A 68,164-nucleotide genomic window follows, 5' to 3' on the forward strand; every position below is an offset into this window, starting at 1 on the left:
GACTGTAGAATATCTGGGGGATTTTAAAGTTTGACTTTGAAAATGGTAATGTCAATTTCATTTGATTAATAGTTCAGTTCAGACCGAGGAAATTGATTTCTTAGCGCACATATTCTTTACCTTCTCTTTATCTTTTGTAATAGTAGGTGTGAAAGTCTTCTTTGTTTGCTGTGTTTTATTTTATTTACAATTCGAATTATTTATTAGAATGAGAATTAGAATTAGAAAATAAAAGCGTATGGTAGAGAGTGTAAAAAGAGACGACAGCAAATCCACTTTAACGATGTGTTTACTTTTCTCATATTTTTGTATGGTCTTTTGTCCTCTTCCATACCTAATCAATCACCAACATGGTATTAATAACCTCTCAGCTTGCTTATTTTGAAAAAAAAAATAATAATAAGTGACGGGATCAAATGGTAGATTGTGGAATTTAGCGGCCACCAAACAATGGGTTGAGAAGGAGAACTAATTGCAGAAGATGTGTTTCCACTTAAAAGCAGGGGGGGCAGCCGGGATGGCAGCACGCTATGTTAATAACGAACTTGGCGGCGTTCAACTCGCATCAGTAAAAACATTCTTCTTGTGATTGTTTGTGGTTTCCTCGTTCGCCACATTTTGTCATCGGAACTATCAAATGAAAGCTTGCCGCGCGTTTTATTTGGGAAGGTTCAGCCAGATGTGGACAATACGCTTGATCTGGAACACTTGACATCCTGTTTCTGCGCACTCCTGACTTATGACGCCGTGGCTCAGGGAGGAGGTTCCTGTTCCAGTGGCCTGCTTAAACAGGACACACACAAAAAAATGTTTTAAAGAAGATTGTACTCAGACGTGTTTTAACAGTTTTACTGGTTGAAGTTTGCTGTAACAAATATTACTCCCATCGACCAATCAGAGGGCAGCAAACTGGTGATGTCATCGAGGGCCAGAGCTCTGTCTATTGCTATCTTGAATAAGTCAAGCAAATTCCTGAAACAAAAAATAGAATGAGGTTATGAATGAACGTCATGTTTGAGAAGACTGTTGAGAAGGCTGCCAGTATTAAAGCACTTGATCTCATCAAAACACCTTTGGGATGAGCTGCAGCCGCACCCTTCACATCTGTGGTTTTTTTCGATGGACAGAAACGAATTCCCAGACATCCCATGAGGCTAAAATCTTTAGATGAGAAGGCCAACGGAAAAAGAGGGAGAGGAGTCATAAAGGATAAAAGTCCGGTCCTGTGTGAGCTTTGGTGGAGTCACAGGTGAAGAGATTGACCCGTCGAGTCGGGTTGCGTCATCCATCGTCACAAAAGAATATCTATGAATGAATTTTTTTTGTTGCTAACCAAAACACTAGCCCCAAGTGAGGCAGTTTGTCACGAGTTCAAGTGTTTCTCCCGAATATTTTTTTGTTTTGCTTTCAAATCCACGTTCATAAAATGTACAACATGAATTTTATATTTTAAAATGTGTTTTGGGAGAAATTGTGTACTTTCCCACCCCTCAAAGAAACAGCATGCACTGACCCTGATGGTGTCACCTTACGTCCAGCGACACTTTGTCTTAGCCAGGGTGACACGTGGAGAAACAGGTGCACCTTCAAAGTGTGTACAAGAGCACAAAACTCGCCGCCATTGTCAATTCAGCAGTCGCTACCCGCCTGACATATTTCAACATGACTCAGCAAAATAGTCAAATTTAGAGTTCCACCAAAAGGGAAAAGCCAAAAAAAAAAAAAAAAAAGGTCTGCCTGCATGAATGATTAGCACAAGACGGCCGACAGGAAGCAGTTAAAAGACAAGGACCAAGACTGCATCCTGACCTCTGAACCCTCACATCCTGACCTCTCCCGCTTGAAAGCTGTCCTGTTGACACACCGGGGCTAATTTAGAGTTCCGGCGACGACCCCCTGCCACCGCTGTGAGGACAGACAGTCAACACGTTGCCAAGAACAAACTCCACACGACTTTGTTTGCCTTTGCGACTCTCAACACTTGACACTCTAATTTGTGACAGCGCCCAATAATCTCAATTTGTACTGAAAAGTAATCACCTTTGTTTCCTTTGATTCTTGCTTAGATTAGGCCCGTTGTTGCCTGTGAGGGCTTCACACGTTCCTGATCCAGGTGGACTTCACACCGTGCCACCTGCAGCCGGCTAATGGTCATTCCTGGCTCTTTTCCAAACCTCGTTAAAGGTGCTCTCTTTCGTCGTGACTCTCGGGTTCACGCCTCGGGTTCCTCGTTTTTATTTAGACTGCCACTTGTGACCGGTGGCCTAAAAATAGTGCACCGCTGACCCCTCTGGCCCAAAGTTTGAAGCCTTTTGACGTCACCTCCACTCCTTTGATATTTTTAGCGCTTTATTTTGGGGAGTTTGTCCGGTTACGTAAGGAGATTACTGTGTTATTGTGCCACCACTCCGAGGAAGGGTGGGCGAATAGCGGCGACGGCTCCAAAAATAAACCGGCCCCGAGGCCTAATTGTGCATCCCTGTCCTCTATTCCAGCGGCATGTCGAGGGGCCCTGACCCGATCATCCGCCTCGCCGGTTCCGGAAGAATCCTTTTCCGCCCCCCCACGGCGAGCACAGCGCCGCACCATCTCCCGCCTCCGACTAACAGCCAAGCGCCACAAGCAGTTAGCATTGATGGAACTGCCAGGTATGTTCTGTTCAGCAAGCTCAAGACCCCTCCGAGGGGGCCCCGGAGGCCTCCGGGTGGCGTCCCTGGTGTACATGTGAAGGCGCCCGGATGCGCATTCTCTCCAAGCACGCGAGCTCTCAGGCAGGCGACTGTTGTGGAATGCGCCCCGTGGTGGTGGTATGGGGGGGGGGGGGGGGGTTCTCAGTCATCTGCCCGGCGCTAATGCATCGCAGCACCCCGCAGCACGCACACACACAAGCAGTTGAAGTGATGGAAGTGTGGGGCCAAAGCGCCGAGTAGCAATTGGTGTCAAGGAAATATTGTCTCTTGACTATGAGACATAGATGCGAGCCATTTAGCTACTTTTAAAGGAACTATTTTGAAATCAGTTTCAGGAATATTCAAGCCAGGTGCCACAAAATGATGCTAAAGTTTACAATCTGCTCTCCCCTCATTTTAATATTCTTCCTTAGCACCTGGAAAGCACTAGAGGGCGCAAAGGTACTACTTTTTTACTACACAAGGCATTGGCGCCATCTTGTGGTATGTTAGGGCCGCAATTGCGTTGAAAGAGTGAATACACACACTACGCCTGCATACTGTTGGTTTAGTTGGTGTAGAAAAAAACAATATACTTGATTTCAATACCCCAACTGTCTTCATGTAATCAACAAAGTCAGCACGATGATCTTGTGGTTAAGACAGTGGCCCCCCGAGCACCGTATACTTAAAACCAGACTATTTTTTCACTTGGGTAGGAATATTCATTAGGCACCTCAGACAACTATTTGTATACACACACACAGCATTAAAACGGACATTTTCCATACCATAATGAATGCCTTTTATCGCATGTCAATCACAGAGCTGTGAGTCAAGGATGACATCCCGATGGTGTTGTATCTATGCAAAAGCAGTGCGGTCCGCCAGAAGAGAATCGTCATCTCTCGTCAAATCTTCCTCTCTCCAAGAAAACGTCAAATCTGGCCCGCGCTGTGGACACTCCCTTGCATTTAATATCGCCATCAAGAAAAGTTCGAAGTCGTGACTGGGCGCCCCACCCCGCTCCCCCTCTCACTGACTCAAACTGCTTTCGCAGCGGGTTAGCCCGCGCCGTAAGCGACACACTTCGCGAGTCTCGCCGGCTCACTGAGAGCGTCAGCCGTTATTAACCCGACAAATTAGTGACGGAAAAATTGGCGGTGTGTGCAGGGAGATTGTGAATGTATGCGTGTGGAATTCCACCTTTTGCCCCCCCTTTCCCTCCGACTCTCTTCCAGATGGACTCCCAAGCTCGTGAGTCACACGAATAAATAGCGTGAGGTGTTTCGCTGACTCACAATGAAGGAAAAAAATCATTAGGAGAATTTCCACTTGGATGAAAGAAGGAACAGCGTCAATCTTTTTTGTTTAGTGTTTATTTACCTTCGCAATGACACCCCGCACATCTTTGGAGCGTGTTCCACCGTGTTTTGTTATGTTCCCCTTTAAACAGAAAGTCAATGCGTGTGGTCCTCTCTGGTCACGTTTGGCCAAAGCGCACTCGCTCGTTCAACTTTCCCCCAGCGCCAGAGCTCCCCTTTGGCCTTCCCTCCACCTCTAACTAAACATCGCAGGACAGCAAAAGGGAACTTCAAAGTGGCCGGAGGGGGTACTTCTTTTTCTTTTTTCTGGTTCCTGGCACTTGTCATCATCTAAGAGACTGGCTGCTCCCCTTATTACTCTAATTGCTTCCAACTGCTGTGGGAGGCTTTGATGCGGGGCGCCCGCCGAGCATGCTGGGAGCACCTGTTGTTGCGCGGGGGAGCACAGGTGGTGGGGCGCTGTGCCTTGTTTTTTTTTTCATCATGCACATTGCTCAAAATAAAAAGAAGCTAGGAAGGAGCTATTTAATTGCACTTTTGGAAGGGGGGGGCAAAATGACAGAATTATGTGTGGTTGGGGGAGGTGTATCAGTCATGAAACACTCTGGCACCATCTTGTGGCAGCTAGAAATCCAGCAGCTGAAAAGGAAAAAAACAAGGGAAAGTGTATGGCAGTTAGTGCAAAATGCTTGAGGCTACACACCAGCTGAGGCAGGATCTTCTCAAAGTGCTCGATGTCCACTCGGTCGCAGTCATCACATTCGGCTTGTTTCTGAGAACGCACGGCTGCCTCTGACAATCCCAAAAACATGAATATGTCATCATCTATTCTTAAGTCGTATTATTTGTGTAATGGCAACCTTTACCTTCGACAAATATTTTCAGCATCTCCGCCATAAGCAGTGTGGCCTCTTGGCTTACTGCAATATAAGTTTAAAGAAAAAAACTGAAAAGATGAGCTAAGGAATTAAAAGCACTTTTAAAAAAAAACAGCCAGCACTAATATTTTACTTACATCTAGTTTTGTCTTCCTTGAAGAAGCTGGACAGAAGTTTGGCCACCGTCTCCTGTGGGTGAAGCAGGGAAAATTGGGGGAAAGTAATATTATGTAAAAATGGCGTTTATCTCACTCACTGTACAGTAATGTTTTACAAACCTATCTACAGTATCCATAGCCCCCTCTTGTGGACGAATACGTCATTAACTACCAGACGCCATACGAAAATAAGAAGTTACCACTCTATCGGTGTACTGCATCAACGGTTAGCTCATAATGCAAGCAAATCGTTTCATATATTAATAATATTTACATCCTGTTCATTCGGCGTTGGCACATATACACTCACGTCACGTTTAGACATCTCTTTTAACGTTAAAATGATAAGCGGTGCAGTAAAACCGACTGCCACTCCATGAAACGCTGTGACATCAGTTTATAGTATTGCCACTTATTAACAAGTTTAAAAAAATCATGCTGAGCAAAATAATACGACAACTGTTACCTTCTTAAACGTAACTTCATTGTCTCTTTCCGCCATGTTGTTGACGTCTGAGAGGAACTTGGCGCTCAGCGATTTGATTGGACAGGGGTATATACGTCATCAATAAGGGCTCCGTATGAAGCTATTGTTGTCGTGTTTCCGAGGGTCTTTGAACGTCTCAAAGAAAGGGCCGGGTTTACTAAAGTTTTCAGGAAGCAGTTTAACGTCCTAAACCGAAAGTTTTTCCGGCTTACTTTTCCAACTTTTTTGTCGTTTTTGTTAGCAATTTAAAAAATACAAAAGATATGCAAAGCAACGTTTATGGAGCCCCGCTGGCCGGTGGCACGTTCGACTTCGAGGGTTTTATGAAAAAGCCTCAAACGATTCTGCGATTTCTGAGTTGGGTGAGTGAAGGAACGGAAACGTTCGTTAGTTAGCTTGGTTAGCTGACGACAGCTGCTACAGCCGATCGCAAACTTTTTGACTAATTGCAATAAGTTAGACACGTTGATGACTCGGTTTGTTGTAGGTCAAAATTAAAACACCAACTATTAGTCAGAGGAAGAGGTTCGCTAAATCTGTAGTTAGCATATCTTGTGCTGTGTCACGTCATTGCGTCAGTGACTTGTTGTTTGTTTTTGACAGCATGTAGCATCTGAAATGCTTTTCAATGCTCGCTCACAATCCCGGAAGTGGGGCTCAAAATGTTAGTATAGGTGTTTTCGTTCCTATTAACAATATTATACTTTGTTACATTAAGTGGTGGTGGCGTGGTTCGACTCAACATTTTTCTTTTTCTTTGATTATTATTATTATTATTATTATTATTATTATTATTATTATTATTATTATTATTATTATTATTATTATTGAGTATTCCGACGTTATTTCGTATCCCCCCCCCCCAAATGTTACCAAATGTTACTAGCATAACAATATAACTTTGTTCGGATAATGTTTAGAAATTATTCTTAGAACATTCAAACTTTTTTAAACTACGCCTAAAACTAGTTGTATAATTAAATAAAATGTAAATTCTATTTTCTATCTGCATGGAAGGTGTTAATTATTGACTTGTACCATTCTGACTTAAATTGTTGTAATATGGTAACTCAATTGTCATGACATTTCAACTTTTCTTAATATATTCGTAACATTGTCTTTTGATTTAGATTCAAGACTTTACTCTTTATATCACAATTCACTTTTTCCGCTAGGCCTTTGCCATAGTGGTGTTCGCTACCATCACGGCGGAGGGTTATGTCAACTCCTCCGTGGAGCCGGAGCCCAAGTGCATATTCAACCAGAGGGAGAGCGCATGCAGCTACGGTGTGGGCATTGGCGTGCTGGCCTTTTTAGCGTGCATGGCCTTCCTTGTCCTGGACGCCTACTTCCCGCAGATCAGTAACGCCAAGGAGAGGAAGTACATCATCATCAGTGATTTGGTCTTCTCAGGTGAGAGGATGTCTTATATATGTTCAGTTACTGAAGAACTGACTGAATGTGAAAATAGTTGCGTCAACACATTGAGTGAAATCAAACAACTTGAAAAATCTTTAGTTTATCACCGCTTTGTTCTGTTGCAAAACGGTAGTAATTAACAATAACCGCCCCCACTACTGAGTTCCTCAGCCAAATTTCCACAGCGAATAAAATGTGCCAGCAGAAACACTTATCATGTCAAAGCCAAATGGTAGAATTGCAATGTTAATGCAAAATAGTGTTAATTTAAAGTGAATTTGTTTTATGAAGCACAATATTGTAAGGGAAGAAAGAAAATCTATTTTCAAATCTATTGTGATGTTGCAGCGGCTTGGACGTTCCTGTGGTTCATCTGCTTCTGCGTCCTGGCCAACCAGTGGTCGTGGACCACCAGCATTGCCGTGCCGGCTGATGCCGCTCGCGCCGTTGTGGCCTTCTCTTTCTTCTCCTTTCTCTCCTGGGTGAGCCTCGTGTTGGTCGGCTGACGTTATGATACAAGCCCGACCGTAAGAAGCAACTCTACTTTGTCTCTGTAGGCTCTGCTGTCCTACTTCGCCTACGAGAGGTATCGCCAAGGCTTGAGCGACTTAAACCAGCAGTACACGGACCCCGCCGTTGACCCATCGTACCCCCCAGCTCCTTATGCCACCAGCGGTGGCGGACCCTCGGGCTACCAGCAGTCCCCGTTCTCCCAGAACCAGGAGTCTCCTGGAGAGTACCAACCACCGACTTACTGAAAGTGTTAGAGGGCGTTTATCTTTGCCAAATTCCCACGTAAGACACGTCCCTGCCCTCCTCTTTTCTCTCAGTCGGACATGCACATGTTCATTATTGTGTCAAATGATTCTGTTTTTTAATGACTTGCTTCTCTGGGAGGGAAAAGGAGAGCCTCGCTGCTTTCTTGTCTTTGTACCAAAACCACTTGAAGCCCAAATGTATCGCAGCATCACAGGAGAAGTTAGGAAAATATCACAAAAATGTCTCCTTAGAAGAAAAAAAACTACTGTCATGGTTTCTTTTAATTTAATAATCACTTAAGAATGGCTTTTGTGCACTGTGTATTATTCAATCTATCAATATTTTAATATTATTTCAATGTAAAAGCTTCGAGAGTATTTTTTGGGGGGGGGGGCTTTAAAGCAGAGTTTCCAAACCTTGGTTACATTTTCCCCGAAGTCTTATTTTTTTTTAAGGTATTAGTGCCAGGAGGAGAGTAATATGCAGAAATGAGTCTGCCTGCAATGAACCTTCATGTCTTTCTACTTCCCCCTTCACTATAACTTTCTTTTTAAAGAAAAGCGCTTTCTCATGTGTGCATTGTCACTTACACTTAAAATTGTATTCACTTTAAACACATTCAGGCTTCCAATCTTGAGGTGACATAATGCAGCAGAGTGACTTCCCAACAATTGTTTCGGCCTGTCACTATATGTTGCTAGCGTAGAATTATGAATTATTATTTATTTGAAAGAGACAATCATTTTCACCCACTAGAGTGAAATAGGATCATTATTCCCCACACATTGATTTGTTACTTGTGTTCATGTACTTTTATTTTTTTTCTACACGTAGGTCACAATTAAATGGCAGCAGTTCATCTTGCCAGGCACAGGACAATCACATGAGTAGCACATTATCACATGACCATCTTTTTTGCTTCTTTACGACAGGTTTTGCACTGGAGAAAATGCAAACTCAAGTGCCTCACGCAGTATTCTCTTTGCCAAATAATGAAATAAAACAAAAAAAGTTTGTTCCTAACCTTTTGGACTCTCATTTATAACCTTATCTAACGGGATTCAGTGTAGACGTCTGCTCCTTGGGCAAATATTGAACTGGTGGTGGAGATCTGCAAGGTGAAATCTTGTGGAAAATATAAACTGTAAAATATATTTGTTTTTAAATTTGAAAAATTAATAAATAAAAACTGGAAACACGTTTTTTTACGTTTGAAAATGGACATTTGTGACTTTGGGGGTGTGTTGTTTCTGAAAACATCTATTTCCGAGTGCACCTGAAGGCAGCGTATTCGTCCCATGTCAAGGCAACGCTAGATGACGTCATCAGCCTTAACCAGGAAGTTGTGAAAATCTGAGGTGGTGTATCAGTCGGAGGTGTAGAGAAAACTAAAATAAACAAACGTCGAAAATGATGACCCCAGAGCTCCGAGTGTAGGTGGACGGCGACCTGACGGTGCGAGTGAGAGGTGAGTGCCAAACGACATCTTTATTAGCCTCCTTGGCTCTCGGTGTGTCGGTTTGGGGGGGGGGAATTAGCATTGTAGCTAACTACCCGGATGCTCCCTTTTGATGTGAGCGGCTGTTAAATGTTTGACGACTACCTGAACTCGCTTTGTATTATGCTAAAATAAAGAAAAAGGTCGAACCCATTAAAAAAAAAAAAAGTAAATCCACTGGCCAAGTACCTTCATCACAAACAACATATATTTAATATAATAGGTGTTAATCTGAGACGAGGCAAAAGTTTTATTCCCTAAAGTGATCTTGACAATTTACTCATGTATCTCATGATGTTGACTGTTCTGGCTGCCCATTCACAAGCAGGTTAATAATATAGGTTTTCATGATGCGTAAGTAGTGTGCAAAGTTTGCCCTCACTCCCCCCTCGCACCTTTGGACCGGGACATGATCCTTTAAGTGTAGTTAAAGTTCAACAGCATGGCACTAGCAGGAGAAGCCAATGCAGGCTGAACGACGGTCCGCTCGGAGGAGACGGACAGGTAAGCCCCTTTGTAGCAGCACAGAGGCGCTTTTCACGGGGGTCCTTATGGACCGCCGTTAGGCCGAGGGGCCCCCCTTGCCGTCAAAGGCTCTTTGACTGCCACGGGTAGAGGTTGCAACACTCAGTGTCGAAAGAAGTCGATACAGAGGAAGTATGTCTCAAATTAAGGTGGGACTTGCTTTTGCTTTGCCAAAGTTCTCATAATAATTCAAATGAAGTAAGTCACTTGCCAGTTGAGCTTGTTCTTCCTGTTTAACTTGTCTTAAGTGCTGATGTAAGCGTGGCACCATAATGCAAGGGTGTGTCCTTTTTTTCTTAAAACAAAGTATCCAGAGTGTGAGTAGATGCTTTATTAGCCAGGTCAGTAACTGAAGATTGGTTCAACCCACCTGTCAGCCCTGGGGGAGGTCGGTTTGGATTACGATGACTATTGCGCCATGAAAATGTTGTTTCTCGTCTGAGCCCCTTGGGCGGCCTCCGTAGGTAAACGCTGTCAGTGTTGACCCTGAGCTGACTGTCAAAGCAAGTAGAATTTGGTTGAACGTTCAGCTTCAAACAATAGTTTTGTTTAATATTCACTCGCCTAACTAGTTGCAAAAGTTCTGACAAGAATGTTGATCCTGCGCCAATATTCGCCTGAATCAATGGGCACATTAAAACAAGTTTAGTTACAATATAGCAGGCTGACACTTACTTGACCTTGTTGTTTTCAGGTCGCTCCCGGCCTCCGGCCTCTATGACTGCAACCGCAGCCTACGCCAGAGTGGAGCAGAATGAGCCCATGAACGGCTTGCGCATCTCTGTGGGGGGTCTGCCCATGCTGGCCACCATGGCCAACGGCAACGACCCTCGCTTCCGCCTCAAATGGCGGCCCATCGTGGCGGCGGCCGTCTCGCTGGTCGCCGTGCTGCTGCTCTTCATGCACTTGAACGCTGGCCTGCAACCCCGCGTCTACGCCGACGGCCGCAGGGCAGAGCTCCTGGACCCGCCACGGGGGGCCAGTGGCTACAACGACACCTACCCGCTGAGCCCGGCCGAGCGCACGCCGCATGGCACGCGCTACCGCATCGCCGTCATCGCCGACCTGGACACGAACTCTCGTGAGGAGAATGCACTGACGTGGTTCAGCTACATGCGGCGTGGGCACCTGCTGGTGTCGCAGAGCGGCGACAGCGTGTCGGTGGACTGGGATGCAGAAAAAACGCTGCTGCAGAGCCACCTGGCCGAGAAGGGGCGGGGCATGGAGTTGTCGGAGCTGGTGGCGTTCAACGGGAAGCTGTACAGCGTGGATGACAGGACGGGCGTGGTCTACCACATCGACGGCGCCAAGGCCGTGCCCTGGGTTATCTTGACGGATGGCGATGGCAGCGTGGCCAAAGGTTGTATTTTAGCAGCTGTGAATTGAACGTCAGTGCGAGTGGTTGTCTGTCGCTATCGGGCGCCATTATTTCCGATTTTTCCACGAGGCGATAGTCAACCTACCACGCCTCCCCCTGTGTTGGCTTTTATTGTCATTCATTTCTAATAAGGCCCATATTTGATATTTCTTCTGACATCTGGCACCATATTATGCCAATGACTGATTAATCAAAAGCTTATTAAAAAAATGAAAAAAATCTTCATAAAATAACACATCAGCAAGATTGAAATTCTGGATTTATTGATTACACTTACACTTTTTTTGCAGAATGTTAACGTCCATTCTCTCCGGTAGGTTTCAAAGCCGAGTGGCTGGCGGTGAAGGACGAGCACCTGTACGTGGGAGGCCTGGGCAAGGAATGGACCACCACTTCGGGCGAGTTCGTCAACGACAATCCAGAGTGGGTCAAGGTCGTCGGCTTCCGCGGGGACGTCGAGCACAAAAACTGGGTCCCCGTGTACAAGTCACTCAAGGCGGCCGCGGGAATCCAACCTCCAGGTCAGAAATTGCAAAAGGAAGGGGAAAGAATTGTCATTTTATTATCATTATAATATGATATACATTTTTAAAAACAATAATTGGGAAATAATATTCATGATCAACACTTCTCCGCAGGTTACCTCATTCACGAGTCGGCAGCGTGGAGCGACACGCTACAGCGCTGGTTCTTCCTGCCGCGCCGCGCAAGCACCGAGCGCTACGAGGAGACTGCGGACGAGCGGCGTGGCACCAACCTGGTGCTGAGCTGCTCGCCGGACTTCACCGACGTGACGGTGAGCCGGGTGGGCCCGCTGGACATCACGCACGGCTTCTCCTCGTTCAAGTTTGTGCCCAACACGGACGACCAGATCATCCTGGCGCTCAAGTCGGAGGAAGACGCAGGCAAGATCGCCACGTATATCGTGGCGTTCACCCTGGACGGACGCATTCTCCTCCCTGAGACTAAGATCGGGGACGTCAAGTACGAAGGCCTGGAGTTCATCTAAAACTGTTCCGCGTTTGTTCGAGATTCAGTTGTCAGTACAAAAATGAAGTCCGGCCTGTTTTCAACTCTGGAAAAAATGAAGAGACCGCTGCCAAATCATCCTTTTCTGGACATTTTCGTCTCATTTCATAACTCACAAATATGAAGATTATTGCGTTGACCATTTATTTGTAGGAAAAATGTGAATTTCAAATTTCTGCTGACTGGCATTTTTGACTGGCTGTATAGCACCACCTTTCTAAAGTAATGACTGAAGTTTTTTTTTCCATTCATTGTTCGCAGAACACAAAAACTCAAACAAATTCTAAATTTCTGTAAATTTATTTATTAATCATTTTCGTGGAATTTCAGAGGTTGTTTAAGGTAACTTCAGCCCTTATTTTAGGAAGGTGGTGATCATTTTAATCACTACAAAAATATCACATTTAAAAAAAAAAAAAAAACAGTCAGCCACTCATTCATTTTATGATTGCTGTTTGAAAATGGAAAGAAGGAACACAGTTCCGTGCCGTGTATCCTGTCACTCAACACGGAAGCGACAGTCACTCTCCCCATCGCTGCTGTCGTCATGCCCGACGCAGCCTTTCACCATAAAGCAGCAGCAGCTTGGCATCTCGTAGCAATGACGGAAGATCTCCGCTCTGTCTTCCGTTGAGAATGAATGTACTGCACAAAAAGACCATTTATTTGACTGTTTAGTTCTCCTCCAGCACATACTATCCAGTCTTTGCTCCGACATTAAAAGTCATCACTCTGGACATGCCATTGCAATGCATTCACAAGCTCTTTTGTCCTCCTCGAGTGTCCAATAACACTTTGCTGAAGTTAGCTCAGTGAACATGTGTACATGAAAAATGTCCGCCAAAAGTGCAGTATTGTCACCAGATGTAAAAATACAGTTTTTTCTGTTTGTATTTTGTCAAATTAGGAGAGCCTCTTGTGCCAGGCTTCTCTTGATGCAAGTATTGAGCAGATTGATGCCACATGCCGCCGAGTCAGCTGCCGTGTAAATTGAATCAAAATCCTCGTTGGGGTCCTTGAACAGCTGAAAAAACCAAATGCATCTGACTTGTGTTCAATTTGCACGCATGAAGTCTTACCTCAATATCTCGGATGTTATACTTTTTATAGTGGTGGTAGTACCACCACTCATAAAAACTTCTCAGACTTAAAAAACAACAACTTCTCACTAAGCACGGTCGCTTTGATGGCTGAAAGACAGAATAGTTTTTGTGGATATACTTTAAAAACAAAAAGGGGCATCTAGAAATCTGTTTTGAAACAGACCATCAGGACCTTGTAGATACTCCCACCCAACATTGAGCATTATATGTATTAATCTCATACATCTCATACAGGGGTCACCAAACTACGGCCCGCGGGCCGGATACGGCCCGCGGGACCGTTTAATCTGGCCCGCCAACCCTGAACAAATTGTATTATTAAATTTTTTTTTTTGGTCATTTTGCCTGCAATGACTGCGTTTCCCCAGTAGATGGGGAAGCGCTCGCCTGCGCATTTACTACCGGAAGCCGTGTCAGAAAGCTCGGTGCACACTCACAAGTGCGTGTACGGACATGGCGCACTCGCGCTCTATTTGTATCAGTCCCGAATTTAGAGCGTGGGCTGTGACGACAGCATTCTTGTAATTTGCGCGCTGAGCTTTCAGATGCAGTTTTGCGCTAAAGCCACCCACAAACCTTCCCCTGGAATCCTTCCGTTAAAATGTCGCCCAAGTAAAGCAGTGCCGAGCGTTTAAAAGAGTTGCCAATTTGGCTCGACGTACGCGACGTGACGTTCAGCCACATGAACGTCAACATCTACCCGTCACAGATCGAGGTAAACGGACCAACACCTCGGATCTCGCCTAAGAATTGCCACAACAAATTTTACTCCAGACTATGACGCACTATCAAACTTTAACAAAAAAGACAGCAGTGTCTACAAGCCTACTGGAACCTACAAAAGGATTATAAGGAAGGAACACAAGAACTTTAAGAGACTGCTCATATGTGTCAGAGAGGTTCTGCTCTGACAACTGAGCTGAACTTTTATCTGTTAAGATTGTGCATGGCACAACAGAAAGTTAATGTTCCATGTTTTTTTTTCTATGAAGAACCCAGAGAGAGTTATTTAGTTATTTATTTCCTGTTTTTTCTGTGAAGAACTCAGAGAGGGTTTAGTTATTATTTATTTCATTAATAGTGTTATTATTTGTTTCCTGACTTTTTTTCTGTAAAGAACCTGGAAAGGGTTATTAAATAACCGTTATTTGGTTATGTGTGGCTTTCTGGAAAACAATAATTTTTTTAAGCTCCCCTACGATCGGCACACTTTTTCTGTTACAAACTGCCACCGGCCCGCCATCAGAGAAGGGAAAGGTTATGTGGCCCTCACAGGAAAAAGTTTGGGGACCCCTGCCTTACACATTCGCCAAGGAGGCCAGTTCCCGCAATGCGGTTGTTCCACATTCCACCAGCAGATGTTAGCATTTCGCCATATGCTTGACATCTGCTGCTCGTATTTCTCCCCGCGGCACAAACTGATGCAACTGGTTCTGCCTTGAAAAGAATCCGCCCTCTATTTGTCATTTCCGACAGTGCCATTGGTTGATTACGTCACACGTGGAGAAGCCTTGCGCGGTCATTGGTTCCAGCATCCGTCTGTCAAATAATACGCCCCCCAGGTATAATTGACAAGGCGGGCGAGAGCAACGTTGAAACAAGTTCTTTCTCGGAGTTATTCTGCTTTATATCTGTAAGTTTCTCTCTTTATTATAATGTACTTCGGTGCAGATAGCGTCAATGTTTTAAAAGCTAAGTTTCACTTTGGTCGAAACTTTATTATTGTCTTGTTTACAATGATGTCGCAACTTCCCTCATAGTGTTTCTGTCGCTGTCATGGGTGACCAGCCTCTAATTTTCACCAATGCTGTACTATTGTTGGTCGAAATATTCTAAGATCAAGTATCCTTGGTGTTCATTTGGCAGGTAAGATGAGTGTGGGCTTTATAGGAGCAGGCCAGGTGGCTCACGCACTGGTGCGAGGCTTCACAGCAGCAGGTATGTTTGACTTCCAACATTCATTCCCTCCTTCATGTACTTGATCAATTTGTGATCTGATCAATGGACATCTTCAGGGGTCATCGCCGCCCACAGAATCACAGCCAGCTCTCCGGAAACAGATCTCCCTACTGTCCAAGGACTCCGGGTGGGTTCGACTTTTAAAAATACAAGCCTTCTTCTTAATGTGGTTAGCAAGTCAGTGACAATATACGTGCAGAAACTAGGGGTGTATTTCACGACAAGCAACAAAGAGACGGTGACCAAGAGCGACGTCCTCTTCCTGGCAGTGAAGCCCCACATCATTCCATTTGTGTTGGACGAGATTGGACCAAGCATCGAACCTCGCCACCTTATTGTTTCCTGCGCTGCTGGTGTCACCATCAGCTCCATCGAGAAGGCGAGACAATCATCCATTTCCTGTAGCGCTTTTCCTTATTGAGGTGGCAGATGAGCCGATGCCTTTCACAGCTGACAGGTGTACCCCCTGGATTTGTTGTCAGCCACTCGCAGTTTTGTAACCAGTGTATGCTTTTGCAGAAGCTGCTGCAGTATCATGCCGCTCCGAAGGTAATGCGTTGCATGACCAACACGCCAGTGGTTGTGCGTGAAGGAGCTACTGTGTACGCCACGGGTACCCATGCAGAGGTGGAGGATGGAAAGCTGCTAGAGCAGCTCATGGCCAGCGTGGGGTACTGCACAGAGGTGGAGGAGGACCTCATTGATGCGGTTACAGGCCTGAGTGGAAGCGGACCTGCTTACGTGAGTCGCTTACTTAATAATTTTTACATTGCTTGTATGTGAATGGGTAGATCGATGCATTTGTAAGATGTGTGTGAATGGACTAGACCTCAAATAGTTGACCTGGATATACCCATGGCGGTCTTGCAGGCTTTCACTGCCGTGGAGGCCCTTGCTGACGGCGGCGTGAAGATGGGCCTGCCCAGGAGACTCGCTGTACGTCTCGGCGCTCACGCCCTGCTGGTATGAACCTTGGACCTTCCGTGTTATCATGCATTGATAAAAATGCCATGAAGACATGTACCATATAAGCCGTTTCGAAGCACCTCTAAGTCATTTGTATAAAGAGCAATCCTCTTATACTAGCCTATGAATGGCCACTGTCTTCATTCTTCAAAATAAATGCCTCTCCCTTAATCTAACTCTTTTTGTGTCTTTGGCAGGGCGCCGCTCGGATGTTACTGGACTCAGAACAGCACCCCGGGCAGCTCAAGGACAACGTGTGCTCACCGGGGGGCGCCACCATCCACGCCCTCCACGTCATGGAAAGCGGCGGCTTCCGCAGCCTCCTCATCAACGCCGTTGAGGCCTCCTGTATTCGAACCAGGTAACCGCAGCAAAATGGCTACGTTACCAATGCCATGCGGGTTATCTGGTATTTGTGCAAGATTTTACTTGCCTGCACTTGTGGGGTTTTTTTCCCTCAAAAGGGAACTACAGTTCTTGGCAGACCAAGAGAGAATTTCACCAGCTGCCATTAAGAAGACAACCCTCGACAAAGTGATGCAGCAGCCAGGAGTGACCGTGGAGGCCGTGGGCGTGCGATCGCGTGGGATAAGCATCTTCAACCACAACAATCCAAGAACAAAGAAAAGTTGATTAGGCTCCAAGAGAATTAACACAAGTTGGCATTCCTTTCCCTTTGTTTTATTTTAACATTTCAGAAAAGTACAGACTTTACACAATGTAAGACAGTGCTTTGCAATGAACTTGGAGTTGAGAATCTAGTATTTTTGCAATACATTTATGGACTACTGAGTTTGGGCGAGGGGGATTGTACACCTTTATAAGCTAACTGGGGTAACATTTCTTTTTCCAATTAATGGGTTAGTTAATTTTAACAAAATGCATTCTAAATATTAAAATTAAAAGTGACACAGATGGGGGGGGGTTACACAAACAGTATGATTCGGACCATCTGTCAATTTTAAATCAATAAAATGTCAACTTTGAGTACAAGCTGGGTATTATTATTAATACAGGATTTTTTCTTCGCGCAGCACATGAATGAAGTCACGTGACTAAACACGATGACGTACTGCCGGGTACAAACAAGAGAAAGGAAACAAGGAGCGTGCGTTTTAATTTCCCTTTAAAATCGCAAACGACAGAAAAGAACCTCTCAAATGTGTGGTTTCCCCGTTTCGAGAAGAAATTCCTGCTTACATTTCTAAGGAAACGTCCCTCGCCAGTCAGGTAGGTCTACCGTTGTTTGTGCTGAGTGCGCGTGTGTTGTTGTTTTTTGACAGCCTACTAGCCTCGCGGATTAGCCACCAATCGCAGCGACGTCAAGGTATTGATATTTTACAGCAGTATGTGACTTTCAAAGTAAGAGCACTGGCTTGTCTCGACGCGAAGCCTATAAGCACACGTTTCCCCCTCGTGTGGTTTGTTTAATTTTGAAAGCGGAAGTGACTTTTATTTTGCCTTGTTAAAGCGACTAGACGAGAGCTAATCTTTTGTACAAAAATGTCAGAATTTTTTCTCCGCTTTAGGCACGTTGGCACCGAGAGAGGCGTGACAGTTGGACGCGTTGCTTAGCTTCCTAATGTTTACCGGGGGCTTGACGGGGGTCTCTATCCCTTGTGTCCCGCTTGTTTATTTGTAGGCGGGGGAGTTGTTTGACACTTTGACGCGCGGAGGGGGTCGTGGAATGTCCAAAGTGTTCGGCTAGCGTCAACTCTTGCGAACCTGCTGCTGCTGCTGCTTCTGCCGCTGCTGCTGCTGCTTCCGCTGCTTCATCACCTCGCCGTCAAAGGGGGAGCAACCCGAAGCTGAACATTGACAAAGCCAAGCCAGGTTCGTCGTTTTATGCTTCTCCACCTAGGCTGTTATATCTCAACCTAAATCACCTCTTATTGTATTTTGGTTAAAATGAAATCCCTTTTTTTTTTTTTTTGTGACGTGTGCTGCAGCAGACCGCGAAATGCAAGACTGCGAAGCAAAAAGCAGAGGTCTTTTGTTTTGTGTGTAGCATCGTGATTGTTATTTCAATATGCTGAATCATCATAAAGAACCATTTGGAGATCAGATCAGTCTTTCGGCCGAGGTGGGTCGAGATGAGCATCAAGTGATGAGCATCCTCTATGAGGACGTCTTTGTTTGTTTTTCAAGCCTTCCGACCTAAAGTGCCAAGTAGGTGTCAAGCTGTCACATCCATTTCCAAATTGCATGTTAAGCAATTTGCAGTGTGGGTCACAAGTAGGTATGCACTTCATGGTCTTTTATTTGATTACATTTCCAGGGTTAAGCACATTTTCCTCCTTGACCTCTTTACTCCCTTTGGTTTTGCTTTTCATTCGTTTCAGCCTTACTTCTTCCATCTGTTTTTTGCTAAGACCCGTGTTACTTTTTCCCATTACCTTCCATCCTTCCTTTCTGAATTCCTTCCTTCTTGCCTTACTTCTGCCCTGCTTTTTATTCATGCATCTATTCAGCCTTACTACCTTAGTTGAAAGGCTCCTTCCTTCCTTCCTTCCTTCCTTCCTTCCTTCCTTCCTTCCTTCCTTCCTTCCTTCCTTCCTTCCTTCCTTCCTTCCTTCCTTCCTTCCTTCCTTCCTTCCTTCCTTCCTTCCTTCCTTCCTTCCTTCCTTCCTTCAGCTCTTTTTTTCTTTAACGGTAAAAAGCTTTCTTTTTTTTTCTTACAACTGAAATCTTGGAACTTTAAAACTTTTTTGAGTAAAATGATTTTTCTTCACTGAAAAATATTTGTTTCACCCCGCAGTGTTCCTTTGGATTTAGAATTATTTAGCTGTATTCTAATCCAGGCGAAAGCTCGCTCCAGTGACAGCACTTGACGCAATTTAACAGTCCATTTCTCTTATTTCGATGGGGCAGATGCTCTTGTTTCCCCCTCATGAGTGACGGGATGACATTTTCAGCCCATTAGCCTGCATGGAGGCCAGGTAATGAATTACCGCTACCGTTTCTCTCTTAAAGTCACCTTGGAAACTGTTGCACATTTATGGGCAGATTGAAGTTTCGCTCCCTGTTCTTGCTCGCCTAGCCGACTTATTTCATCATCGCTTGTGTGCGTGTGTGTGTGTGCGTGTGTGTGTGTGCGTTGCATTTAAATGCGTTTTGGAAGGCAGGTGCTGGGCTTTGCAATAAAGCTCTAAGTTGCCGCCTTCCAGGTAACGAGAATGGATGGGGGCCCGAGGAGGAGCCTGGTGGAGCTAGGCAGAGGTGTTTTGTTGGTGAGGATGGATTGGATAATGGAGTAAATAGTTTTTGGTTTCATCAATGAATTTAAATTTGTATTTTTTTTTTCATAGTTTGAAGCAGGTCTTTGCTGTTGAGCGTTTAATAATGTGTTTAATATGAAGCAATTATGCTATTAGGCTAATAGTAGTACGCAGTCACTTACAAAATCATGTTTTTAAGTACTAATAGATATTTACCTTATTTTTTATTATTGGATTCTTGTGAAAATATCAAAGTCGCCCAGCCTCTTTGTCTAGTTGCTGAGGGATGATCGGATGGAGAGGTTGACGAAACCCCGAGCAAGACTCAGCACCATCGTGCATCTTATATGGCCGACACACAGCTGTGCCTCGGGAGCGGTTACGCCTATTCAGGACAATTAATAGCCTCCGGGAAGGAACACAAACGTGAGATTTGTCCACAAAAGTGCTGCTTAAGCTGCAGAGGGAAAAAGGGAGCGAGTGAAAGCAAGATCAATAAATTGTTGGATATTTTTTTTCCCCATCCCTCGCACGGGGGTGGTGATGAAACCTCTTGCAAGGGTGAATTGCTAAGTGTTGCGATATGCCTCGCCGCTGATTCTTTCAACTCGGGTGTCTTGGATGACTTTGCGCTTGGAACTTGACTGAGGCTCGGCGTGTTCATGAGCGTCGGGACAGATGCAGGAAGTGGAAATGAAAGAACGTGTGAAGATGTAAAGCACTGTAGTGCCGAAAGTGATACATGAGCTATCTGCACCACTGAAACATCAAATGTTTTAAAAGTGACACTTAAACGTTTCCAAATTATTTCTCAGAAACAACAACTTTATTATTTCAATCACCAAGTGCCTCAAAACTATATTGTCTCTTGATTTTAAAATATTCCAAGAAATGATCAGTCGAGATACATGAAAGAGAATCGCCGCGTGACAAAAATAAGTGGCAGCGTTTTTTTTTTTTTATATTTATAGTTTACTTTTGCATTTTAATGAATGCGGGAAGACGCTGGTGGTGTGGTTGACTGAAAAAAACAAGACGAGTCCTCTGGGGGGGTGGATCGGCTCCTGTGGGAGACCCTAAGACCGCTTTGACATTATATCTACTTGTCAGTGAACCACAATGTCGCAAATCTTTGTGCAAGACATTTTTTTGCATATCAAAAGTTTTCTCTATTACGTCCCATTTAGAAAACAGACTGCGGTCCATCAAAATAGCAGCTTTATGATTTAGTGACACCACAATGAATGTAGTAATTTGCGACAGAGGCGATCATTAGTCGCGGCCCTCTTTGGCAAAGGAAATGTCGGCCGCAGATGCCAGTGGCCCAGTATCAGTGCTGATAAATGAGTCTAATCACAAGCGTTTCCCCCTGTGTGACATTAAGCAGCAGGTGGCAATAACACCCCGACTCCAGTCTTCATTTCCGAGGATAAATGGCACAGATCAAGAGTCGCCGAGCAGCAGATTGCTTATTGCTTGTTGAGTCAAGTCGATGGAGCCGGAATAAAGTCGTTTCGGTCGGAATCGGCGGTTCATCGTGATCTTTGAAAAGACAAGTGTCCATTTTCGTGACTCGAAAGAACACGACCATGTTAGCTGCTAGCACTAGTCGGGGACAAACTTTGTCTAGTTAGCATTGTTACTGTTTTTGTTGTGGTCTGTTTCTGGCATGAAGGGATTTTTATGATGGCAACATTTCAGATTCTGGATCGAACCATTTGTCCTTATCGATTAACTTCCATCCTGTAATATTTGGGTGATACAGAATTGTCTGCAGTGTTTCCCCGAGTCTTCCATTTGCCTGTGAAAGTTGAATGATTTCCCCTCTGCCTCTTTCTGTCACCCTTATTTCACGCTCTGAATAGTTAGTAGTTAATAGCTTCCCTCCCTTTTTGGAAAGCAAAACCCACCTTTCTCTCATTTTGCTCTCTCTTCTCTTTCTCGCTCTCTCTGTCATCTGCAACTTTATCCCAGTCCTTCCATTCCCAGTGCTATCTCATTTTTAATTTGCTGCTAAACGCCCCGCGACATGCCCAATAATTGACTGCACTCAGCGGAAGCGAGGAACGATAACGATCTGAATAGCCGGATTTGTTGTTGCAGATGAATGGAGGGAATACGAGTTGTGTGGTCTCATTATATTGCAAAAGGCTAAAATTGAATAGACTTCAACCTTATTCCAAACCGTTAAGCAAAGCCTCAAACCTTGATTCCAATTCTACCCCTCGTTTACAAAATGAGTGACAGTTTAGGTGCTGCTGTTTTGGTTTGCGACAAAGTTCAAATGGGGCCCTGCAGCTCTCCTCTGCATCCCATTTTTAAAATGTTTTTTAACATATGGAACTGTTTGTCTTCTAGCTGTTGTCTAAACACGATTTTGAATAGCATGCCTCGCCTGGCCGCTGTTTGCTTTTTATTCACTTCATTAGCCGACCAAGCGAGCGCTCGGGACTCGCGCTGTTCAGGAATGGATGGTGACAAGCCCAATTCCTTAACGTCCCGGCCCCGCTCGCCTCTTCGCGGAATGATGATGATATCCCAGCCCCACCTTGCGCCTCGACCTCGTTCGCGCTTAGCATTCAAAAGACATGCTGCGTCGTAATCTTGGCTGTGAGATGTAGATCCCGCCTTTTTTTTTCCCTGGTCTTTTGGCCCCAATAATCTTGTTAAGACTGCTGTCAAAGTGGCGATGGCTTTCCCCCCTGCTGCCTCCCTGAGCGGCCAAGCGTGACAACCCACCCCCACCCTCACCCCACAAAAGATCCCGGCGCCATTTTGAGACAGCTGTTGATGAAAGACCCCCTCGCTCGCTTGTATCCTTGAAGAATCACCTCCAGAGCATCTTTTTTCCCTCCCTCCCCAATAAATATTCATCGGACGGCGCGAGGCTTGACAACAAAGGGCCCCTCGGCTAATGGCGGTCATCTTTGAAGAGATCCCGTCCGTTCCAGGCACGGGATCATTAAAGCATCACGCTTGCTCAAGGCCGGACCAGAGTGCCTCCTTTCCCCCCCCTTGAGCTTCAAGCTTCCTCCATGAGCTGTCCATATTCTTTTTTCATCCTGTCACTTCATAATTGGCACTTTTGACAATTTGCTGTGTGTGTGTGTGTGAGATCCTTGCTGAGATCAGTGCTTTTTCCTTCCTCGGCCCGTTCCTCCCAAGCTCCTCCAAAATGTGTCGAGCGTGCGCTTTCCCGTCCGCCATGCTCGCGCCTTCTCCGCCTTCTTCTCCACCGCCGCATCCCCTCCTTTCTTTTTTTTTTTTACCTGGGTGGCCACATTCAGCGTTTTTTGTCTCCTGTGGGTGTAATACGTCTCTGCTCTAGCAGCAATCAGCGCTGATTTGTCAGCATTCTTCCAGGCGATTCATAAAAATTCAGCAAGCGCCTACAAAAAAAAAAGGGCCATCCACGTCGCTTTCTGCTTGACCCCTGGGCTCGAAGAGGTGGGCTCCATGTCCTCAATTCTGAAAAGTTGCATGCTTTAGTAGTTGCTTTAAATGCGCAAACGTGAACTATGTATGTGACGTTGGCGACTCAAACAAAACGCCATTTCTTTTGATTTTGGAGACGTTCAAACGATTTGCTCTTCTGGCAGCGAAAGGGAGCAGCTGGGCACGGGCTGTTCTCGTCACGGTTCTGGAGGCTCGCAGCCCGGCCGCTATCCTTCCACACACGGACGGGCTCTTTGGCATTCCAAGCCTTGCCCGCCCGCCCGCAGTGTTGTCCCGTGCAGCTGCTCGAACACAAAACACCTCCCTGATGCCACGTTCCGAGAACAGATTTGTTCCCCGTTGTTTCCAGTCCACATTAGCCGACTACTTTTTTTTTTTATCTATTTGTCCATTGTCTGTGCCTCATCAGGCAGACCATTATATGCCATTAGGTTTTGCGTGTGCGGTTCAGATGCTTACTGGAAATGAGTCCCCGCAAAGGCCATGGAGCAATAGGTGCAGCCGTATCTCCCTCCAGACTGCCGAAGGCTTTTTATACGGGAAACATTGCACTTTTATGAGAAGGAGCCAGAGGACCTTTTGTTTTTTCCTCTCCAAGTAGACGGCATCAGGAATGCAAGTCACAGCGCGACCTCCTGTTATGTCCCCAGCCTGTGTGACGGTGTCGTATTCAGGTCATTTTTAACAAGCGTCTGTCTCGTGCGCTCTGTTTGGCTCTGCCGCGCGGCCCACCTGTAGCAGCCTTTCTTTTGTTGCCATGGAAATAGGCGGGCAGTCTTGATGGCTCGTGTGTGTGCGTGCGTGTCCTTCACTTGCCGAGGTTCGTGCCTGCACAAATGACTGATCCACAAGCACGCGTCCACTGTTGTTGGGACTCCTTTTGTTTTATTTTTTTGATTCTTAAGAAAAAAACAAGACCCCTGTTAGCCCTCCTCCTTGAAATGCATTTGTCTGCTTAGTTGCCAACATGCCAGCGGGCATAAATCAGCTTACGGAGGCAATGTACTAGCTGGGCTCACAGCAGTAGGCGCCCGGGTCGCTGACGCAGCATTTAGCGAGGCTGTAGTGTAAAGCAGTGGTCCCCAACCTTTTTTTGCGCCACGGACCGGTTACATGTCAGAAATATTTTTGCGGACCGGCATTTATATAAATAAATAATACATTTATATAAATAAATAAATAAATAAATAAATAAATAAATAATACATTTATAATAAATATATAAATACGATGAAATAAAATGATACAATTGACATAAAAACAAGTACAAATGACAAAAATCAAACTCACCATTACGTTGAATTAGTGGGAGCACTGAGTTTGTTTCTCAGAAACGAGCCGGTCCCATCTAGACTTAATCGGAGACAATGACACCCGAAGTGATTAAGGTTTGTCTTTTATTGCAGGATGTTTGGTCTCCATGTGTTGAAGCAGTTTTGAATGCTTTATTGACTGGTCAGTTAGCCTGTCGCCACATATTAGCTTTGCGGGCTCGACTGGGGAAACATGTCACGTGACCGGGACGAGTGTCTTGACCTGAATTAATTGATCGTCGATAAAAAAATAAATAAATTCTGTGCGGCTTGGCGGCCCGGTACCAAGTGACCCACGGACCGGTACCGGTCCGCGGCCCGGTGGTTCGGGACCACTGGTGTAAAGCACCAAGGGCCGCGTGGCGGCTCAGCGAAAGCAAAAGTGGAGGACACAAAACCTCCTTTCTGTCCTCAATTTTTTATCCCAAGTGCCGCTTTCCACTTTGACAATCACTGATGATATCACGCTAGCACGTTAGCATTTTCTTGCCTTTTCATCCTTCATACATCATCACATTTTTTTTTTAACGTTCCTGGTGCCATTTTCTCCACAGACTAGCCAGCAGCGCAGCTGGACGCGGCTCGCGGGGCATGACGACTCCAAACAAGGGAAGCAAAGCCTTGAAGGTACCAGACAACCGTTTAGCAACTAGCATAACAATCTCCACCCGCCAGACTTCCTTGAGGTGCTTTTGATCATGACAAATTCCCATCGTGCCCCAGGTGAAGCGTGAGCCGGGCGAAAATGGCACCAGCCTGACGGACGACGAGCTGGTGAGCATGTCGGTACGCGAGTTGAACCAGCACCTGCGCGGGCTGACCAAGGAGGAGATCCTGCAGCTGAAGCAGCGGCGGCGCACGCTCAAGAACCGAGGCTACGCCGCCAGCTGCCGGGTGAAGCGCGTGACGCAGAAGGAAGAGCTGGAGAAGCAGAAGGCTCAGCTGCAACAGGAAGTGGACAAGCTGGCCACGGAGAACGCCAGCATGAAGGTGGAGCTGGATGCGCTGCGCTCCAAGTACGAGGCACTGCAGAACTTTGCCAGGACTGTGGCGCGCAACCCCGTCACCTCGGCCCGCGGGCCCATGGCCTCGGTCATCGGGCCGCTCATCCCAGGTAAAGTGGCCGCCACCAGCGTCATCACCATTGTCAAATCCAAAACGTAAGCTCGGTCGTAGTAGCGCAAAGACCAAAACTAGTCAGTGCATCCTAACAAAGCGTTCCGATGGCAATATTGTTTTCCGACAACTGGTGCAGCTATTGTGGACGTTTGGGAAAACCCCATCGCTTTATTCCTCTTTTAGCACTTCTTAGCCAGTACAATCCTAAAATAATCGAAACATTCTCAACTCTACATTGAGAAACGAAGCTTTTGCAATTGTTACTATGCACTGACTGACTTCAGAATATCAAAAGAGACGTGCATTTTTTTTTTTTGTTCATCACAAACAGTTCCCTGGTGTCTTAAGAACATGTCCGTGACATGTTTTAGTGGAAATACCCCAAGGATCAAGAATCATAGCACACTCTACAATTTCTGTTGGGAGGGGGCAGATTTAGGGAGTAGATGAGCAATTTTCCAGAACATGTCCCCTCTCAAGAATCACAAGCATTGATGAATGCACTTCAAATCTTAGCATCGTTTTGTGCAACAGCGTTCAACAGAACTAATCATTGCCGATATGACCGGTAGATGCAATAATACACGCGTGCACTGAAAACACAACGAGAAGAAGAAAAAAAAAAAAAAAAAGGATGGGATGCAAACCTTGAATGTTCTAACTGTTTAATCTACTCCTCGAGAAAATATGATGGAGTTTAGGTTGTTTTTGTTTACAGAGCCGTCAGATTAAAAAAAAAAAAAATCAACGAACAAGCTTTACTGTTTAAATGGATAAGATGTGGAGTTCTTTTGTCTCAATGTGACTTACAAGCCGGGGTGGGGGAATGGAAAAGCTCAAAAGCCTCAAAAACATTGAGGGGGAAATTGTGTAGCTTCAGTTTGACCTTTGACCTGGAAACACTGCAAGGAAAACCAAACCAGTGTAAGAAGACCCCTTTACGCAATTATGCTATTAATACTGGCTTTTGGAGGCACCCCCCCACCCCGTCTTATTGTTTTTTTGTTTTTATTACGAGGTAGAATACCTTCCGTTATTTATAGAAATACAAGGTGGAAAAAATGTGTAGGGAAAAAAAAAATCTGTGACTGTTTCCCCCTCTATTTTTTTTTTGCAATTGTACCAAAAGTGGCTTACTATTGAAGTCTGATAGCTTTTTTTCTAGTAGGCGAGTAGCTACTGTGAGGTAGCGCGTGATGTGATGTGTTCTTTAAGTGACAAGTTTTTGGCAGTGTCGTTCACTGTATAGATGTCAATGCCGTGCTATTTTGGAAGCCAGTCTGTAGAGCTAAACTTAGGTGGTGTAAACAAGGTCAGCTTGTCGTCGTGGCACTTGTGGTATCCTCCTCTCGCTTCTTCCTCCTCCTCTTCCTCCTTTGTGATGTTTAGTTCCCAAGCCAAATCATCATCAAATCAAAATTGGCAAATTTTCTGAGACTAATTGTTGGGTCTTTTTTCCCCCCATCTCTTGAATTAGAATGATGATGGCTTTTCACTGGACAGTATATATTAAGGGCACCCGTTTTTTTTATTTTTATATTGGCTTTTACTCCCTGAGGAGAGTTTCTATTATTTCAGACTCAGGTTGCAAAGGGACAGCCAATTTCTGTATCCTGAAACTCATCTTCCCGTAATTATGCAACGCTACTCCAGACTGTAATGGGCCCAATTTTTTTTTTTTTTTTTTTTTATTTATTTACTTATTTATTTATTTATTTATTTATTCAGCCACTCAAATGAAAGGGTGCATGTAGTATTTTTCCATTCAAGTGTTTTGTTTTTTTGTTTTTTTTGGTGGGGGCTGAGGGTTTCTGTGTACTATGCTTGTTTTGCTCAGGACGAAACAGTTCGACAATAAACCACAACACGAGACGTGAAGAGAAGCAACGAGGCAGCTTTTGTTCCTTATTTTATTTTGTGTTTACCGTTCATAAGAAGCTAATCGTAAAGGGCTCTGATCCACAGCGCGGCCACAAAGAGTTACAATCAGTTCCCCGGACTCCTTTGCACGCCTCGTCTCATGCCTGGCGAGCCGTGTATTGGTTGGCGCACCTCCAGTAGGGAAACCGACGATGGAAATTAGGGATGCACGATAATATCGGTGGCCGATTATTATCTGTGACGTCATAGCGATAATTAAAAAAACACGGATAATAATAATAATGAAGTTTTAGCTCTATAGTCTATTGGTGCCTGGCTCCTCAAGCCTTCCCTTTCTCGTTTGTACTCAACCCCTCCCCTCCATTTTTGGCCAATCGATTATTTGTGACGTCATAATATTTTTTTCACTGTGTCAGGTCAAGACAATTCACTTGCAATTTGGGCAGCGTGTTCTTCAGGAATTCCACGGGGAGGGAAAAAGACTGCGAGCTTCAATACAGCTAGTAGGATAGGTCACCTTAAAAGTCACCATTATGATTTGTGGCCTGCCTGTTGTGCTGAACCTAAAACTAGCGCTACGCATGGTACGCAAAGCTACTGGACAATTGATAAGAGGCAAACGTTTGACAGAAAAGACATAAAATATGTGAATACACTTGTTCCAATTTTCCTGTGACATGATGGTAGTTAAATTAATGCAAAATGTTGTAGGCCTAGTTTAATTGGCCTAATTTCTATGTTGTCTTTTTATAACTTAATTCGATAACCCAAAATGAATTGCTGATTGTCACCATTAGCTCAGACATATTAATAATTTCAAACCTTTTGCTTTAAACAATGGTTCTGGAGTTAGTATTGTAGTATAAAATGTATTTATATTATACTTAATTAATTAATACTTTAATTTAATGATTTTTTCTCAGTGGTCTTCAGACAAAATCAAGTGAAAATATCTTTACAATATTATTATTATACGTATCTATACATTATCGGCTATCGGCTATCAGATGGCCCCACATTATTGATGATCAGATTTCCATTATCGTGCATCACTAATAAAAATACACAAGCGTGTTTTGGATGTAGCCCGCTGTTGATGTGTCCGTGTCACTGGTGCCGTGTTGCGAAGTCCATCTTTGCCTGTGTCAAGTGTCTTGAAACTGTGTTCAGAGTGCCACCGCAATCTTCATCGAAACAGATTCTCTCTCTTACATCAACAGCGAAAAAAAGTGACCCTTAATATGCAACTCAGTGGAAAAGTGTGAACGAAGTCTTAAATCAATATTGTCATACATTGTGATGTATTAACTGCTGTTTGTTTTTGTCTGACTTTTTTGTTAATAACAATATTTTGTTGTCTCAATGGTGCCTTGAGATACAAGTTTTATTTGTTCCGTGACAATGTTTGCATTTTACACTTGTATCACAAATTCGTTCTCATTGGAATAAATTCACTTGCAATGAATCCGTTCTAGCCCCCCATAGAAAAGTACACAATTTTGACGTGCTCTTCATATTTGAAAAAATGACGGGCGTCAAATCAAACCTGTCTCGTCTCAAGGCATCAATTGTATTAAGATTCTCTCATGTTGTTTTTTTTGTCTAGTCCTCCCCTGGTGCTGTCCAATGATTCACAAAACGTATTGCACTTAAAGGTTACATCAAAATTCTTCCCAAAATGTTTAAATGCGAAGAGCTCTTAAAAATTAATTGCACGTTATTTGAATTTAAAATTAAATACAACTGAACTGTACTTGTGAGTCTTTCACATACCACTAGAGGGTGCCAGACTTTGAGAATGACTGTAGTAGAGGATGTCGAAAATATGTCAAGGGCCACTTGCAATATTTTATTTGTCGTCGTCGTGTATTTTTGTGCTTTTGTTGTTGTGTTGTGTGCGTTTGTACAAACGAGGTTCCTGTGCTGCTACACCACCCGCTACAATATTTTGTACTTTTTATTTATGTGACATTTTTAACACTGTCTAATAAGCTTTTATTTTTATTTTGCGATTAAAAAAAAAAAGATAACCAGGAGAGTAAATAGCAGCACTTGTGCTTCTTTTTTCGTAAACTTTGTACACAATCAACCGTGCAATTATTCTTTTTCCTCATGCAGCTCGTGTTTTGAAGCTTAACAAAAATGAGTAATACAGATGTAATAATTTTTTTCTGTATGGCTTGTAATAATAAAATACTGCAGTACTTTGTATGAGAACAGTGAATTGTATCTATTTATAAATTAAATTCTACGTTTTTTGCAATCTGTAGATAAGTCCCGTATGTATTGATATATACAATGTGGATTTCAACGTGGGGTGTCTTAAGTTATTGATGTATATATTGTATGTTTGTTGATACAGCTTCCTTTATTTTCTATAAGATCAATAAAATGTTTGAGGAAAAAAAATAGGTACATCTCCGTGTTGCTTCTGTCGTATGCGGTGACCCACTTGAATTGCGGTCGGGCGGATTTTTAGGATGGCACCATCATTTTCCATGGCATCGTTTTTTTTTTTTTTTTTCCCCTCCTTCCATGATCCAAAAAAAGCCGCCCGGCGACCCACTTCAGCTAACCTCCGTGGACGTGTTTCTGGCGAGGAAAACATGAGAGTCATGACGGATGTCTAGGTGTGCGTGTCCTAGATTAGGTGCACCGGTGAGTTAGTCATCCCTGCGCACCCCCTTGGGGTTACGAATTCAAACCGTCAGAGTAAAGTCGTACGAAGGGGAAAAAAAATGCAAAAAAGTACTAAAATCGAATAAATGTGAAGCAGATGTTGTAAATGCAATTTTGCAAGTAACAGGAAAAGACTTTGCAAGCATGTTTTTTCTTGCTTTCTTTTTTTTTCTCCAAAAATGTGTCATGCCCTCTGCTCGGTAAGGGACAGATGGCCTGTGAGGAGTTGATTGATGCGATAGACTGGGTTAAGGTGAGAGCTGCAGGCCATTTAGGACCACATTGTTCATCTTTACCCACTTTCTCCTGCCAGGTGTCTGCCTGCCTGCCCCACTTCTCGTGGGGGCCCCCCCTCATCCCCCCCACGCCAGCATTAATTTTGTCAAGACGCACATTTAACTTTACATTACATGCTAAAATAGATATATTTGTATTTAGGCTGGCACAAGATAACGTAGTAGACCAGATTTAAAGAATATTATTTGCATTCTTCTGGCCATGAATGGGAAATCTGATCTGTCGTCATAATCCTTAAAGATCCCCTGGTTCACGTTCTTCCACGTCATTGCTGTTCACTTTTTTTTTTCTTTATTAATATTAGATTAAATAATGTCTATCAAACAAAATGTGAAAGTGTTCGTGTGTTTGACAATAGAAATATAATAAAAATAATTATTCTCTTTTTTCAAGTCACACACACATTCACACCGTCATGCGTGGGACTCGAAATCACGTTGTGGGCACACAAGGCAAGCAAGTGCACCCTTACACTCGTTATAAATTTTGTTATCAATAAGGTTATATCAATAAGGTTATATCAAACAGCGCTCCTAACAAGACATAAAGGATATTTGCCGCCATCTGCTGGCAGTAACGTGTAAGTACTACACGTAAAACGTTTTTTAAAAGTTTTGTTTGTTCAGGCTATAGTTTCAAATTATGTGTTCTGTTTTTGAGTGCATGGATATAATTATTATTGTTTTGATATTGTCTGTTGACCCACAGTATCATGAATTACCGACCCTGTCTGGCATTTCGCCATCATTCAACCTATGAAATGAAATACACTTTAGATATTCATATGTATCATTAACACAACTTTATGGTTTTAATTGGTTTTCAAATACATTGTGTAATTAGATAGCTGGTCACGTGACAGCACAGGACCTGCGTCATTATGTAACACCGGGTCGTTGCGTGATTCCTACCGGCATCAAGGCTGATGTTTCAAACACCCCTTTTCCGGTTATATTGCTTTCAAAACAAAAGCATTGCCGTTAGAGATGCAAGATGTGCTCTTTATAGCTTGTCGGCTATTTCCTGTCCATTTTCTCCCTCTGTTTGACCCAAGGCGGGCATAGCGAGCTGGTTGGGAGGAGGTGGCGTTGACGCAGCGTAGCCGCTCACCGCCGTTTCACGACTTGCTGTCGGCTCGTCCACTATCACGACGTTTCTTCCGAACTGGATGTTGTGCTAACCCTTCCAGGCTGGGGCTTTTAAACATGCTCAAAAACGGACACAACCAGCATCACCACCATCACCATCACCACCGGCTTCCCCCGCACCAAGTTAATAGGGACGGCTCGACATCTGGACCCTCGGTGGGGAGCCCCGACAAGAGGAGGCGAAGGGTCCGCGTGTGGTGCGATGGATGGTGAGAACTGTACTAGAGGGGGTGGGCTGGGGGGGGGGGGGCTTCCATCACTGGGGCCTGCTGCATTAGATCCATCTGCAAAAACAAAGCAATGCTTTATTTTGCTGTTCCTTTGACGTTCTTTCCCTCTACTGTAAACAAACGTGGTGCAAGATGCCACAAGATGGCGCCAAAGTCTTATCTAATAGTAAAGTAGTACTGCAGTTCTGATATTTACCAGAATGATGTAAATTGTGCTTGTCTTTTTTGGGTGGTGGGCTGAATGGAGCCCATTTCATCTAACTTTGGGCAAGAGTTTGCCATTCAATCCTCATAGATTTGGGTTTGTTATCATATTCTGAAACAATACTTTCACTGAAGACAAACTTGTCCATAGGTGTGAATGTGACTAGTTACTGTCTGCCCTGAGATTGACCAGCGAGCATTCCAGGGTTGACACCAGGTCTCGCCTTAAACCAACTGGAATAGGCTCCAGTTAATCTGCCACTTTATGCCAATCATCAGACTTTTGCTCACTTTTTCTATTACGGTGCTGCAACAGAAAGGATGTTTTTCATTTTCGGGCCCCGGATTACGGCGCCTTTCTTCCCGTAGAATTCCGGTTATGCGCACACGGCTTTGGCCCCCCGGAATGTTTCCGAATGTTTGGGATGCCTGAACTGTTATAACCGGCAGACTGCGAGCGCCAAAGAGTGCCGGCGTCAACACGCGCTCTCGGCCCAACACTGACCCGCGTGGTCGGAATCTCCAGCGCAGTCAGCAGCATTCCAAGGAGAGGGCAGCACAATTGCACAATGTGTTGTGGATGCTGCACCCCACCCCTCCAACCGACTCATTTGTCTCTCATTGGTCAGCCGTGTCACCGAAGCATCAGCAAGGACGGGTAAAGTCCGCCTCCACGTTGTCATCTGCTGAGGCAGACAGAAAGTCATACCATGACTTGTTCACTCATGAAAGGAGGTTTGGTTATGTCACTGCTTGATAAATCAAGCGGGATTTTTTTTTTTTTTTAAGTGTGGACCAAAATATGTAATTATGCAATCATTTAAAATATATATGGGTATTGAAAATAAAGTTCTGCTTCTTTGTCTTTCAGCTATGATATGGTCCACTATGGCCATTCCAACCAGCTGCGGCAGGCCAAGGCCATGGGAGATTACCTCATCGTTGGCGTGCACACAGATAGTAAGTAATATTAGAAGTTATGAGAAGTTTTTTTTTTCATTGCTCTATTTTCCCCAGGCGAAATTTCGAAGCACAAGGGCCCGCCGGTTTTCACTCAGGAAGAGCGCTACAAGATGGTGCGGGCCATCAAATGGGTGGACGAGGTGGTTGAGGGCGCCCCCTACATCACCGCCCTGGAGACCCTCGACAAGTACAACTGCGACTTCTGCGTGCACGGCGGTACGCATCCGACTCATTCGCCGTCTCAGCGAGATGTTCCTAAGCGTCATTTTTTTTTGCAGACGACTTGACGCTGACAGTCGACGGCAAGGACACGTACGGGGAGGTCAAGGAGTCGGGACGCTACAGGTGCGGGTCGCGACAGTCGCTAACAATTTGGCGAGTGAAATTCTTTCAATTTGTTCACGTGGCTTCTTTCAGGGAATGCAAGAGAACTCAGGGAGTTTCAACTACTGACCTGGTTGGCAGGATGCTCCTCATGACCAAAGCACATCACAGCAACATTGTGAGTCCTTCGCTCAGTCACGGCATCCAAGTCACAGCCCGAATTTGACTATGTCCTCTTTTCGCTCCAAGGATGCTTCTGACTACCAGCAGCACGCGGACAACTTCGGGAAGGTTAGTTCCAAATTCTACTCTTTTGTTAGCAGATGTCTGTTTTTCAAGATGTTCAAATCTTATGTGTTTGGATTACGGGACTCCAATGGTCAGAAGAGCCACAGTCCCTGGACGGGGGTGTCGCAGTTCCTTCAGACGTCCCAGAAGATTATCCAGTTCGCTTCGGGCCAAGAGCCCCAGCCCGGCGACACCATTATCTACGTGGCCGGGGCCTTTGACCTCTTCCGTATCTTTTTCTCAGGGAAAGAAGGAGGGTCTTTTACAGCATTTTACAGAGTCTCCTTGACGCCTGTCAGACATTGGCCACGTGGACTTCCTGCGGGCGGTGCACAAGATGGCGGACAAGCCGTACATCATTGTGGGGCTGCACTTTGACCAAGTGAGTGTTTATTATGTCAGTCTTTTAGTTGTGTTAGCTTACCAATGATAGCATGCTTAGAAAAGTAACTTGTCCTGTTCCTAGCATGCTAGTTAGCATCAAGCGTTATTCATGCTATTTCTTTTTTTCAAGGAAGTGAACCGCTACAAAGGGAAGAACTACCCCATCATGAACGTCCACGAGAGGACGTTATGCGTGCTGGCTTGCCGGGTATCTTGGCATTCTCGCTCCCTACTCTTTGCTCATGAGCGCCATGATGGCGTTTTAAGTGCTCTCCCTTTGCTTGCAGTACGTCGCCGAGGTGGTGATCGGCGCACCGTTTGCAGTCACCAAAGATTTGCTGGATCATTTGAAGGTGAGCACGAGTGATGTTCTCCACACCTGAAACGCTACAAGCGACTTCACGGTGTCCTCCGCAGGTCGACCTCGTATGCCACGGCAAGACACAAATCTACCCCAGCAAGGACGGATCCGACCCATATGCTGTAAGTTTTTTTATAGGTGTTTACATTTTTTGGGGAATTTGGCAGCACATTTAGAAGTTTTTTTTTTTTTTTTTTCCACATCAAACGTCTTATCAATTGCAGGTGCCAAGAAAGCAAGGAATCCTGCGCAGCGTCAACAGCGAGAACAGCCTCACCACAGACGCCATCGTACAGCGGATAACCAAAAACAGGTCTTCTTCCGGCCACCTCTCGCACATGCCGACAAAAACGTTTTCTTCAAATGTTCTTTTGGCTGCTTCAGGTTGCTTTTTCAAGACAGAAACCAGAAGAAAGAGGCGACGGAGATTGCCATGATTCAGGCCATGCAGCAGCACCAAGTAGCAGACCAGTGACACTTCCTGAGGCCAAAGTCACAAATGCTAGCACAACATGGTGGCCATATTGTCAAGCAGGTTGCCTGGTTTAACTTTGTCTTGTCTTGTGGCACATTTTTGGACAAGCAAAAAAAAGTCTTATATTTTCTATCCTGAAAATAATTGATTTTATTTGGACTTGCAAGTTGACAAGTTTTTACGTGGATCCAGCGCCCCTTGTACCCGTGTGGGATCTCATGGAAGGTTTCAACTAGGGCTGTCACTTTTTAGAATTGATTAGTCTATCGATTATTCCATTGAATAATCAGAAACAATTTTTATTTTCTCAGTGACTGTTTTTCAACTGATGTTTTTTTTGGTATTGTTTGGTGATTAAAACAACAACTAACCAACATTTAAGAAATCTCACACAAGAGGGCTTGATGTTGACATTTTTTAAACGGATTCAGCTTCTGCTACGCTCATTGTTTTCCAATTCAAAATCAGATGTTTGTAAATCAGGGGCGGAACTACGGGGTGGCTCTCGATGTACCACTTGGTGCTTAATCTGTGTAAAAATGTACTCTAAGCAGTCGCAACATTGACATTGTAACAAAAATTATGTTCAATGGACTTCAATGACAGTCATTTTTAATTTAATTTTTAATATTTGAAAATTATATTTAAAAGCAACTATAGAATATAGTAGTTGTATAATTTATGCAAGTATTTTTAAAGTAAACACACACACGTAATCCTTAAAAGCTCAGTACTCAGCAAATCGTAAAATTGAGCGTTCATAATGTTGTGGCTGGCTGGTGCATGTACATATACTATATATAGAGTATATATTTAAAAATAGGTTCATATGTATTTAGTGATGATAATAAAAACAAAAAACCCGCCTGTATGTTGATTTGGGATGTATAGTTCATACAAATACTGTGCAAGCTGGAATGCAGTATATAATGTACTGTTGACAATAATAATATGATTTCATCTCTAAAAAAATGCTGAAAATATTTTTTTCCCAATTAATCAAATTTGTGTTTTGTAGAGCCAACGCTATTTGGAAATGTGTGCAAGGCGTTCGCAGACAAAATGCAAGTACCGTAAATCGACACTATCCATGGAAGGGACATGGCGCTAAGTAATGTAGTAAGTAGTGTTGGCTCGTGGGTGAACGATTCGTTCAAAAGAACGAATCTTTTCAGTGAACGAAGTTCATTTTTCAGTTCATATGACTTCAACCAGTACATGTCAGTAATGCACGTTGAAGCTGGTGCCACCTTGCCGTAAAACAAAACGAAGAAGAAAATGACGTAACTTCCTGTTCACGAACGAGTCGTGAATTGCATTTCCCGTTCGAGTGAACGAGTCAGTGAGTGATTTGCATTTCCAGTTCATCGCGAGAAGGGGTCAGTGAAGGAACGAATCCTGACTTTGCTGTTCGCGAACGAGTCAATGGGTGAACTGCCTTCCATCCCGTGCATCAACGGACCAGTCAGTGAACGTGTTGTTGCTTGATGTCTCGACTGGCGTGTGAGGTTGTGAACTGGTTGACAATGTCGAGTGCCGTCTGGTTTGTATGTGTTTCTGATGTTCACGTCGATGCCGGCCTAGAACCGCACGCACACACAGGCGTGCGCACATAGGCGTCACAAACTCACACATGCACAAAGAGTTGTGAGGAGCGTTTGAAGCATCAGTAAAGTGGGTCAGGCCGCCTGCAGCCCGACAACGCCTCTTGAAAATGACGAAGCGGCATGAGCGGCACAAGCGGCACGAGCGGCCGTCACAGCGGCAGCAGGCAGGCAGGCCGGGGAACTCACATCTAGCAGCAGCCGCACCACCTCGGTCTTGCCGTAGAGGGCGGTCTCGTGCAGGGCGGTGACTGACTTGGTGGTGGCGTTGATGTCGATGCCCGCCTTCAGCAGCAGCCTATGCATGCACGTACGCACACACACACACACACACACACACACACACACACACACACACACAGAGTACACGCTAAGGTTGTAGGCTTCAGACAGTCTGCATGTGCAAGGCAAATGGATAAATTAATTTCCTAGCTGATCGGGCGTGAGGCAGGATACACCCCGGGCAGCTCGCCAGTCACTGTCATGTTGCTCAAGATGGACCCGGCGGTGAGTGGCACGCTCACCCAATGACGTCCTTGTGGCCGTTGCGAGCGGCGAGGTGCAGTGGCGCGGTGAAGGCCGAGTCGCTGGGCTCCTTGCGTTCGCCCTCCAAAAGCGCCGCCACCATGTTGCTACTCAAAAGCAGCTGGGCCACCTGACACCCACAGCACTTATTATCGCACAACTTAAAAATCTTCATTGAGCGGCCGTACACACACGCTGACCTTGACGCGGTCGAATTCGCAGGCGAGGTCGAGCTGTGTCTTCTTGGCCTTGTTGACCAGGCACGGGTTGGACTGGTGCTGCAGGAGCATCTCAGACTGAAAGCAAAAGACGGCTTTCTTTCACTTGGGGCACTTAGCGGAGGCGGCGGGCGGTATTTAGGATTTATTTCCTTTAAAGAGACAGACAGGTACAAGCAGTGCCTATATACGTGCAGATGGCCTTCTCCTTCATCTTCAACCCTCCTCTTCAGATGCTCGCCTGGCTGCAGGAAGAAGAAGCGCTTCTCCTGGTGGACAAAATGGAAAAGCAAGTGCTTTCAAAATTGTCAAATTGCACCAATGAAATTATAGAGTATCTCACCCAACAGACGTTAAAAGTAGAATTAAAAAGAAAAATTTCTTTTGGATTTTCAGTTCTCTCAAAATATGCAAAAATGAGACTCACATTGACCACCCTCTTCTGGCCAGCTGAGGTTGGGTCCGACCTAGTCCAAAACGACGCCGCTGAGCGTAGTGACTTGACCACGCCCACCCCTTCCTCCGCGATCGACGGTACGTGAGCTTCGCGGTCCTCCAGGGTCACCAGCCACTCTTCTCCCGTGCGTCGCTTGTGACCTCCGGCGTTGCGGAAAGGTCGAAGAGCGCGCACGTGTAGACCCAACAGACGTATAAAGTAGAATTAAAAAGTAAAATTTCTTTTGGATTTTCAGTTCTCTCAAAATATACAAAAATGAGACTCACCTTGACCACCCTCTTCTGGTCTAATGGCCTGGTTCTCGCCGATCACCGTGGCCTTGGTGCTTCACCCTGCGCATTATACATGAGTACAAAAAAAGGTTGTTGTTTTTTTTTTAAAAAAAGTACACTTGGAAAGTCTACCATACTAGCTACGCTACCATGTACCACAATTTTATTTACAGCCACGTTTACCACACATTGCATGATAAACATTTAAAAAAATAACTTAATGCTTATGTGGACCTATTGACATGTGTGTAGGAGCACATGTTAAGCATTTAATTATGTCTATGTTATGTTACAGCTATTAAGTTGAAGTCAGTGTAGGAACACATTTTAAGCATTTAATTATGTTTGTTATGTTACAGCTTTTAAGTTGAAGTCAGCAAGCAGCCTCTTAATTCACTTCACTTCAGTCAATCAGATCAGTCAATCAAATCAGTCACTCACTTTTCAATCCATTGATTTGATTGATTGATCAGCACTTGCCTCCGTCCACTTGGGAGCAGCCTGATTGTCGAAGTCTGCGAGACAGGGATTAATTCTGGTGGGAGGCATTGAGTCTGGTGGGCTGGACTGTTTCTGGGGCAGCTCCACCCTCGTGGTTTTGCAGCGAGCTGTACTTAAGGGTAACTGACCTCTCCAAATAAATTATATTGAAAGCATGATGACTTTTTTCTCTCCATTTTTTTAATTCCAATGGGGGTGGTTATGTTTAACTGACCTTATGTGGGTCCTTGTGAAAACTTGCCCCCTGTAATGTTTCCTTGGACCAACCGATTTTGAGAACCTCTGATGGCAATGTCACTCTTCACCTTGACCTTTCACCCCTGCTATTCCCTCTGCCTCTCTTCCTACACAGCACAAATACACAACAGCCTCTCCGGTTGCACTCGATAATATTTATCCTCCATTTAATTCCACAGATTGTGGAGTGGTTTGGGGGGTTATGTCGACAGTGTCAGGCAGACAAACCTAAGTGACCTTGAGCCCCGTCGCCCCCTTCCGACCTCCCCCTTCGTCTGAGGTGAGTTCCTGTGTGAACCCGAGACAATTCATATTCTCTTCGAGCAGTGCGGGGTAAAAATAAGCAACCTGGGCCATTAAGAGCTCCAATGCAACCTAGAAACAGCCGCTTGTATATTTATCCACACAGCGAAATGTGAAACTGGCGACGGTACTCAACCGGTGTTGAATATGTAAGGTTTGACTTATCGTTGAAATGATTGAATCCAGCCATGATTAAATTTTTTTAATGATCAGGGATTCTTTATGGAGGTGCCACAGGGATCAATTTTGTGCCCCTAAGAGTTTCAGAAAAAGGTTTGTATAAAATTTTAACTTGCGAGACAACAGCAATATTTTAAGGCTAGCATCCATGTTTCATCCAGCTGGATGTGAAGGCGTGCATGAACTCAAGTAATGCCCCTGGCTTTGAATAATAGCCTGTTTACGCTAGCTCGCAACGGTCGTTGTGACGGGCCTCCAAATTGTATATGTAAAGATCGCGCGATCACCTTCGGGCTCATTCGCATGCATCTAGAATTTCAGGATATTTTGCTGGCGATTACAGGAGGTTCAGGTGTAATTAGCGATTGTTTACGGGCCTACCATCTAAAATGCATATTGACAGCAGTGAAATTAAATTTTGATAAAGATACTAGATAAATTAGTCTGATATAAATAGATAACTCCACGAGCATGTAAGATTTATGTTTCTTTTTTAATATTATGAATGAATTTAATGCTTGATGAATCATTTCTAAATTACGTCTAGTATTTTTCAAATATGTATAATTATTGATGACATGTTAAAATATTCCAGAACATATTTTGGGGTCAGAACCTGTTCAGAAAAGTCAGACAAAAGAGTAGAGACAAGGGCCTTAGGAATTTGACATTGTACAGGGAGGTGACGTACAACCGAGCATCAATCTTCCACTGTTTATTATTTTATATTAGGAGCATTTGCGTGTTGAATGCGGGGCCTGCTTTACATCCCGTGATGCCCGCTCTGACTCATCCATCTCTGTGTCTTTGGTCATGATTAACTGATCATAACTTCATGGCAGGGCAGCTCTAAATCTCGTTTCTTCTTCTTATGTTGATCTAGTCAAACACAAAGTGTCGGCAATCTTGGGCCAGTGTGACATGCGCTCGCCACCAGCGCTTATCAGTGATTCATAGCAAGAACTCCCTCGTTCTTGGGTCGTCAGGCAACCTATGAACATTTTCAAATTGATCGAATTAGTATATTCAGTAACATATAGGATCTTTGAAATGAGCTTAAATTGACGTCACACACATATTTGCTTATAGTTATATTCATATTTCTGCATTTCTACACAAAATGGTGGTACTTTCCCCTCACATATGTTAGCCATCTTTGATGAGAGACAAAAAAAGTTCATATTTCCAATTTGAAAGAAGTTATTGAGCGTTGAACAGGAGTTCTCATATTCCAGCATGCAAGTTTCTATTAACAAACACCAGAACGAGTCGCAGCAAGCAGGGATGTGGAAGAGGTTGTCGACACCAACGCAGTCCGTCGACGGACGATTTGTCGCCCATTGAGAGGCGATGACGGCCTGACGGGAAGTCATCCGACTTGGCGTGTTTAGCCGAGCCGCTTGAAAATACTCACGTACGGCGTGTCCGGCATCTGGATATCGGCGTATAAATCTCCAAGGGAGGAAGCTGTGTATCCTCACCTTCTGTTTTTGGTGAATCTATCAACAGTCCAGCCCGTCAGTACCCCGCTACGAGGAACGAATACGTCAACGCAATTCTGCCAATATATAAATGCAACCAGCCTCCATCACAGATTAAAAAAAATAAATCCAAAGCTTCAACACCATTCATGTAGCATGTAAACAATCATGAACTAATGTTACATAAATGACTGCATTCAGCATTCAACGCTTTTCCTCTTTTGCAGTATCACCTTTGATCTGTTGGTGGCAGTCTAGCTCCATCTTCAACAAGCTTCACAGCGTTGGATTTGCAGAAGGCATTCAATTGAACAGTCTACAAGTCTGCCAGACGCAGGAAAACGCTCCGTGCGATAATTAACATCTGAGCAGGCCTGCATGGCTCAACAGAAATGGCCAACATACTGCACGCACGTGTGATTTCCTTGAATCCACTATAAGATCCACATGCGTGTTGTCCTCACGAGTAAGACAATCCAGTACATTAGTAGAAGTGAAATTCGTTTTTGTTTGGCTGATTTGGTGTCCCTCCCATAATAATAAAAAATATTTTTACAGTGTAATCCTGACATTGAGTGCAGATCACTTTTACAAAAGAATTTTCCCATCAGTCCTTTTATCATCCTGCACTCTCCCAGACACAAAATCACTGACTATTTGTACGTCTGAGGGTTGAAAGGTTATCAAGGTGTTCTGTCACTCTCCCAGATTTCACCGATACCCTCGGAAAAAAAAAGCTTGAGAGGTTCTTAAACTTAGACGCCATTTCACAACAAATTAACCCACCGTGACACGGGCTTACGTGTAGTTTATGAAGAGGTTTGTGTTTTTTGTGTTCATCATTTGGATGCTGTCAAGTGTGTGTGTGTGTGTGTGTGTGTGTGTGTAGGGGGGGGTTCTGGAGCCCAAAACTTGGCCAGTGCTAAAACAGCACTGCGGGCCCGAGGTGCCATTAGTGGCCATAGAGCAGCTGGAAGCGATTCCAAAAACATGGCGCTGGAGGAGGTCCATTTCACAAACCACACAGGCGGTTTCGACGGGCTTTTGACACCGTTCTCGGCAATTTACGACTAAAAAGCTTCGCGTGGCCCCGGTGTGACATGTGATCCACGTTCCGTTACTATATCGTACGGTCGCCGTTCGTTTGCGGATTTCTGTCCATAAACGAGGGACGACTATATTCACATATCTTTATGCACAATAAAATAGTATCTACCCCCCCCCCCCCTCCCAGAAACTCTTCTCAATTCAAAGTAAATGGCCTGCTCAAACTAAATGGCCTCGATTTGGTGTTAAATTCAGCACATCTAATAAGCTATGAGTTACAGTTCATATATCAGATGTGCCACATTATTATCCAATTCCACAATCCAGTTGACAAGCTGTGGATTGAAATCAGGGCACTTGCATTGAGCTTTTTGTTTTGGCCCTAATGCCACTTAATGCTCGGAAAACTGGATAGCTGTCATTACGATATCTATCTCTGATTAGTTTATTATTATTCTTTTCGAAGTGCAGCTAGCATTCAAGGTAACTTTTGAATTACTGTAAGGTGTTGAAATTCAGAGGCCAGCAATGTCTCGAGTTTGGTGTTTGACCGGAACTTTGGAAGCGGGAACTGGCTCTACTTCAAACATTTATTTGGTGTTATGTGTCCTGGTTTTGCAAACACATTTGTTTTGTTTTTTGGGTGGTTATTCTCAAGATAGCAGTACAATGACCACATTGATTTTTTTTTCTTCCTTCTCAATTTCCCAGCAAATTGTCCTCGAGTTCTGCAAACAAACTATTTATTGTATTGACGGGGTGATCCTGCAACCTGGCCTGGTTTGGGGAATTGGGCACAACCTGGGAAAGTGAGCCATTATTAACTTTGACACAGAGACGTACACGCGGCGTACGGAGCAGGCCCGCGTTGCCACTCGCTCGGGATTATTAACCAGGACACCGAGCGGGTGAATGCGGTAATTTACACTCGGTATGGCGGTGTTGTCAGCGTTACGAGGTGAGTGACACGAGGCAGGCCGTGCGACCAAAACAGGTGGAAGTGGAGGTGGAGGTCAGGCGGGAGCAGGCTTCTGGGAGCGGCTATTATCCAACATGTTAAAGGGCCAGAGGAAATTCAATTTCCTGCTGTGCTACTGTTCAATTCCAGCAAGGAAAATTGACCGGATGATTGTGTTGTCTAAATGTCGTCTCTAAGAAATCATTTAAATCATATGCAAGTGTCGCATTGTATATTTTCGACCTACATAAGATGCTGCACTTTTAAAAGCCGTGACACAGATGCTATTAGTTAGCCGGCATTGATTGTTAGTATTAAGCTAAAATGACAGCTATTAGTTAGTCAACATTGTTTGTTAGCATCAAGCTAAAATGACAGCTCTATGTGATTGCTTGTTTTATGTTTATAGTTTGACAGTGTGTCACACTTCACTCGTTTTCTTCATCAGAAGTGATATCAGCACCAATCAGTGCTGTATCGATTGACGTTTATTCCACCCAATAATGTATCCACACGCTAGCCAAAGGAATTTTAGGATGTGGGGGAGATTGCAGGATTTAATCAGAAACCCAAGTCACATAGGGAGGAGTCATCCATGCCGACTTGAGTCAATGATGAATGAGGCGTCTTCTCCAGCGAAATGAAGAAACACAAATATCGTCTGATTCATTAAATTAGCGCAGAAGTGAAGTGATTGGACTATTTCTGTGTTTTTCTTATCCTATGACTACTTACTTGGCGCAATGATCCGTGATTTTGCCGAGGCGTCGGGAATGGCGGCGGAGTAAAAAATAATAATAAACAGCCTGGGATTATGATAATTGGCCGGCGGGGGCACGAGTCCGCAGACCACGTTCAAATTAATCAACGGTTCTGGCAAAAGCGTTTTTATAACAAGCACAACAATAACCTTTTAACAGATGGGAATCATTTTGCCAAATTAAAAACAGAAATAAACATGGCCTTGTGACAACAGAAGCCCCTCTGGATGTGTTACGAACTTTAGACATCTCCTCAAGCGTTTCCTCGCTATAAAGGGAGCAATCAAGTTGGTTACTAAAAGTGTATTTTTATGACCGCAGTCATAATTTTACATAGCATCTCATGTTGCTATCTTTTTAAAAAGTTTGAATCCTGTTGTTTTTAAATAACGACAATCAAAACATGGGTGCACTTGTGAATTGAAATGTAATAATAACTTCCCGTTCTTTAATCATTCATTTAGAAAGAGTAACATATTTAACTTTTGCAAAATAATCACACCTTCAATTTAACTTTTTACTGCAATACATTTATTTTTAATCTCAGCCCACATTTTACAATGTCAACATTTTACTTTTTTAAAAATCACATCAAGGAATGACATCATAATCCATGCGTACAAACTTTGAAACACAAACGTTTTTCTGTCCAGCACGGCTGCTTCAAGTGACAGCACATGTTAATATCACTCGGTTGATTGAAAGCGATAAGTTTTTGCACACGGTCGTTTGTTTTTGTTGTTGTTTTTATTTCCGTCTGAATTCTGCCGGCCATCCATTGCCACGTCTCTGAATCGGCCTCTTTGTCCGCTCCAATCATCGAGTCCGATCCAGTGCCCTCGTGTGCCGTCGCCATGGGAACCGGCACTGTGGCAGATCCTCGCCGTTGAACTGTTTGCTTTGGCCGCGAATCAAAGTTGTTGCGTAGGTGGGGATGGATGTGGGGCCGGAGTGGGAGGCGATACGGGTCTGACATGGGGATGGTAGGCCCGATACACGGTGGCTTTGTCCTGCTAAACAGGAAGCCCCCAGGGCACACTGGGGCCTCAGGCAGAAGGTTTTTCTGACCACCCCTGCCTTGTCATCAACCCAACGAGCTCTTCCTGAGACTAACAAGATGTGCGTGTGTCACAACGCTTCAGTTTTCTTATCACCATCAAGGCAACTGAAATCCAACAGTCCTCATTCTAAAAAACAAACTATCGGCATTTTGTTCCCTTCAGGAGCACCGTTGAGGATTTTTTCCTTGCAGTTTTAGAGCTGGTTTTGGATTCTGTGTTGTCTAATCCGTGCCACTGTACAAATAAAGTCACGGTGGACTGTAAGTCTTGCGGTTCCAAAATTCATATTGGATAGACAAGGCCATTTATCATTGTCAGAGGCAGCGCTCACTCGAACGAGCCGGCTGTTTTGACAGGCGCACCGGTGGCAGGCGCAGCTGAGACTCGGACAGGCGCCGTAGGGGGTCCTCCGACGAACAAGACCCTGACATCCCCGGGCCCTGTGGCGTTCGGGTGTGAAACCCCCCTCGAGCAGCACAGTCGGGTTAACGTTGCTCAGGACTGGCAGCGCCGAACTGTCTGCCGCGAGCCCCCGAGCCTCCCCGCTGGCTACTAAAATCGGAATGGAGGAAAGCGTTAACCTCGCAGCGAGACCTGGCTACACATTTAGCGCGTAACAAGCTGAATATTCATTGGATCCTTTCGGTGCTCGTTCGTCATTTTAAAGACGGCAGTAAACGCGGTTGGGCTTGATTTGTTGTAGCTTTATTGGCTGATTTTAACGAGGAATTTGTCTTTTTGAATGAGAATCAAATTTGACTTTGTCCAGATTTCTTGCGAAAAAAATATGCTCCAATGCTAAATTCTTGGAGTTTTACATGAGATCTTCACAAATCGCGCAAGACTTCTAGTAAATAAAGCGACACCAGTCAAAGCGGTGGACTGCCGCATTAGCTTCTGGCGCTAGCTGCACACTGGCTAGCCGCCATACGCTTGTCATTTTTATCCATGTTTTGCTATTTTAGTAAGTTTCATATAAGATTACATACTCTTGTTCTATTGCACCAAGCCTGACTTTTTTTTGACAAATAAATACATTTATAGACTATAGATGGAGGAAAAAATATAGGGATACTGGAGCTGTTTTTCCCCTCCTCCGGCGTCATTACTGTCACGACTCATTTCCCCTCTTCTATTGAGTAGAGGTCTCCTTAAGGGACCCCCACACCTTGGAAGCAGATCTGTCAAGTGGACCGATGATGATAGGAGCCCGTGGACGCGTGTGCACTTGTACAGTGCGAGGACATACATAATGTATGCGGCTTTAAACCAACAGCCACTCGGCTGTGCTGATATCTGGAGTTTTCTTTCCGAGTGGGACGTGTATTAAATGTCCCCCCCCGCCCCCCCTCGCGTGCACGAGTAAATACAACAAGCTGAATCGTTGCGACTACAACACACAGATTGGAGAAAACGTTTGCCTCAGCAGAAATATAGGAAGCGACCTGATGGCTTTTTTGGGGGGGGTTTAATGACACGGTACCTACTGGGTGTCAAATGACACGAGGCGACTTTGGCCTGCTGCTTAAAATGTGGCGCCCTGCGCACAGCGGGAGCTCCTCAGCGACCTTGTGTGCTTATAATTAATCACTTGTTAATAGCGCTGAAGTCAAACCATGTGGAATGGGAAGCTCATGGAAGCCATTCACGCCTGATGGCCATATATTAAACAACAAGGTTTAGGTTTGAAGTACGTGACTGGATGGGTGCTCATTGAGAACCTCCAAGCTGAGCTATTTATATGCAGGTGATAGCGGTCTCATTGAGTAAGTTAGGAAGTCTTATCAGTCTGTACCGGGGATGTGCGTGTGGGCAGTTTCCAGTGCCGAACGCTGGCTGGACTGACTCAGGCAGTGTTTCAACACCGGTAACTTGACTTTCTGCTTCGGGCCAGTAGCGCCCAACGGCATGCATCACTTCCGTATAAACAGAGGTTATCTCAAAATGGACGAAGATCAAGAAAAAAATGGACGGGTGGTATCGGAAGAGCTAAGATAGCTGCTGCCCTGTTTTTTGGTATTTGGTAGTTTCTTCACATTTTAATCACTTTTTTCGCGGGCCGCATTGTAGTCATAGCTTCTTTCGGAGGGCCATTATGACACAAATAAATGTATGAGCACCTCATATTATATACAGTAAAAGCTACAAAACAAACTGACAAATAACTCGTTTTCAAATCAGACGAGTAAACTGGTCAAATATTTAAAAAAAAAGATATTATTGAAAGGGAAGACAATTTGCGATTCTAGTATGACAAATGAATTTGATGCAGAATTTGTCTTCGCGGGCCACATAAAATGATGTGGCGGGCGGTATCTGGCCGCCGGGCCTTGAGTTTGACACCTGTGCTGTAGATTGTTATGCTAGCATTATGCTAGCTCTCTAGCTGCCGTATTCTTGTACACATACTCATGTTAAATGATGTCATTGTCATTTGCTTTTTGTTTTAAAGGAGCCTAAATATATTAAAATCAGATATTGAATAATTTTTTTTTTTTAATTTTAAGGCTGTATCGCTCAGCCCTGACATGACAAGACCACACGCTGTTTTGGTAGGGCCTCCGGTCTCGGCCCCCAGACTAAATTACATGTCATCTCGGCACTGACGTTTCCTCACAGCAGACGGCGTTGCTTGCCTAGGTTGTGGCCTTGTCTCGGTCATTAGAGAAACCCAGTACGGATATCTACATTTGCACTTGGATACGCAGGTCGGAACTAAAGAAGGACAGTGTAACATTGAGTAAACGTCAAGTCTGTAAATAACCTGCCGTGCTCCATGTTGGCGTCTCGCTGCCACCTTTTCGCTTCCAGACACACGAAAGCAGAAGTGGTCTCCAGGGCTGAATGAACACCGTATGAAGGCCGTCTTTGTCCTCTGTGACTGCGCTGCGATCGTACCCCCCCGAGCCCTGGCGTGTCACCCAAAGAGGTGTCGGGCTCAAAAACCGTGCTCGTGACGCTGACATCAGCGACGTCACCCCTTGCCCCCTGCCCGTCTCCGTGGTTTTGCTGGCATCTGTTGGCTTGGCGGATCGTGCGTGCCATGTGGAAACGTGGCTTTCCTACTGGGGTCCAAACAAACAGGGTGGGTAAAATCCCTCCAGGCAATGTTTTAAAGGGGAAATATTTAGGGAAACTGACTTTTTAATATGTGCATAAAAATAGCTGAGTTTCAGGACTGCCAGCCCACCCATCAAGCCAAGTTATAGTCATCACTTGAGGTACAAGTTTAGTTCGTACAATGACCACACATCTCAAATAATTTTTTGAAATGAACAAAAATGCAATTTTTTAATCATTAATCAATCGCTGCATTGTTTATGAAAGTAATTGAATTAAAAAGGTAATGTCATTGAATTTCATTTAAAGTAATTTCAATACACAAGTCATGATTATGTCTTACCTAGTCACTCTGTACATTTTAAAAATAAAATGTCGACCTTGAGTTTAAAAGTTTGCCAACCTTGGTTTTGTACTCATGGTCCAGAACACACAACCACAAAATAGCCCCAAAGACACGATGAATACCTTTTTAGAAGAGTTGCTGAGATGCACACTCTACAGAAAGTCTATAAAGTGGAGACATTAGGCAGGTGACCACCAGTGGTCACACGGCCCTAAATTGGCAGTAAGTTGCTGTGCAATGCATTACTGGGCCAAGCCAAACAGCGGAGATTCATTCCCTGGTGTTCTTCCACACCCTTGCTGACCATCACTCCAAAACTATTTTCCCCACATTAGTCGGTTTTAGAGTCAAGATGTCACCAGTGGAAAACCTTTGTTTACATCACAGGTAATGTGTTAATTGAACTTTGAACTTTTTGATTGTCATTTCAGTGCTAAATAGATGCATTAAAAATAATCAATGTTCATAATAAAACAAAAATAAAATATATTTTTTAATCAAAAAATATATTTTTTAATTGGCTAATTACATTTACACTGAAACCCCAAACCAATGGGGAGGTTTGCAAACTGATTTTAACTTTCTTTTAACTTTTGGAATTATAAAAACGCTAGAACCAAAACGTCTAGGTTGAGCAGTCAAGTTCTAGGCTGCTAGTGCTAATTCTACATTTTGCTATAGCATGTGCTTTTATAATTGTCTGGAAGCTTTTTTTTGTAGCACATTTAGGTGAATAGTGATTGATTGTGAAACTTTCGTCATCAAGACGCCCACATATAGCGGTAAACAACAATTTAATATGTTCACTGCAGAGCACGATGACCAGTTTTGACATCAATACAAGAAATCAACTTTTAAATGGCTGTTTAAGTTCTACAGTGGTGACTGATAGGCAATTACCCCAACATGCGTCCTTTCCATTTTCTATCAGAATCAAGGCACACAAACACAGAAGCCCGCTTATTCCCAGACATTTTTGCCAAGTGTGGTCACTGAAACTTCTGTTCTCTAAAATCACACATTAGTGCTAACATGCAGTTGGACTAGCTAGCTAATAGCAAGGAGGCAGTAGCCCTAAACACCTGACCTTCCTGCGACATTCAGCGGCAGAGTGGCTCGTAAGGATTTATGGCAAAAGGTGAGAGGTTCTGGCATTTGCCCCGTGACCCGCTGACCACCCCCTGGGGAGGCACCGGCTTTCCCTCGTGTGTTGACATTCTTACAGCGGAGCGTCGAAAAAAATCAGGTGTGCTTTTTCCTCCCAATTGTTGTGACCCCTATAAAAAATAATGCCTGGCTACCAGTGGGCTTTTCCGCTCGGAATAGTTTTTGTTATTGGAGCCTCATGACTGGCTTCAATAACGCTGCAATGATTGTTTCTGAGCTTGAACATGTTAAGCATTTGCAAGGATAATGTGACTATGGAAAGGCAGCGAGAGTCCCCAAAGACCAATTATGGCCTGGTAAAGGTTTAGGTGCCTTGTGTAAAATGGCTTGAAACTACTTTATTTCTTTGCCATTATTTTTAGGGCAATTATATCATTATTTCAAGAGCTTTTCCCATACTCGTTAGCTCCCCAGAATTTAAATTTTTAGGGAGAAAATCTGTGAGTGCACTGTAGTGATTGATGTTCAACTGTCTGCATCTAAATAAAATCAACTTTTTCTCAATGTAGCAATATGAACCAATTTAACATGTTGAAAATAGCTTGAAAACACATCTTTGAACTCCCTTAATCTGTCTGACAAGGGATCTAAAACATCTTCTTTCACTCTGCAGGAGTTGTGCTGCATTTTGTTCCCTCAAGATTGAAAGTTTCATTAAAAATTGATCTCTGTCATCCTTCAGGGCAGAAAAGAATTGATCGACCACAAAGGTAAGGATGTGTTCCAACTATTACCTTGTGTGGAGGAATCGTACTGTCCCTAAAAATGAGGAAGTATTTATCACATGCTTACAAAACACCTAAGCAGATTTCCAGTAAGGAAGGAACACAAAATCCTCCTAAATGTTTCTTCTTCTATTAAAAGAAATGTTAAGCATCAGCTCTTTTATGAGCTCCTGTCCGTTGAGCTTAGAATTTGCAATAACACCGGAGTGGGCTCCAAAACACACCCACAAAAAAAAGACTTAAAACTAGAAAAGCAAGCTGCAAGTAAGATGTCACCATGCATCAGTCACTGTCTGTCATTTTTTTTATGTGCGTTTATATGACAGCTGCAGTAAAATGGTCATTGCAAATCCGTGCAATAAAAAGAAAATGTGTTCACGGGTGGCATTACCCAAAACGTCATTGAACACAGGAACGATCACACACCCGAGTCGGAAAAAAATTACCGCACAAGCCTTTCATTTACGACGTCTCCACTGACTTTTTATGGGTGTTGGTGCTGCTGTTTTGGTTTGCAACTGAGGTCAAAGTTGACTGTTCTGCAGTTTCATTTGACTCGGCAATGTGAAATTTGGTCGGAATGTCTATGGTGAGTAGACCCACAAAAACAATTACAAGAACTCATGCACTGAAAGTCACGCAGGGCAACTTCCATTTTCTATTCAGGTGTTCCTATTCATCTCAAATAAACTGAAAAGAAAAAAACAGCACACCAGAGTAAAAAATGAGAAAAAGGTAAGAATATGATAAAATCTTCTTATCGTGGCTACAAGGCAGTTAGTTACAGGCTTGGCTAAATGTGGTCCAGCCACAGCTGAACACATTTCTGTAGGGCCGTCAATGCTGGTCGTGAGGAGGTTCCTCGTTTCCAAGGTCGACCTGTGTGTCTATCTCCAGGCATGATGTTGTTTTCTGTTCTGTAGCTTTGTGGCTTGCAGCTTGCAGTTTTCGGCGTAGCTTGTAGCGTAGCTTGTAGCTGCGTTGTAGCTTGTAACTTTTGCTTGTAGTGGTAAAAGGAGTAGCAGTCGATCTAGTCGATCTCGTCAATACTCCCGGGGCCGCGACGTGGACGCTCCTTTCATGACCCCATATGATAAAATGAACTTAAATGGTGGAGCAACTTATGTAGACAGACAATAAAACAAATGCTATAGGCACATATTCTTTGTCATTTGCAAAAAATGATCAAAAGTAGTTTTTCATTTATTTTACATTTTAGTTAATTATGACTATTTGTATCAAGTTGAATATTATAGACTGCTGTCTAATTTCGGGAGCGTGTGTGATTAATGACAGTTCAATTGATTTTAATGGGGGAAAAGCACATTTTAGATTCACATTCGCAGTGGAGTCTCCGTCAATCAAGCTGCTGAAAAGCTCGCGTGCGTGACGGCGGGGAGTTATAAAAGTGCTCTTGTGTCTCGACACGATGGGAGGGACAATTTTCTGCTCCTCCTTGTGTAAATAGTACACACGCGGCGGCGGGTATTAGGCTCCGTCACAATGGCCGCTTTTTTGGAAGCCTGTTGCTAATGGAAGCGCGGTCATGACTGGACGTCAGGAGCGCCCCTCCGGCCCAACAAAGAGGCTCTTTCTGTGGGCACCGAGGTGCCGAAAGGCCGCGCCGGGCTGCCGAGGGACTCGATGGGGCCTCGCTACCAAGATCGGACAAATATCATCAATATGAATAAAATAGTTGCAGCCTTAATTAGTTTTTACTAAGTAATTACTAAGTTTGGAAAATAAACATTATTTTTTGAGTAAATTGATTTAAATGAATATGAAGGCAAAGGATTCGGAACAGTATCAATAATTGAAACTGACCATGTTTGAATACAGCAAATGCGGGCTGGGTATATTCTAAGCGGATGATTGACAACAAATATATTAAACTCAGCTTTTTATGATCCCGCATTCATTATGGATTGAGGAAAATGTTTCTCTATTTTGGGGGATCATGTAATGCAGACCACATGTTCCTACGCATACGAAGAAGTGGACGTCCAAAACAATTACGGGTATAAAACGAAGTCCGCTTAAAACACAAACAGTGCTTAAAAGGAGGGAAAGAGGGGAAAATAAAAATGCCCTCCTGTCAATTTAAAAAAAAGTCATTATCATGTCATGATAGTTTCTTTAAAATTCTTAGTCCCCTTTTTGTTTTTCAATTTATGGGCCAACCGTTCTTCACTGTTCCTTGTTTTCTTTATTTATGGTTCTTATCTTGGTTCTCAGAATTTAGGGTTAGCGAGATACCGTAGATGTCTGTGCGTTTCCAGCGCGCTACGCTACCTCCCGGGAAAGCCTCAAGGCCACACGCCGTGTTCCGCATACAGTCTACCATTTACCTCCTCGCGTGCTCACAAAGGATAACTTATGCCTGCCCGTCGCGTTTCACCCTTTCCTACGCCACCTCACCCTGGACCTTCACCCCCGCCTGATACACATCAGGTTATACCACTGTAAAGTTAAACCCGGCACAGAACATGTCAGGACCAAGAGACTACTTGTATCATTCAAGAATTCTTTCAACTCAACTTTATTTACCAAGCACTTGAAAAACAAGCATAGCTGCGTACTAAGTCAAAGTGAGACATAGAAAGACAAGGACCGTTAAAACATCACAATGCAGAGTATCCCGCTGAGATTCATCGTGTAGTATTTCACCGTAACAAAGTTCCCTCTTTGCCTTAAGAATAGCTTATTGCTAAGGCCACACAGAGTCAATAAACCAGGGGGAGCCCATCCTTGACACCATGTGTGGGGCAGGCACTTGGGAAAACAAAGCCGGGTCAAGTTGGGTCAGTGCAAATTTTTTTTTTTCTTTTTTTTTTACCGAGATGATTCACTTTTGGATTACATTGCGGAGCATCAAATCAACAAAGCTACACTATAACAGGAAGTGAACAACTGGTACCCAGTTTTTAAAACAGGTATACTTTCTGTGACAGCTAACCTACCAGCAGCTAGCATGATAAGCTAACATAGCTTACGCTCTGCTTAATTTTGTCAAATAGCACAAACAGTTTGGATCCTGAGAGTAACCGCAGACGAACCATAACGCTTGTCAGTACCGACTCTTGCAGATCCTTTGGACTCTCCAGCAGCCGCATAATTCTAGCTACAGAGACATAACGCTGCGTTTAAATTACCATCTGCGGCTACTCAAACAAGTGCCTATTAAGGCAGACTTTTCCCAGAGCGGACCTCGCTCCTGGGCCTTTTGACTCCACGTCACGAGGTGGCGAACAAAATTGGCCTTACAGTATTCCAGAGCAGCGCGAGCCACCGTCAGCACGATTGGGAGTGACAACGACGACGACGTGCATACATACAAGCATGCGAAACGCGCGGACGGCTAATCTCCATTCCTTAGCGGGGATTTGCCTCAAAATGACTCCCTTGCCCACACTCCTCTCTGTTTGTTGTCCTCGCGTAGACTTTAAATAAACACAGCTTTGATAAGTTAGGGGCCAGACAGTCACCTCTGACCCGTGGCAGTTCCGATCCACATCCCCGCAACGTGAAGTTCAACAGGTGACGAGGGCGAGCGTGGCTTTAAATTAGCTGAGGAGGGATTTGTAAACAGTTGGGATGGATGACGAGGGAGTGTCGTTCGGAAACTGACTTTGTCCAGAACGTGTTCAGCGGGGGTCAAGAGGAAGGAGGACCCCAGAATGTTTGAGATAAATATTTTTTTGAACATGGAAGATCTAAACACCGTCATATAGGACAGATTTGGAATGACACATTATTCAAAGCACATTTTACAAAAAAAAAATCGTTCATAAAAATTGTCTTGGCCAATAAACTCAAATTAATCATTAAAAATCAGCATAACCGATACGTGTATAGCAGTACAGTCAGTTCCAACACCAGAAAAAAATGATTTGTAGTCTTTCCCACGCTGAAAAGGAAGCCCTCGGTGGTTCTTCATCTGACATGTTAAACCTGTAAGGAATCGGAGGGGGGGGGGATGGGTCACAGCTTCATACCTAGTCATCTGTCATACCTGGACGGATGTTTATGCTATTTTACAGCTTAGCCTTGAGGGGAGACGCGTTGCCATTAATAAGTACAGTACAGTGATGAATGGGAGTCATTACCTTGTAGTGTAAACGTCGCAAAAGCAAGGGAGGGGAACCGACAGCCCCTTGGCCATATTCGGCGCGACAGAGCATCTTTTTTTATTTTAATGAAATCATCTCTACCCTTATATTTTCCTGATGAAGATGGATGTTTTAATAGTACAAGGGAAACCCCAAATAAAAAAAAAAAGATGGCACTGTGCTCTGATGGACAACCTGCTTTCCAGTCAGGGGTGACTTTTTTTCGGTGTGTGTATATTTGCCCAGTGAGCGATTTGCAGACAGACATCCTTGTAAAGGCCACCAGCATTGCTCTCTGAAGGCGCTCGTCGGACCGCTGACACGTCACGTCCATCATCTCCACTTTAAGTTGCCGGCGCTACTTTTTCTGGTTGCAAACCAGGTGACTAAGAAAGTTTTGAAAAGGCGTGTATTCCAGTTTGTAGTCCCTTCTCAAAACAAACTAAGAATTTTATTTCACTAAAGTCTGGTCTTTGTACCCCCAAAAAAAAAAAAAAGCATTGAGAACGTGAAAGACCTTATTGTTAACACTTGTCGCCGATAAGGCTAAAGGTTACCATGGAAACGCAGCCACCTGGAGCCAGGGCCCAATTTGGAGCAAACCACAAAAGTCAACACCAGCGCGTGTTACGCTCGAGAGAGAATGGAAAAAAAGTAGCGTTGTGATTGTATGGCCCATAATCACAAGTCCAAATATATCAAGTGGAACAGAAGTCCAAGTAGCGTCAAACATGGCCATTCATCGTTATCACTTGAGGTAAACTGTCAGTGTGGAGAACGTTTACAGTCGATTTAATACGGCAGCGAGTTTCGCCCAACTCATACACAGTCCGCTTTGGGAGGCCAGATATTAATGCGTATATGCATGAGACACCGCAGCAGTGTTTTTCTTATCTGGCTGCGATTATGATGCAGCAGGCTGACATTGATCAGACCGCCGTGGTCCAATTATGCCGAAGCGGCCGCAGGTCTGCAGTCGCCGACTCGCAATTAGCACAAAGCGACGTGATTTCCTTGCTTGCGTCACATGTCGCATGTAATGCTAACATTTGATGTCAATATTCAGCACGCGCCTTGTTTTTAATCCCTTCCTACCGAGGTCCTCTTACCTCATGAGCCAGGTTGTCATAACACTGTTGATTAGCGAGATTGGAAATAACTCACAAGAAACTAAATGGGGACTGTGGAGTGTAAAGGTAGCGGTTGGAACGTAGCATGCTAACAAACAACAGGAGAAGGAGGATCTTCTGTATTCCATGTGGCTGTACTTTTTACTCCTTAATTTGTGAAAAATAACTTTTTGACTTCATCGGAAATTCTGAACCGAACCGAAAATTGTTTGAATCTGAATCTGGCCAGCCTTCTACGTGAACAACCCGAACCCGACAAGCGTGATGGCTGCCTGTCAAAAAGTGTTTTTGTGCAAATCCGAACACATTGTAAACTCTTTGGATCACCCAATAAATCCTGCCGATGGATGGAGGGAGTAGAAAACACAACAGGAGACATACGGCTATAGTTAATGAACGTGGAGGTGTAGTGGGCCGAAGCCTAAGGGTGCAATCCGGCGGACCCCGTACTGGACCCGTAGAGCAGTCAAACAAGGCGCTACAGTCACAAGGGGGTTAATTGTAGGCGTGTGTCGTTAAAGCGGCGGGTGGCTGGTAAAGACTTCTATTTATACGCCGGACCAGGCAAATGAGGTGAAATTATTCTGCGTGCAAGTTTGACTTTATTGATTAAATAATTGGTGATTCACCTCATTGCTTTCCATGTAAAAAGCATAGAAGGATTTTTGTGTGTTGAAACTCAGGGATTTTGAGAAAGCAGATGTTTGTCCACTAGAGGGAGCAACTCCATTCTTCATAACACGAGAGGCCCCATGCAAATCAGTGCACTCACCGACTGTGTTCAATCCTAACAAAAACACTATTTTCCCGGAGCTCGTTGGCAGTGTGAAACATTGACCTGTTAAAAAAGCAAAAACATAAAATTCCAGTGTAAATATGTTCGCCCCCAAAAAGTGCCTTGAATTAAAAAATAAAAACATGATTACCTCGAGGTGAATGGAATTTCAAGGCAGAGGAAATGACAAATAATCAAATGGATTTACTCAACTGCTAATAGGTGAAGGTGTGTTTTAGTTTCAGAGGCCTTTATTTGGACATTTTTACCCTGTTACAGGTTTACCACAATAAAAGGCAATTCAAAAACAAGACTACCACAGGGGAATGAAGACTTCCCAAACAAAAGTCATGCCTTTTAGCAGGCTACCTGTTTCCTAACACTACTTAACAAAATGACAACTATGTAAACCCCGTCTGGAATTTTAATTGCAGAAAGCGAGAAATGACGTGCGCATTTTTGCTGCGGCTTACATCATTTTCATAAAAGCACAAAACTCGTCGCTCGGCCATCCGTGTACTTGATGTGCTTCGGTGCTGCTGTTTTGGTTACCGGTTAGTCCAGGCGGGTTTAATATTAACTTCCATCCACACATTGTAAGTCACATTATGCTCAGGAGTGGAATAAATCCAATTCCCCTGCGACGGACGTTTGCAAAGGCTCGACATCCAGCTTCCTTTGTGAGATTGCTTATTACCCCTCCGTGTTCTTTTGAATGCACTTCAGCTCTGGCTGTCAGACATATTTGTTTCATCCTCCGATCGCCGTCTCTGCTGCGGCGTCCTTCACTGCTCATGATGAAAGAGAAATGTGAAGCCCCTAATAGCTTTTCCAGTGACTTTTCTGGTATTAAATCATTGCTGATACACTCCACTCCCAAAATTTGCTGCAGACTTACAATGTTTGAGTTTGACATCAAAGGGCAAACACAAAACCAGCTTTTTTTCCTTTTTTATTGCAAATAAATTGACCCTAATACATAAGGGAGGGCAATGTACCAATATTGTTAAGCTACCTAGTTCCTGATGCTATTACTTAAGCTAGTGAAATGATTTAACCAACAGTGGCTAGCTAGTCTGTCTTTAAGTGTAGGTGTGAGAGAAGCCGAGCGGATGCATGACTTTGCTGGTGTTTGTCTTGCCCAACGTCAGACGGCGACTTCCAATATACTTCCAATGAATTACCACAGTGTGTGGGTGCGTTATTGTGTGTGTGTGTTTCGAGCCAATGAATGGTGACCTCATGCCTTAAAACGCTGCTAAAAATAAAGCATTTTACAAAATCTGGACACCCACGCGCCACACCCCATAGCTGTTGTCACTACAAAATTAAAATGCCTTTTTATTGTTTGTTTCTTTTAAAAAGCAAATCTTTAAGATACAAAAACAAAAATGTCATGATGTTCACAAAATACTTCCTCGACATACTTCCGAGACGATCCTCCGAGACGATTCAGACAGTCAAACAGGTATGCGCAAGAGTAGACGACATAGTCTCATTCATCAATTTTTTTTTCTAAAAAAAACCCCCCAACACCAACCTAAGAACAAAACAGGCTTTATTACCGAGACGCAGCATATCGCTTAACCTGTTTGGTCGTCTCAAAGCTTTGCGTTTTAATCCGGCACCGCCATGATAGCACAGATGCAGCGCTCGCCTAAGTAGGCCAGTGCACATGTCTGGATTGAGGCCAAGAGACAGAACGTCCCAAATCTGTCAGTTTGCAGGAAAATAGATACCAAGGAAAGGCATCAGAATAATTATTCATGTTTCTTTTGTCAACACCAGCTACAATAATATTGTAGGAGAAGGAATAGTTGAGGCTTAGCATACGAAATGAGGGCCGGCGTAACCACAAACAAAGCCGCTTCAGGACTTGAGCATTTGAGAATTGAAGCGTTTGAGTTTGGGAGCCTCACTGAAGTTTGGACTTTGGTAGAAATACAATGCTGATTTTAGCATTAGATGGAATTAATGCCAGATTTAAGTCAAACTGGAAAATAAAATAATTTTAAACAGGCCTCCCTCGTTTGCCTTTACCAAATGTTTTAAAACTTTTGCCAGTCTGCTACAACAACAAATTACTGGTGGTCCTCTTTTATTGACCTGACACATTCTACATTCACCGTTTACGGGTTGGGCACGGCTACCTCGCCAGTGCCACATTAAAACGGCTAAAACAAACACCAGGAGAATGTCGGAAAAGGCCGATGTAAAACTCGCCATCTCCGCTCTAATGGGCCGTTAGCATGGCGCTAACAAACCTTTGCTGTGGTGTGACGCCGACGTTCAAATGAGCTCGTCATCCAATGAGGGCTAAATGGAACGCAGTGACTTCCGTGTATAATTTGAGGTGACACAAATGTGCTAAAAGACATGTTAGCTTAACATTTACATTGGTTGTACAGAATGTAGCATCTAAGCTAACGTGGGTATGTGCTTTTGCATGTAAAATTTGTGTGATTTAAAAAAAAAAAAATTCTTCTGCATTTCTTTTTTAGTCTGAATTTCGAATACTAAGAACAGGCTTAACTGCGTCACCAGTCGAATGAAGCTTTTTGAGGCGATGCATCGGCGTTGACCGATTGGCGTTGTAGTCATGCGCGCGGCTGTTGAGCTTTCCGTTAACACCCCGCCGTGAGACCTCTTGCCCCTGGGCTATTAGTCATCCTGACAAGCGCTGCGTTATGTGCCGCTCTCTGTGCCCGCAACGCCATCTCGCCACCTTCACACATGTACGTGTATCCTTAACGCGGAGTGGCAACAGGGACACAGCCCACTGAAGCAAAACAAGCAGCTGTCAATCAGCATACCGTGCAAGACCTCCGCATACCTCACAGACACTCCATTTCGGAGGGCTTAACTCTTAGTGGCACTTGCTGGCAAACCTCAGGCTGAATGTATGATAGTTTTTTACAATGTACCAGGATCTTCCATGCGTGTTTTCGGGCCACTGAAGCATTCGTCCCAGCAGGTTGAGATTCCCGAGCGACACAGCGAGCCGCTTAAGTCACTTGGCGCCTGAGCCGCTGATGAGAGCCCTTTTCTGCTGCCGGCTACCGTGGCCCCTAAAACAAGCTCCCCGGTTCCTGCGGTTAGGACCCCGAACCAAGCCTCCATTCACCTCATCGCGCCGCCTGTTTATTTTCAGAAGCATTAGAGGAAACACTCGACATGGCTTATCAGATCCAAACAGTCGCACGTCTTTGTTATTTTACACACAAGGCCTCCTCTTGCCTCTGCCTCATTTTGGGTAATTGTTTTCTTTCTTGCTTGTTGGAATAACACGGCGGGCTGCGTTTAACACAAGTGGTAAGGGAATCCGTTAGTGTAAACAGGCTCGATACAATGCACACTGGGATTTTATCTGAGACTTTTCCGTTATTCTGTGTTTTTAAGGGGCTGGGCTGCAGAAAATATGGCAGAGGGTTGATGCTGAAGTGAATGACTGCTTCGTTACTAAGCAGAAATGACACGACACACCTCAGGCAGGCAGAGATGGGTTTCTCGTCCTACCCATTAGGAACTGACCAAGTTATTCTTTTTTTTTTGCAATTGTTATTTCTGATGTCAAATTTAGCTTTTAAATGTGGAATTTGTGTGCCATATGATTTGGATTACTTGTTGTGTTTATTTCTAATGAACAAGGTAGCTGTCATCAGTAAAAATGGGCGTTTGCGCCGCTGTGGGTGTGAACGCAGCCGACTTGTGTCCTGGCCAAGGGAAGTGGCTTTTCTCCTTCTCAGGGGAGACTCCCAGGTTCTACACCGCAGATGCACATTGTTAACAATTTGGCTTGCACCTGCACGGAAATCAAGATGCGTCAGTTTTCACGTCAGAGCACACGTGCACAATCTACAAAAATAGAAGCATTGTTTGAACCTTTTTGAAGCATGACATCATCAGAACTACCCTGAGGATTAATTCCAAGCATCTTCCTAGCTTTTTCCGTTGGCTTTTTTGTCATGTAAACAAATATGGTAGTTTGTAGTGAATTAAGGCATATTGCATTAAATTGATATTTTTGTTTGAAAATGTTTGAGAAATGCTCTCATATTGAGATGCTGCTGTGTTGTGACACGGGAGTAAACACAGTCAACATGGTGGCAGTGTTGCACTGTCCTCACAACACAGTGAGCCCTTGTTGGCACTGAGCACCAAGTAGAGCGACCTTTTGCCAACCTTTTTGTTAGTGTGCAACCCCCTTTCACACTCCCGACAAAGGCATGCCGCCTCTCCCTGCACACACATCTAAAAAAATAATCAACAAAATTCTGTCTAAAGCCAATAACGTTAGTTACACAAAGCAGCAAATAAAAGTAAAATTACATCATATTTTTACCCTAATACTAAAAGCTTTTGTGGACATGAAATTAAGTTTGTTTTCCGCTTGCTACTCTGGACATTGATATTGTACATAAATTTTGTGAATGTGGACAAAAGCTATATGACCATTCGTGACTCACGTTGGATCTTCGAAACATTAAAATAGCCGCAAAGATGGAAAAGCAACTGCAGTCACGCACAAGCGACAACACGAGCCTTGTTCCCCTTCGCACACCATCCAAATCCTCCACTTCACCTCCCGCCGCACAGCTCTCGTAGCTCGGGCGCCCGACTGCCCTTGCGCCTGAAAAATAAACACTCGCTAAATCTGCCACGATTAACATTAATCACAATGTCGTCTCCTTTTAATGCCAGAGAGTGAGGGCCAATCACACGAGAACCAGACGACGGTCTCCTCTAAAAGTGCTGATGTGGCAGATGACATTTTGGACATCTTTTTCTGCCTTCTTTCATCTTTCTGCTAAGATGACCTGAGGGGAAAAAAAAAGCTTTCCGGGGATGTAGCGTGGATTCCTGTGCGTGTGCACTCGCCACTAATGCACATTTCATGGTCCAGCTCGTGGCATCCTTTCACACCCAAACAAGCGAGCTGCACACTCATCAACGTCATCTAACGTCCATCTAGCACACTAGCCAGATTCTGCAAACACCAACGGAATGGACCACACGCGCTTTTTGCATTTGTGAGTGCTGCTGCTGTTCACTGAAAGAGAGTATGCATGCTGGAAAACATACAGGAATTTTTACCATCTTGTTGCTAGGCAGACTTGATTTTTCTCAGTCTGTGTGAAGTCGTAGACCGCTAAAGTTAACGTTACATTAGCGTCAAGTGGTTAGCTACCCTTTGCTCATTACTCATGATCAAACTGTAGAGTGTTCTTTGTATGCAATTTCACAATAGTGGTTGAGTTTATTCTAAAACTTACGTGACAGTCGTTGAGTTTAACTTGACCTCCGTGGACTGGATTTACAGGTCTGACCGCAGCAGCACCCTTCAAACTAAATCTAATATCAACAGATTTGTCAATCTGTACATTCTATATTAGTCAAAGCATTTCAAAAGGGACGGGACTAAATGCAACTCAAAAGACCTTTCACGCAGGCCGCACGGTCGAGAGGGACCACACCTTGGCCTCTTTGCTTGCAGCGATTAACCAGGCCGCGCTCGTTCTTAAATAAACAAACGCAAATCTTGACTTGATGAACAGGAAAAGTAGGCCGATGAGGGGATTTTTTTTTTTTTAACCAATTGCATGAGAGTTTATATAGCTGGTATTATGCTAAAATTATATACGGTATGCTAGACATGATTCTAAGGCCAAGGGGGAAGAAATTAAACATTTCATAGATGTGTCAATTGCTTCTAACTTGATGCTGGGCAGAATTTCAGGGCTCAATCATAAGTGACCAACTGGCCAATGGAAAATAAATGCTAAAGTAAAATATCCTAACCATGACCAAATATTCTTGCCTTGTTGCTCTAGAGAATTTATAGCACTCAATCACGACGGATTAAACGACATGCGACATGCTAACCCCACCATATATTTTGCTATTGTTGCCAGGCAGGATTTGTAGGGCTCAATCCTGACTGCCCCAAAAGCAGAGGGGATGAATGCTAATCACGCCTACATTTTTTTAACTTGTTGCTAGGAAGAAATCATACCTCTAACCAGACACTGACTCCCATTTGACAAGTAATGTGATCAAATGAACGAAGCAGTAGTGCTTGTTGATGTAGCAATGACCTGAAAAAGCAGCGGGCCGGACTTCAGTGCAGTGATGTAATACGTGGAGCGGTGCCTTCGCTTCATCTATTGGTCACGCTTGAATGGCTCCACCTGCACGATCACACTTCCATTTGCCTTCCTTGATCAATAGTGTGCCGTTAGAGACGGTGTACTTTCCCAGCTGGGTCACTATCGCGATAAGGAACGTAAATGAGGCTAAGGTCAACATGTGACCCCAACTTGACCTTTGCATTTGTTATGAAAGTGTGTGTGCGCGCGTGTGTGAGCGAGAGAGAGAAAGAGAGAGAGCGACGACTGTAATCAGACATCAGTTTGCGATAAACGCAACGCTTTCACATGAACTTCACACAGCTTTTCAGTTTCTGCCGCCCCTCATTGCATTCCTGAGTGGGGCAAGTCAGATCAAGGTTCACAGCGGAACTTGTTGCACAGTGCATTTATTTGTTATACCTGCCACTACCGTATACGCTGCTGGCATAGAATTATAAAAACAAAATCAAAATAATTTACATAATAATACAATTACAATCATAAGAATGCTGTGAATGTATATTTTCACTTTCAATCTAACTATATAAGATTGAAATGGATTATTATGAGCCATTGCATAAACCATGAGCACAAAACCACTGAGATAGGAATTGAAAATTCTTGAATCTTGAAAAAAAAAACAAATTCTTTGTTTGGCATGCTCAAACATGGCCAATAAAGATTCTTGAATCTTGAACCATCGATGTTGTCACCCCTAATATATATGTATATATGTCCCACCCAACTCGCCGCCGCAGCTCTTATACAATAATTGCAGCATTTTCATGTTTCATATGTTTCATGTTTCTCTTTTCAGAGGACAGTGCAATTGACCTGCCCCGCACAGTTGCCAAAGTTTTTCCGTCTGCGGTTTTGGCGGACTAGGCTTCAAACGACACGGCGGGCCCATTTGAAGTGGATCAGGTAGGCGGAGTCAGATTTTATTGTATTAAAATATGTTCCATTACTCGATAGCAATGGTTAATAATATGCCAGCCACTCAACAGCTTCCTGGTTAAAATAGATCAATTGAACGCTGTCATCCGTCATCACACAAAAGTCAGACGATAATTATATGTTTGTAAAGAACGCGTAACACCCATTTGCACCGCATACCTCCTCCTCATGGGTGGATTTTGAACATCAACTGTCAATTCTGATTAGTGGGGAAATTACCTTGTGGAAATAATAGCATGTTTACATAAGGTGAAGGAATGGAAACAGCCATTACAATGCCTTTGTTAATTCCATTCAAACATTTTAGCACTCTTAAATGAAGAACAAGTATCACCTGATCACAAAAAAACCCTAAATAATATTACCACATAAACCAATGAAAAAATAAATGTCTTTATTGTTGCTAGGTAGAAATCATGACTGCACCACGGGTCAAAAAGGTAAGCCAAAAAGGCTAGCTATGATTGTGAGTTTCTATTTTGTTGCGAGGCAGAATTTTGGGACCTTCTTAATGACTGTCCTTAGGGCAGTAAGAAACAGTTATTGTTTTAGCCATGTCTACTTGTTGCTCTGCAGAATTTATACACCTCTACAAGTATAGGTAGAGTTATACGCTTCAGACAACTTGAAACGTCACAAAACGGATTATGTTCCACTTTTGTTTTGAAAGATGATCCATCAAAACCCTAAAACAGACAGAATGCATATCAAATGTCCCACATGCCCTTTGCTTTCAGACAAGCGTACATACAACAGGCAGGAGGCCAACGTTGTCAGACAGCATCGCAATCTGGTCGTAGCACCTAGCCAAGCATCCGACACTTTTACAACATCTTGCAGACAGCTTCCCGTGACTCACTCCAAGTCACTGTCATTCATCGCAATAGAGAATGGCATTTACATTCTTTACGGGGTTTTATTTTTCCATCGACATGAATCCACGCTCGCCCGTAATAAAGGAACCCTTTTCATTTGGTAAATGGCTAATCATATGCTAACCAAGGGTATGGACATGAGCATATTTCATGATTGGGGTCTCCTTTTCTCTTTGACCTTAAAAGACATTTACTTCCTATCGCCCCCCCATCACCACACACACACACACCCTCCCACTCATTTGACCTCTGACAACAGAGGGGGCCAGCCTATTGATTCCTTGGCCTTGAACTTGAATGTCGGGGGTTCACTGAGACGCCAATCAAAGGGACATTGTTTCCCTGCAAGAAAGACAAATTGTGGAAAACAATGCTCGGCGACTTTCCCCTGGCTTCCTCCAATGCGTGAAGGAGCCACTCATCCTCAGCTGTCCGAGACGCTTTGGAGTAGTCGCTGTGTGTGGAATGCATGCATTTCCTGTCCATAGAGGTCGTCCTATTTACGCTGACGGATCACCGGATGATAACCGTCTTCGTACGCCCCTTCGGTGGAACGCAACTACCATTGTGTCATTCAGACACAAAAAAAACCTCCCCTCTGGCCCTCCCCTTCTTTCATGACATTAAAATGACATTGCAAAAGAATATAACATACTATATTTCTATACAAGTCCTTAAGACTTGATCTTTTTTTGCCCTGGAGCAGATTGCGTCATCAAAACTAACCATCTGATTTCCATTACGTTGAAGAAATTAAATAACGAGTCGCCTAAAGTGTGTACACATACACGCGTCATTAAAAGCAATGTTTGTGTAGGTGGTTGATTAAAAAATGAGTCATGTGGGACAGTTTGGCTACTGTAAATATACACATTTGTGAATGAATATGCTCCTGATTGCTGGGAGATTTATTGCGGTTTAAATGCCCTAAATTAGGGTGTACTGTATAAATTTAGATTCAAGGACCTATTGCAGGAGTGTTCTGGGAAATCTCTGCTCCTGATCACTGGACTTGCTAGACCTGTATCCGCCAAGCATAAAAGAAAAAAAAAATTATAAACCCAAAATATTCTTTCAAAAATGCAAGTAAACATATATTATGTGCTCGCTAGAATAGGGGAATATGTGGAAAGAAACTAACTGAAAAATCACCCAAAATTTTATTATCTGGCGTGGCACTTTAACCGCCGCCAATGCTCCTCATATCATATTTTATATTGTCTTGTTCGACTTTATGTTCCACACTTTCTGTGCCTTTCGAGGGCCAACAGCTCAATTACCACAAGGTTGTGCATAGTATCAAAATCGACAGCAGAAATAAAAGCTACAGTAATGTGGTCGTTATACTCATTTCCAAAACAAGACTAGTGCTAACCGGCTCCAAAAAGCCAAAAGGGCAGCTACTGAAGAATTCAGTAATTTGTGGCCACCCTGCACCTTCTCCTACCATGTTTGGCTGATCTCCGACATCTCAACTTGCAAGCAAATTGACACTCACTCCCGGGCCAAACATATTTCTACTCGCCCACCCATCGCCTTCACGCACGGCCGACGCTCACCTTGAATCGTGCCAGGACCCGATGCAGTAAATATGTCATATCGTCAGCATGCTCCGATCACACCCACTCGCCACAAAAATGCTCTGTCTGCCCCCGAAAAGAGCAAAGTGCTCAAGTTTCACCTTTCGGGACGCATCTGAGGAGAACGGCCGACATTGTTGCGCCACCTGTGCTGACGATGTACTGAAATTTCCCCCATGGTACAAAAATGACATCGTTGTGTCTGCCTGACGTGATGGCAGACGTCTGTATCAGTTCAGCCGGTATCAGTTAGTGCACGTTTGTTCTGTCAGCCTCACAGTTCAGAGCTTCCGCGTTCTAATCTGTAGTCCTGTGTTGGGTTCAGTGAAGGGGAAAAAAAAATTGGTGACCCCTGAAATTTTATTTTAGCTTTTCCATGGCTTTTATTATCCCACATACTGTCTTACTTAATACATACAGATTCTTTTTTTTTTTTGCATTGTGGACATAGCAATAGAATTTTTTGGACGGGTCGCATGTTTCATTGTACAGCATGAAACTCTCACGTCAACCTTTTGTACACTTCCCCGTCCAAATAGCCAATCGGGATCCATTTAGACCGCCATGGCCTGGAACAGGAACTGACAGGCCTGCGCCGAGGTGTTCTGACTCGCATGCGAGTCATGGAAGTTCTCAGCGGCGCAGCCATGAAATCCAAACTGCGGTTTCCCCCCCCTTTTTAGACGCCGCTGATTAGCACACGACCGGCGCAGACGTCCGAGACAAGGCTGTCACCTCGAATTGTCTAATGGACAAAGAGCAAAGTCACCACAGTATGAAAGTTCCATTTCCAAAGCCTTTTTCTGATTTCCTTGCACCAGTTAATACATGAGATCAGTATTTGATATTGTCCAATCAAAAGCACTGCGCATGAGACAAATGTGCCATTTCTTGGCCAGCCTGTTATTTTTTTTGTCATTATATTTGTATTTATGCTATGTAAACTTCTGGTCGCCCCCAACCCGGCAGTGGCAGCATTGCGGTTCTGCCACTAGATCACCTTTCAGGAGGCCCACAATTTGCCTGCATGCTTGGGTGGTTTGATTTAAACAAACCAGGCTCTGGGCTTTGTGAGGCCATTAAGGCCACAATCATTGTTGAGGGCCCCAATCAGAGCGCCCCGCCAACAGTTTGTCATTTGGATCTGGGCACCGTGTGTGCTTTTTCTTGATACACTGGTACAACTTCAATTTGTTGCGCTTTCAAATCCAAATTCGCCATTGAGATCAATACGCTAACTTGCTAACTTAGGCCATATCAATCGGAAAAGAATCATACCGATGCTACGTTTACAAGAACAATTAGCGTCATGATCAGTTGCACTTTTGATCTTTTCTTTTTGTTTGTTTTTATGCCACACACTGCTGAAAAAATTGTCTGTCAGTAATTTATCAAACCTCCACTTGAGTTTCATCACATAGTCAACTATAAAAAAATTGTTGTTGACTCTCTCGTGTCTTTCCGCAACTGTCGGTAAAGCTATCAAACTACGATTGATAAATCCTCCATATTCTTTCCACCCGCTCACGTTTTTATTGACGCATCTTCCTGAAAGGCCAAGTGTGACTCATACTTTTTAACTATCACCGAATTCCACTTAAAGGTTCCCTGCCTAGGAAACTTGGCAGCTGTTTGTTTCATCATAAAAAAAAAATGCCGACTACTTACATTCCATTTGTTAGCACCTGAGCTCATTTCTGGGTAGATTGACGTTTTTTCCAAGTAAGTGTTAATGACGTGCTTATAGGGCCGCTACCGTAGTAGGTGAATTTCCTTTGGCGAGTAAATTGTTTTCTTTATTAACCAATGATGTCATTCATAACATTGTAATGTTATGCTTTCAAACTTTATTTGTATGAATATAGAATATAGGAATAGCGCATTTTGTTTCAACTGAATGTGCTGCTTTACAATTAATGGAAGTAACATTGTAAGGCACAATCGAAGGCAATTTGAGCGACAATGCCTTCCTCGCAACACCACACGTAAAGTAACATCTCAACGACGTGCGTTCGACCATCGTCGCTCGGCAAGCGCGTGCTCTTAAGTGCTCGGGCAGTAAACAAATCCCAGTTTATTAAATACACACTTGTCACTCTCCACTCACGGCCAAATTTATTTGGACAAAAGTTGCTCCGCTAGACTTAAGTGTCCCGGGCTGACGCCAAGAGATAAATAGCCCCCCAAATTAGGAACTGGATTGAATTTAGCCGAGGTATGCTTTTAAAAGGCAGATTGCTCACTATCCACGTGGTCTATCTAAGGTCAATAAACCGTCAATGAGTGACACGTCTAATTGCTTAATCAAATTGTGGCGCAAGAGTCTGACTACTGTACGTTTTACCCTGGGACCTACACAATATGTTTATTTACGTGGGTATTGGAAAAAGTGGAAACAAACGGAGTGAGAAACAGGGACGGATAAAAAATAAATTGAGCTAGGCTAGCAAATATGTCGTTTTGTTTTGCTAATTTATCCTTCTTTCAATATCACAACTTTTTCTCACCTAAAATATGACAATATTTTTTGTACTTTATCATAAAATTGCAATTATTCAAATATCACAATTTTACCCAACGTAGTGACTGTAATCTCGTAAAATGATTAGAAAATAATTATGTCTTTTTTCTGTCAGAAAATGTCTTTGGTGGGTTTTGCTGCAATTTTAATCTGTGTAAAATTAATCATTTTTCTTTGAATAACCTAACCTTGACTGTAATATTAGATATGTTATATGACTTTATTCAGAATAAACAGTCCTGGTGTTAGTCAAGCAACAAGTTACCATTACGTGGAAGAGGGGGGTGGTGTACGCTTAGCAACCCGGACTCGACTTTGCGAGACGGAACTCAATAACGAATTAAGCATTCTTTTATACCTTGTCTGTGCTTTGTTTCCTCTTGCTTTTGCCCTCTTTCACTTTGCTCCGCAATCAACTTTTAACATCTCCTGTGACATTAGCATGACAACAGGGAGGGCAGGGGGCACAAAGGGCCCCGCGGCCATGTGACCCAGCGCACATCGGGAGAGGGAGAGCGAGCGAGTGAGCGGGAGAGCGCGCCCATGCTAATATCTGCAGCTGGGCCTTTTGGTTTTGTTCGCCATGCAGCTGGGCTGGATGAGACCGCCTGGATTCCAACACACCCCCGTCGGCATAAATCTCGCCACGCTCGAAGCTGCGAACGCGGGCAACAATGCCAGCGGCTCATTCTA

The 68,164-nt window shown here is 44.0% G+C and overlaps 7 protein-coding genes and 1 long non-coding RNA gene across 15 annotated transcripts; 5 read left to right on the top strand and 3 right to left on the bottom strand.

Annotated features, from left to right (window-relative positions):
- Positions 1-833: 833 nt before the first annotated feature.
- LOC133170482 (uncharacterized) lies at positions 834-2,510 on the bottom strand. The gene is made up of 2 exons (XR_009718587.1): positions 2,041-2,510; positions 834-972 (listed from the first exon to the last, which is right to left on the bottom strand). It is a non-coding gene; the product is annotated as an uncharacterized LOC133170482 (long non-coding RNA).
- Positions 2,511-4,505: 1,995 nt separating this feature from the next.
- cenpx (centromere protein X) lies at positions 4,506-5,663 on the bottom strand. Its single transcript, XM_061303453.1, has 5 exons — positions 5,497-5,663; positions 5,010-5,061; positions 4,861-4,914; positions 4,698-4,786; positions 4,506-4,633 (listed from the first exon to the last, which is right to left on the bottom strand). The coding sequence occupies exons 1-5, from the start codon at positions 5,530-5,532 to the stop codon at positions 4,619-4,621; spliced, it is 246 nt and encodes an 81-aa protein (XP_061159437.1). The 5' UTR covers positions 5,533-5,663; the 3' UTR covers positions 4,506-4,618.
- An 80-nt stretch (positions 5,664-5,743) lies between these two features.
- On the top strand, positions 5,744-8,718 carry syngr2a (synaptogyrin 2a). The gene is made up of 4 exons (XM_061303447.1): positions 5,744-5,879; positions 6,693-6,930; positions 7,285-7,418; positions 7,494-8,718. The coding sequence occupies exons 1-4, from the start codon at positions 5,781-5,783 to the stop codon at positions 7,692-7,694; spliced, it is 672 nt and encodes a 223-aa protein (XP_061159431.1). The 5' UTR covers positions 5,744-5,780; the 3' UTR covers positions 7,695-8,718.
- A 285-nt stretch (positions 8,719-9,003) lies between these two features.
- On the top strand, positions 9,004-12,879 carry cant1a (calcium activated nucleotidase 1a). 2 transcript variants are annotated; one of them, XM_061303440.1, is made up of 4 exons: positions 9,004-9,163; positions 10,413-11,078; positions 11,414-11,617; positions 11,735-12,879. In XM_061303440.1, exons 2-4 carry the CDS (start codon positions 10,436-10,438, stop codon positions 12,103-12,105), a joined length of 1,218 nt encoding a protein of 405 aa, XP_061159424.1. In that variant the 5' UTR covers positions 9,004-9,163; positions 10,413-10,435; the 3' UTR covers positions 12,106-12,879. The 2 variants fall into 2 exon arrangements, with proteins under 2 accessions (XP_061159424.1, XP_061159425.1); XM_061303441.1 differs by lacking the exon at positions 9,004-9,163 and adding an exon at positions 9,869-10,182.
- Positions 12,880-14,713: 1,834 nt separating this feature from the next.
- Positions 14,714-17,140, top strand: pycr1a (pyrroline-5-carboxylate reductase 1a). 2 transcript variants are annotated; one of them, XM_061303443.1, is made up of 8 exons: positions 14,716-14,861; positions 15,095-15,166; positions 15,244-15,314; positions 15,387-15,566; positions 15,707-15,928; positions 16,058-16,150; positions 16,351-16,514; positions 16,618-17,140. In XM_061303443.1, exons 2-8 carry the CDS (start codon positions 15,100-15,102, stop codon positions 16,784-16,786), a joined length of 966 nt encoding a protein of 321 aa, XP_061159427.1. In that variant the 5' UTR covers positions 14,716-14,861; positions 15,095-15,099; the 3' UTR covers positions 16,787-17,140. The 2 variants fall into 2 exon arrangements, with proteins under 2 accessions (XP_061159426.1, XP_061159427.1); XM_061303442.1 differs by having other exon boundaries at positions 14,714-14,861; positions 15,244-15,566.
- A 44-nt stretch (positions 17,141-17,184) lies between these two features.
- LOC133170480 (transcription factor MafG) lies at positions 17,185-26,060 on the top strand. Of its 4 annotated transcripts, XM_061303448.1 has the most exons (4): positions 17,188-17,383; positions 17,796-17,986; positions 24,695-24,767; positions 24,864-26,060. In XM_061303448.1, the coding sequence occupies exons 3-4, from the start codon at positions 24,732-24,734 to the stop codon at positions 25,302-25,304; spliced, it is 477 nt and encodes a 158-aa protein (XP_061159432.1). In that variant the 5' UTR covers positions 17,188-17,383; positions 17,796-17,986; positions 24,695-24,731; the 3' UTR covers positions 25,305-26,060. The 4 variants fall into 4 exon arrangements, with proteins under 4 accessions (XP_061159433.1, XP_061159432.1, XP_061159434.1 ...); XM_061303449.1 differs by lacking the exon at positions 17,796-17,986 and having other exon boundaries at positions 17,185-17,383; XM_061303450.1 differs by lacking the exons at positions 17,188-17,383; positions 17,796-17,986 and adding an exon at positions 18,021-22,818.
- Positions 26,061-31,077: 5,017 nt separating this feature from the next.
- Positions 31,078-34,888, top strand: LOC133170977 (ethanolamine-phosphate cytidylyltransferase-like). 3 transcript variants are annotated; one of them, XM_061304217.1, is made up of 13 exons: positions 31,078-31,473; positions 32,570-32,658; positions 32,716-32,877; positions 32,940-33,006; positions 33,079-33,163; positions 33,235-33,276; positions 33,370-33,502; positions 33,573-33,655; positions 33,788-33,865; positions 33,945-34,010; positions 34,075-34,140; positions 34,243-34,331; positions 34,403-34,888. In XM_061304217.1, the coding sequence occupies exons 1-13, from the start codon at positions 31,322-31,324 to the stop codon at positions 34,491-34,493; spliced, it is 1,203 nt and encodes a 400-aa protein (XP_061160201.1). In that variant the 5' UTR covers positions 31,078-31,321; the 3' UTR covers positions 34,494-34,888. The 3 variants fall into 3 exon arrangements, with proteins under 3 accessions (XP_061160201.1, XP_061160200.1, XP_061160202.1); XM_061304216.1 differs by having other exon boundaries at positions 31,079-31,473; positions 33,235-33,275; positions 33,354-33,502; XM_061304218.1 differs by lacking the exon at positions 31,078-31,473 and adding an exon at positions 31,530-32,356 and having other exon boundaries at positions 33,235-33,275; positions 33,354-33,502.
- Positions 34,889-36,172: 1,284 nt separating this feature from the next.
- LOC133170757 (caskin-2-like) lies at positions 36,173-36,919 on the bottom strand. Its single transcript, XM_061303886.1, has 4 exons — positions 36,823-36,919; positions 36,622-36,752; positions 36,287-36,395; positions 36,173-36,181 (listed from the first exon to the last, which is right to left on the bottom strand). Exons 1-4 carry the CDS (start codon positions 36,910-36,912, stop codon positions 36,173-36,175), a joined length of 339 nt encoding a protein of 112 aa, XP_061159870.1. The 5' UTR covers positions 36,913-36,919.
- Positions 36,920-68,164: the final 31,245 nt, after the last annotated feature.

The sequence above is a fragment of the Syngnathus typhle genome, linkage group LG17, assembly GCF_033458585.1.
Source record: "Syngnathus typhle isolate RoL2023-S1 ecotype Sweden linkage group LG17, RoL_Styp_1.0, whole genome shotgun sequence".
Lineage (NCBI taxonomy): Eukaryota > Metazoa > Chordata > Actinopteri > Syngnathiformes > Syngnathidae > Syngnathus > Syngnathus typhle.

What these genes read in the sequence shown, in the direction of transcription:
- cenpx (XM_061303453.1), bottom strand. Translation starts at nt 5,532, where the DNA reads ATGGCGGAAAGAGACAATGAAGTTACGTTTAAGAAG. An exon ending in ATGAAGTTACGTTTAAGAAG is followed by an intron (nt 5,062 to 5,496) that starts GTAACAGTTGTC and finishes CTTCACCCACAG; the next exon opens with GAGACGGTGGCCAAACTTCT. An exon ending in GCTGAAAATATTTGTCGAAG is followed by an intron (nt 4,787 to 4,860) that starts GTAAAGGTTGCC and finishes TGGGATTGTCAG; the next exon opens with AGGCAGCCGTGCGTTCTCAG.
- syngr2a (XM_061303447.1), top strand. Translation starts at nt 5,781, where the DNA reads ATGCAAAGCAACGTTTATGGAGCCCCGCTGGCCGGTGGCACGTTCGAC. An exon ending in TTCTGCGATTTCTGAGTTGG is followed by an intron (nt 5,880 to 6,692) that starts GTGAGTGAAGGA and finishes TTTTTCCGCTAG; the next exon opens with GCCTTTGCCATAGTGGTGTT. An exon ending in TCTTCTCCTTTCTCTCCTGG is followed by an intron (nt 7,419 to 7,493) that starts GTGAGCCTCGTG and finishes TTGTCTCTGTAG; the next exon opens with GCTCTGCTGTCCTACTTCGC.
- cant1a (XM_061303440.1), top strand. Translation starts at nt 10,436, where the DNA reads ATGACTGCAACCGCAGCCTACGCCAGAGTGGAGCAGAATGAGCCCATG. An exon ending in CGATGGCAGCGTGGCCAAAG is followed by an intron (nt 11,079 to 11,413) that starts GTTGTATTTTAG and finishes TCTCTCCGGTAG; the next exon opens with GTTTCAAAGCCGAGTGGCTG. An exon ending in CGCGGGAATCCAACCTCCAG is followed by an intron (nt 11,618 to 11,734) that starts GTCAGAAATTGC and finishes ACTTCTCCGCAG; the next exon opens with GTTACCTCATTCACGAGTCG.
- pycr1a (XM_061303442.1), top strand. Translation starts at nt 15,100, where the DNA reads ATGAGTGTGGGCTTTATAGGAGCAGGCCAGGTGGCTCACGCACTGGTG. An exon ending in GTGGAAGCGGACCTGCTTAC is followed by an intron (nt 15,929 to 16,057) that starts GTGAGTCGCTTA and finishes GCGGTCTTGCAG; the next exon opens with GCTTTCACTGCCGTGGAGGC. An exon ending in GCCTCCTGTATTCGAACCAG is followed by an intron (nt 16,515 to 16,617) that starts GTAACCGCAGCA and finishes TTCCCTCAAAAG; the next exon opens with GGAACTACAGTTCTTGGCAG.
- LOC133170480 (XM_061303449.1), top strand. Translation starts at nt 24,732, where the DNA reads ATGACGACTCCAAACAAGGGAAGCAAAGCCTTGAAG. An exon ending in AGGGAAGCAAAGCCTTGAAG is followed by an intron (nt 24,768 to 24,863) that starts GTACCAGACAAC and finishes ATCGTGCCCCAG; the next exon opens with GTGAAGCGTGAGCCGGGCGA.
- LOC133170977 (XM_061304216.1), top strand. Translation starts at nt 31,322, where the DNA reads ATGCTCAAAAACGGACACAACCAGCATCACCACCATCACCATCACCAC. An exon ending in CGACTTCTGCGTGCACGGCG is followed by an intron (nt 32,878 to 32,939) that starts GTACGCATCCGA and finishes TTTTTTTTGCAG; the next exon opens with ACGACTTGACGCTGACAGTC. An exon ending in CACGCGGACAACTTCGGGAA is followed by an intron (nt 33,276 to 33,353) that starts GGTTAGTTCCAA and finishes GTTTGGATTACG; the next exon opens with GGACTCCAATGGTCAGAAGA.
- LOC133170757 (XM_061303886.1), bottom strand. Translation starts at nt 36,912, where the DNA reads ATGCTCCTGCAGCACCAGTCCAACCCGTGCCTGGTCAACAAGGCCAAG. An exon ending in GCGAATTCGACCGCGTCAAG is followed by an intron (nt 36,753 to 36,822) that starts GTCAGCGTGTGT and finishes TGTGGGTGTCAG; the next exon opens with GTGGCCCAGCTGCTTTTGAG. An exon ending in GGCCACAAGGACGTCATTGG is followed by an intron (nt 36,396 to 36,621) that starts GTGAGCGTGCCA and finishes GTGCATGCATAG; the next exon opens with GCTGCTGCTGAAGGCGGGCA.